Source organism: Nomascus leucogenys, chromosome 12 (genome assembly GCF_006542625.1).
Source record: "Nomascus leucogenys isolate Asia chromosome 12, Asia_NLE_v1, whole genome shotgun sequence".
Classification (NCBI taxonomy): domain Eukaryota; kingdom Metazoa; phylum Chordata; class Mammalia; order Primates; family Hylobatidae; genus Nomascus; species Nomascus leucogenys.
Genome location: NC_044392.1, coordinates 39,616,963 through 39,681,431, shown reverse-complemented (window position 1 = coordinate 39,681,431; position 64,469 = coordinate 39,616,963). Strand labels below are relative to the sequence as shown.

General features: G+C 48.2%; 1 protein-coding gene across 3 annotated transcripts; it reads right to left on the bottom strand.

The window, feature by feature from the left end:
- Positions 1 to 16,904: 16,904 nt before the first annotated feature.
- Positions 16,905 to 58,050, bottom strand: OLFML2B (olfactomedin like 2B). Of its 3 annotated transcripts, none has more exons than XM_030824053.1 (8): positions 56,824 to 58,050; positions 53,487 to 53,750; positions 51,027 to 51,134; positions 39,929 to 40,105; positions 33,754 to 33,985; positions 31,462 to 31,995; positions 18,514 to 18,690; positions 16,905 to 17,987 (listed from the first exon to the last, which is right to left on the bottom strand). In XM_030824053.1, exons 1-8 carry the CDS (start codon positions 56,995 to 56,997, stop codon positions 17,386 to 17,388), a joined length of 2,268 nt encoding a protein of 755 aa, XP_030679913.1. In that variant the 5' UTR covers positions 56,998 to 58,050; the 3' UTR covers positions 16,905 to 17,385. The 3 variants fall into 3 exon arrangements, with proteins under 3 accessions (XP_030679913.1, XP_012366469.1, XP_003258824.1); XM_012511015.2 differs by having other exon boundaries at positions 33,754 to 33,982; XM_003258776.3 differs by having other exon boundaries at positions 33,754 to 33,979.
- Positions 58,051 to 64,469: the final 6,419 nt, after the last annotated feature.

Genomic DNA, 64,469 nt, shown 5'->3' with positions numbered 1-64,469 from the left:
TCATAGTGGGCTAGAGGCAATGGCCCTGGAATTTAAACATTTGCCACTAGTTCTAAGTGTTGTGTGAAGCTCCGACATCTACCATGGAGCTGTAGGAAACCATACAGATGAACCAGACAACATCCTTGACATGTCCTTCACATGTCTAGAGACATGGGTTATGTCTCTTCCATGGGACTATGTGGTCACCCTTCTGTCCCCACAGAAGAGTAAAGATCATTTCCAGGTGAGGGTAAGATTTCTGGTCAGCCTGAAAAAGAAAGTTCAGTTGGACACAAGCTACTCTCAGGAGAGTTTGGGGGTGCGAGGTTCATGGCCAGCCTCCTTGCCATGGGCACAGATCTCACCCACTCACTTGGCTGTTGGCCCCAGGACATCAAATGATCCATTTCGCCATATTGCCTCTGGTTTCCTGGAGTTGCTGGAATTCTCCTCTGCTAAGCCACTCATTCACATGAGATCGACACGTTGTCCCCTTCCGCCTGGCAGCCTTTAGGAAGACAGAATTACAGCAACCCCCACACATCCAACTAGGCTATCTCCATGAAATCGCCAGCTAGGGGGAATGGGAAATTCATCTTAATTTAGACAATAGGAGCAGGAAAGATGCTGAAACACTTAATCTCTTGTTTTAAATGACTCTATAGGTCACCACCCAGGGGAGCACAACTAGAAGCGCATTGCAAGTAGCAGCACGGTTGGGGCTGATTCCGTCTTCCCAGGATTTATCATCTGGTACAAGTCAGCAGGGTTCAAACAGTCCAAGGAAGGAAAAGGCCACTCATAGAAAGATTGTTTTTGTTGCCATAGCAGCATCTTGTACTTATCCCTTCCTAATTCCCATCACCTTTGCAATTACCAGTTAAACATTTATCATCCCTGTGGGACAGTGAGCTCCAGAAGAGCAGGAACCCTACTAATGTCTCGAATTCGATTTTTTTCTCCAGTAGTGCTGTGGATATAGTGTGCTTGGGACATGGTGGTTTGGGCGTTTTAGGCTAAATCAGGATTTCGTTGAATTATTGAGCATTTAGAAAGCCACAAATATACACTGTCCTTCCAGGAGTCTGCATGATAGACTGGCATTTGTCACACTGCACTAGCTACCGCACCCTATTCAGATATTCACAGGGCACAGAAGTTGCAGGATGTGCGATGCCCAGTGCTGAGGCAGGACTGCAAGGGAAACAGCAGAGATCTCTGCCTTCCCTTAAAAGACGAGGCATCATTTGTTTTCCTCTTCCCCTTTTCTCTTTTTTTTTTTTTTTTTTTTTTTGAGACGAAGTCTCACTCTGTTGCCCAGGCTTGAGTGCAGTGGTGCAATCTGGGCTCACTGCAAGCTCTGCCTTCAGGGTTCATGCCATTCTCCTGCCTCAGCCTCCCAAGTAGCTGGGATTACAGGCGCCCGCCACCACGCCCTGTTAATTTTTTGTATTTTTAGTAGTGACGGGGTTTCACCATGTTAGCCAAGATGGTCTCCATCTCCTGACCTCGTGATCCATCCGCCTCAGCCTCCCAAAGTGCTGGGATTACAGGTGTGAGCCACTGCACCCGGCCTTCCCCTTTTCTTTTCATCCTATTGCTTTTTCCTCTGGCTTCCGTCTGTGGCATATTAGAAATGGGCTTGGAAAGAGGATGTAAACCAGCGAGTCTGCAAGCGGGGCCCTGAGACTGCAGCAGCACCTCAAAACTTGTTAGAAATGCAACTTTCCTGGCCCCAACCCAGACCCATTGAGTCAGACTCCAAGGCCAGGCCTAGCACCCTGTGTTTCAACAAGTCCCCCAGATGACTCTGAGAGGGGACTGAGAAACACCCGTGTAGTTCCCTGTCAGCGAGACTGGAGAATGGGAAGATGCAGACTCCTGACGGAGATGAACCTTCCCCTGGCTGCTGTTGTTGGGGTGGGTGGGAATATCAGGATCACCTGATGTCAGGAGTTCGAGACCAGCCTGGCCAACATGGTGAAACCCCATCTCTACTAAAATACAAAAATTAGCCAGGCTTGGTGGTGCATGCCTGTAATCCCAGCCACTTGGGAGGCTGAGGCAAGAGAATTGCTTGAGCCTGGGAGGCAGAGGTTGCAGTGAGCGGAGATCGTGCCACTGCACTCCAGCCTGGGCGACAGAGCTAGCTAGACTCTGTCTCCATTAAAAGAAAAAAAAAAAGAAAGAAAGAAAGAGAAAGAAAGAATTGTGTGTGTGTGCTGCCTTTTTGGAAGTCCACAGGGGTTCCATCTTCAGCATCCACAGCCTCCATCCCTGCTGCTGCTGCCCTGGGTGGCTGCACTCCCAGCTGAGGGGCCTGAATCAGGCCTGTGGATATAGTGTGCTTGGGACATAGTGATTTGGGCATTTTAGGCGAAATCCGGGTTTTGTTGAATTATTGAGCATTTAGAAAGCCACAAATTATACAGTGTCCTTCCAGTAATGTGCATGATAGACTGGCATTTTTCACACTGCATTAGCTACTGCACCATATGCAAAAAGAAAAAGAAAAAAAGAATTGATTAAAGAATCAGATGCATGCACTCAGCCAAGTCAGCCACCATCCAGGCTCGGGAGATGCATCCAGGACGAGAGGCAGAACTGGCTGCTTGCTCCTCCACAGGTCCACAGCTCTCCTGGGCACTGAACTCCTGGGAGCCCCTGCTCTGAACCAGCACCCTTTGCTGTGGGAGGCGGCCATCAGCCTCCCTGGAGCAGGTCTTCACTAGGTGGCTGGGAGAACCCCCAGCGCTGGGCAGGGGCACCCCAGAGAGAATGCTCCTGGCCCCTCCTTCACAGCTCTGAAGACAAGGTGTGTGCCCCAGGCTCCATGGGCAGAGTTGGCTAAAGACTGGAACCCCCTTCACTTCAGCCCTAGCTTGGTGGTTCTCAAACTTTGCTGCACTTTGGAACCACCTGGGGACCTTTAAAAAATACTGGTGTGTGGCTCCCACCCTCAGACATTCTGACTGAATTGGTAGAGGGTGTGACCCGGGCATAGGAGTGTGAACATTTCCCCAGGTGATTCTAATATGCAGAAAAGCTTGGGAACCAATGGACGCTGTCTTTCGAGGCCTAGTTCTGATGTTTATGGAGCACCACCATCCTAGAGGTTGAGGGTGGAGTAGGGTCCCTGGAACAAGAAAAAAAATGTGTTTGGATAATCAAAGTCCAAACCTAGCAAACAGCTGGTAAAGAAAGGAGGGGAGAGAGGTAGGGGTGGGGACTGGAAAGTGCTGGATTCACTTGTGGAGATGATGTCAGACATTCCTCTGCGATGTTAGAACGGGGAAATGCATGAAAATAACCATGGCTGTGAAAATGGAACTTTTTGGGAAATGGCATATTCTTGGAAGAAGAGGGAGCTGGGAGAAGAGGGAGAGAGGGGGAGAAGGAGAAGAGGGAGAGAGGAGAGGAGTGGTGGGGGGAGGGCCTGGAGCAGAGAGAATAAGAGGGAGAGTCTGCTCCCAGACCTCAGGAAACTGGAAAAACAAAAACAAAAACGGAAAGATGTGAAAAGAACTGCAAAGGAAAGGAGAGAAGGTTTGGGTTGGGTGAGGAATGGGGAAAGAGGATAACTGCTGACCCAGAAGAAGCGTGAAGCAACAGAAGAAACGGTAAACCAGGAGGGAGAGAATAGTACACAAACAGCGGGCCAGCCAAAGCCACCCCGCTTCGGGCTCTCGGGCCAGTGGGAGGCTGAGTGCACCCCTTCTCATGGCAGCCCTCAGGCAAGGGAAAAGACACTGCAATTTGCCTGTGTGTTCGGTCCCTTCCATCCTGAAGGTTCTCTCCCCTCCAGACTTTGCAGAGCTCCTAGAGGAAGGAGCTCTGGGTCTGTGGCTGGAAAGCCAGACCCTCCCTCTTTGAAATCTCCCTGCTTGGGAGAGGGCTTGTGCTGCCATGGCAGCCAAGGGGCAGTGCCCCAGGGACAGGCAGGTGAGTTGTGGGTGCAGGCCTCTGTCTCCGTGACTGTTGGGGTGGAGGCAGCTCCCCCTCCGTAAGGTTGGCACCAGCCTGATTCTTAGATCTTACCCTGATGGCTTCTCTCAGGGAGAGACATCCAAATATTGAGTCACAGAGGAAAATTAAAAAAAAAAACTTTGAAGACAAAACCAAGAAAAATTATACAGGTTCTTAAATTCCTAGAGGAAAGATTTGACTCCAACTTTGTACAAAATCAGGAGACGCCTCACAAGTGGGTGTGATTGTAACCCACCTGCTATGACAAGCCATCAGCAAAGTCAAAATACCAGCCCATGACACAGCCCCTCTGGTTCTCAGTGTGCCCTGAGAGCAGGCGGGCAGGTCCCATCTTTGCTAGTGGGACAGCACAGGGTGGAGCAGGTGTGAAGACCCTCACCAGCCCAGCCTGCAGTCAGTGCTCCCCACCAGTGGAACTGTTTTCCTGACAGTGTCAAGATAGGTGAACCATTTGGGTTTATTCAAAGCTAATGTCAACATCAAGTGCTTCATGATGCTGAGTGTATCTACCAGCCAGTTTCACTCTTCTGCGGCATGGCAGGCCCCTCGGCACCTGGGCTCAGGCTGTCCTCTTGCCCCGGACTGTCCTCTCCCTAGGACTGTCCTCTCCCCCAAGACTGCCCTCTCCCCCCATGACTGCCCTCCCCCTCCAGACTGTCCTCTCCCTCAGACTTTCCTGTCCCCTCCCCTGGACTGTCCTCTCCCCGGACTGTCGTCCCCCCACGCCTGCCCTCCCCCCAAGACTGTCCTCGCCCCCAAACTGTCCTCTCCCCTGGACTGTCCTGTCCCCTGGACTGTCCTCTGTCTCAGATTGTCCTCTCCCCCCCCAGACTGTCCTCTCCCTCAAGCTGTCCTGTCCCTCAGACTGTCCTCTCCCCCTGGAATGTCCTCATACACTGGACTGTCCTGTCCTCTCCTTCTAGACTGTCCTCTTCCCCCAGACTGTCTTGTCCCTCAGACTGTCCTCTCCCCATGAACTTTCCTCTCCCCGCAGACTGTCCTCTTACACTGGACTGTCCTCTCCCTCAGACTATCCTGTCCTCTCCCTCAGACTGTCCTGTCCTCTCCACCTGGACTGTCCTCTTCCCCCAGACTGTCCTTTCTCTCAGACTGTCCTGTCCCTCAGACTGTCCTCTCCCCCCAGACTGTCCTCTCTCCCTGACTGTCATCTCCCCTGGACTGTCCTGCCAGCTAGGTTTGAGGTGCTCTGAGAATTCACAGGACAATGCTTTGTGCCCCACAGTGGAAAGCCGCCTTGCATGCCTCCAGACAGCAGTTTCCTGCAGAAAAGCGGCCTGGGGCCTCCGCTCCTCACTGCCTGACTGAACTCCCTTCTCTCTGCGCGGCTTCATGTCCATCCTCACCAATGGCCTGGCCTCACAGAGGAACAAAACGTGGACTGGCTCCCTCAGAGTAAGAAAAGCAGCAGAGCCTGGGGCCAGTGCCAGCTACTGGCCCTTCTTTTTCAAGAGAGAGGAGAGAAGTTAGGGGTGGGGCTCACCCTGGGTACCCAGGGGCCTGTCTCCTGCAGATCTGCAGAGAATAGGCCAGTGCACTCTGCAGGAATGCCGTAACCCCAAGGGCATTCCAGTGAAGGCCCTTTCTGTTCTGAAAATGCGCCACAGCAGAGTATGGCCGTTCCATAACAGAAGTGGCCATTGTGAGGTGAGGGAGTCAGCACAGGGCTAGGGTCTTTCAGGGCCAGAGGGGAATTCCACTGCTGGCAGAGAGGGCTAGAGGGGCAGGGTGACCTAGGGGCCACTGGGCCCTGGTGGGTTCTAGGGGCTGTTGAAGGGTCAGAAGTCCTTCTGTGTGACCAGAACTGGAGCTCTCTGGTGGCAGCCCACATCAGCCCATCAGCCCCTTTACTCTCCTGGCCACGCTCTGACAGGACACAGAGACATCCTCCAGCAACCAGGCTAGGGAGGAAAGCACACACAGGCGTGAGTAGCTGGGAGGCGGCCAGATGCCAGGCAGGCTAAGACAAAGGTGCGGAGGCCCGAGGGAGAAGAAGGGGGAGGAGAGGATGGGGCTGGGGCCTTCCTGTGGGAGGTGGGCTTTGGCTAAGGCCTAAGGGAGTGGGAGAGGTCAATCAGGTCGTGACTGGGGAAGGACGCCTGTCCAGGCATGGCAGGGGTGAGAACAGCTTGAGCACAGGCAGGGAAGAGATACTTAGGAGCCATTGCAGCCTCCTGGCAAAGGCCTGTTTGGCCCCAGTGGAAGTAAAGCTGGTGGGTAGACAACTTTCTGCATTCAAGTACCACTTCGATGTGAAATCAGTGTTGAATAACCCTCCGAGGGCTCACATGGTTCCTTGAACTTGGGTAGCTCTGTCTCAAGAGAGTCATGCTGGAGGAGGTCCCTAGCAGGAGCTACGCAGGTGTCAGCCTGCAAAGTGAGTCTGTTTCTTCGGAAGTCACAGAGCATTGCTCTTCTTCAGTGACCAAACACACCTCGTGTCCTCAGAGTCCTTGAGCCCAGTAACCCTGGGGTGCAGGAATCCCTCCCACAGTGCTCTTGATAGGAGTCAATCTGGACCCTGAAGCTCTTGTGGGTCCTCTCAGTGGCCCTTCCACTAGAGGAAGAACCAGTGTTGACTCTTCCCAATGGGATCCACATGTATTGAGCCCTCCTATGAGCCTAGGGGTCTACGCGGCCTGTTCCTCCTACACGGCTGGTTGGACAAGGGGTGGATATGGTCAGTCCACATGCTCAGCATGGACAGATGAGCTGAGCCCCTCAGGGAGTCTGAAGGGGACAGGGAGTCGTGGATGCTCGAGCTTGGGTGGCTTGGGGAGGCTCCTTGTGCTGCTGCTGAGCAGAAGTGAGAGAGCTCTGAGGGCCCAGAGAACTATAATCCCAGCACTTTGGGAGGACTGACACAGTTCCAGAATTTCCTGTCCCAGTCCTTGAGAGGAGCATGAAGCTTCACTGAGTATCTGTGGGCTGCCTGGGGCACTCTTACAGCTAGCTTCTCTTTGAACCAGGCTGAGTGGGTTTCTGATCTCCACCACCAAGACATCCTTGATAAGCGCACAGCCCTCGGGCCTCTCCTAGCCTCTGGGCTGAGGGGGGAGAAGCCAACTTATCACAGAGGTTGGAGGGTGGAGCTGGGGTTCTTCTGAGGGCAGCTGGCAGACCTCCCGCTTTTCTCTCCAACCCCAGACTTTCGTCTCCAACTCCACACTTTCCTCTCCAAACCATAACTGAAGTTGCCGTGTGACTCTGGGAAGTTCACCAGCATTTTCCAGCCCTTTCCTGGCACCTGCTGCCGTTGGCCGCACTTTAACTCCCTCAGGCACTGCCAAATTTTCCTTGGTGCTCCAGAGCCAGGCAGGCTCCTCCAGAAAGAGAGAGCTCAGCTGAGGTCACATGGAAAATAACCCCAGAGCAGGGCCCGGCCCCAGGCTGCCTCAGCCAACCTCCCTTTGTTCTTGTTCATTCTCTCTCTCTCTCTCTCTCTCTCTCTCAACTGGCCTGTCTTACCATGTGTCAAATTGCATTCCCCTAACCATAGGAATACTATGCAGTAAGAGTTTGATGCAACTTGTCTGCATCTAAGTGCTCTGGGAAAGCTTTAAAAATAGAGAACTCCAGGGATTCTGTGCCAGGACGACATCTTTGTCACCGTTGACTTCCAGACTACAAGCCCCAGGGGGAAAACTCACAGCACAGACAAACCTTGCTTTACACCATAATGCATTTCTGAAGAGTCACAGATAATCTGCTCATTTATATTCTGCCTTATTCCAGAAAAAAAAAAAAGTCACAGCATACACCAAGGCAGCAAACTAGAGATAAAGGAACATTAAAAAAACAAAAACAAAACAAAACAAACAAACAAACAAAAAACATAAAATAGAACCAGGAGAGAGGCAAAGGCAACGTGGACACCATCAAAATCCTACATGCTTGCTATGAACTTTAAACTTTCCAGCAGGTAGTAGGAAAAGAGAAATTCAGTTAAACAAAGAGTTGTGTATACACTGAACTTTGGAAAACTGAATCATGTTTCAAATATATTAGTGGAATTGTTTTTAGTGGCCATCTGGTTTTGTTTTTTGGTTTTTATTTGTTTGTTTTTGTCTGCTCAACAGCCCTCCACTGGGGGAACTGGCCCTTCCCGACTTGGTGTGATTAGGGTGGAGCTGTCAACCACAAAATCCAACCCTGGTGACAAAGTGGTCTTTGGACTCAAGCTCACCAACCAGACTCTCTCCTAAAAATTTGTGTCTTGAATGGAGACAACTGGGGGCTGAAACAGAAGCTCCCATGAAGGTATCTTCAAAGAGAATGTCGTGCTGCCCAGAGCCAGCCTGCTTCTTGCCTTCCCATGGCCTGATTTTCCAGGTTTCCTTTTGAGTCTGTGAACTTCCAAGTATCCTCCTAATAAATTCCTCTTTGCCTAAGCTAGAAAAACTCTATTTTTATTGCTTACAACCAAGGACTCCTAAAGGTATAATGCTAATAAGTTCATAAGGAATATTAGAATGCTCTCAAAAAGCAAATATTCCTTCTGTGTTGTCTTCTTGGAAAGTCATAGTCCAAGACCTTTTCTTGGTGCCCATTTGTGATTTCATGATGGTTGGGGACAGACTGAGAAAGTCAAGCATTGATGGAGGAGGTGGGGAAGATGACCCGGCTGTTGAGGGTGCATGGGCAGCCACATGAAGCTCCCTGGTCAGGAAGGCTGAGGTCACCCACCAACCCACCCAGGATCAAGGCCTCAGACACTGAGTATTGCTCGTCTGTGCTCAATAAAAACCCCAAGTTGTCATATTTCCTGTTAGTTGTATAACTGGTTGAGAAACTGGGCATAATTCTGTGTCTCTTGCTTTCAAGTGGGGAAACAGCCCATTATCCTCAGTGAGACCTTGGTGATATAAGATGAACAGGACACGTCCTGGGCTCACAGATGACCACAGGGTGGAGATTGTTGGCCCTTGCAGCGATTCTCTCTTAAGAGTGGCCTGCACTTCTCAAGCTTCAACTTCCTGAGTTCCAGCAACCAGATCCACCTGGTCTGTGGGCATTGTACTATGAGTCTGTGGGCAGGATAGCCTTGAGAAAAGCACTGTTTGAGAATGGCTCCCCAAACACAGATTGCAGGAAGGCCCGTGACTTTGGTCAGGTTCCTGTTTGGGAAGGCACTGATGTGACCTTGAATTTTGTATGGCCAAGATGAATTCCTTGTTCATTCATTTATTCATTTAGCACATCCCTAATGAGCAGGTATTGTGAGTCAGGCTCTGTGCCAAGTGCTGTGGAGAATCCTGGGTGAATAAGGAACAGCCTCTGCTTTTCCAGAGAGAGAAACTTCACTGAACTGATTAGATTTGTTCTAATACATGCAAAATACAAATACATGCAAAAAAAAGACACATGTAGTCGGTGCCATGCATGGTAGTAAGGGCTACTATTGCTCCAGTTAAGGAATTGGACAAGACTTTACTTGAGCTGGATCTTGAGGACAGTCTAAGGTGTCAAGAAGGGCAGGGTGGCTGGGAAGGCATCCTGGGAGGAGGGAACTGCCAAAGCATTATGGGGTGTAAGAGTGGGAGTTTTCAGCCAAGGGCCCAGGAGATGCCAGATCTCACATTCCAAAGGATGGGCCAGACTGCAGGCAGCATTCACCAAGGAGGTGTCCGGAAACTGGTTAGAGACTTTTAAACTCTTCAACCACATTAAGAGCGTAAAAGAATTGAGAATTGGAAACTTTAAAAGAGAATGTTAGAAGAGGATTCCTCTGGAGAGAGCTTTCTGAAGTCCTACCCCTTCCACCCTGGGGTGAGACGTGCCTGCCCTTTATCTTAGGGCTAAGAGAAGAGAGTTTTAAGTGGACTTCTTGGGGCACGTAGTCCATGTTCTTTGCAGTTTGGGGGTAACAGTAGATCAGTGACGCACTCCCATTTGGGAGACCTAACGAGAGAAGGTGGGCTGGCTAGCTACTCTTCAGCAAAGATGACTTAGCTGAGGACCAACCTGCACTCCAGCTTTGTCAGGATACATCACGTATGGGAATTTTCTGTGCACCAGATATGTCCATGAATGGGGTCATCTTAAGTCCTGTCCAAGTGGACCATTTAGGGTGGCAGAGATACCAGTAGAATCAGCCAGATGTACCCCTAGATTTCTAAGGGCTGGGGAAGGGGAGGACAACCAGCCAGAACGGAGAAGCTTTAGTCCACGTGAAGAGACAGTGACAAGGCATCCCTAGCAAAAAGGGGGAGTTCTTCAAAGAACCCACAAAAGTGCTCAGCAGACTTTAAGCACCTCTCAGGAGTGCTAGACCCTATGACTTTACCAGCAGAGTAACACCTTTCCTGCCTCCTTTGTCCTCCCCTCTTTCTCCTGCTCAACTCTGGAAGGGCAGGTACCAAAGTTAGCCATGGGGGAAGTGGATGACCCCTCACCAGTGGCCTCAGCAAGGACAAGGCTGGGAGCAGCAACCTGAAGTCAAGTTCAACATTCTGATGATTAAAATGGACTGGCTGTTTCAATTACCCAACAGAATCTGTGTTGTTCTTGTTTTAATTTAAAATGACCACAGGACTTTTTATTACCTGAGAGTTGTCAGAGAAATCAAGGGGTCTGTCCAAGTTTTCATCCAGGAGAAGGAAAAGAACTAGACCCACCAAATAAATTCATGGCGATATTGACAGGAAAAAACCAAACCTACTTGATGACTACTGCCCAGGAGGCACTCTTGTTTAACCTGACAGTGGTTACAGGGACAGGACCAAAGCAAGATTCATTTGTCAGCATGGGAACTACAGATGTGTGGGGGTGGGAGGGGACCAAGGGGGCAGGCAGAACATGTATGGGGTGTTTGCAGTGCATCATCCTAGGGTGGTGAGGTTGACAAAAGGCACTGAAAAGAGTAGGGCAAGTATGAAAAATATGGAGCACCAAGTTCACAGCGTCACAATGAAGTCTTTTGTCAAAAATGTCTCTCCTAAATCTAATCAAGCTTTTAGATCTAACCTCCACTTTAAGGCAAAAGCTGGAAAGAGGATGTTTTAGGCCCCTCAGACTACTATTGAAAAGGGATAGTTCCCTGATTCCCCTGGCAGCACGCGAGACAGGGGTGTGGTTCGCCTGCTCAGTCGCCCTGCAACCCCTAGGGACACGTGCAGAGGCCGCCGCCTCTGCTTTTGGGCTCTGGCTCCACAGCAGCATCTAGGGGCGGGTGTCTGTGACTCCCGAAGCCCAAGTAGACGTGTGTCACAAGGCTCTTTCAGATTTGCTGTCTGAAGACGGCTTGTGTGTTAATCAGCTCAATGGACCCTCTGCCTTCTGTATCCCCAGCTCTTGCCCAGTGTCCTGAAAGAATCAGATCACACGCAAGCTCGAAGGATGAGTGCAGGGTTTTACTGAGTGACGGAGGTGGCTCTCCGAGAGATGGATGGGGAGCCACAGGAGGGGATGCAGTGGGAAGGTGGCCTTCCCCTGGAGTCGGGCTGCCCAGTGGCTGGACTCTTCTCCGACCGCCCCTGGACAAACTCCCCTCGGCCTCCAGGCGTCCCTACTCTTATCTCTTTCTCTGCTGCATTGTTCCGCTGTTACTGGTCTGCTAGTCTCAATGTTCCCTATTGGGAAACTGCCAAGCTGCTTGTGTGTTCCCGCTAAGGTCTTGGGTTTATATGGGGGCAGGATGCAGCGGGCGTGGGGGATCGAAAGGCAACTTTTTGGGCTCAAAAACAGAAATGTCTGTCCTCATTTAGGGCTGTGGGTCTTCAGGCTTGAGGGTGGGGCCTTTGCTGGGGAACTGCCCTCTTCTACCCAGTATTTCCCTGTCTCCTGTCTGTATCACTATAACAAAAATACCCTAGACTGGGTAATTTATAAAAAACAGAAACATAGCTTACAGTTCTGGAGACTGGGAATTCCAGGATCAAGGCACCAGCAGGTTTAGTGTCCGGTGAGGGCACTTCTGCTTCCTGGATGACTCCTTGCTGCTGTGCCCTCACATGGCCGAAGGGGCAAGGGGCCTGCTTGGAGCTTCTGTTTTGTTTTTTTATTATTATTATACTTTAGGTTTTAGGGTACATGTGCACAATGTGCAGGTTTGTTACATATGTATCCATGTGCCATGTTGGTGTGCTGCACCCATTAACTCGTCATTTAGCATTAGGTATATCTCCTAATGCTGTCCCTCCCCCCTCCCCCCACCCCACAACAGTCCCCGGAGTGTGATGTTCCCCTTCCTGTGTCCGTGAGTTCTCATTGTTCAATTCCCACCTATGAGTGAGAACATGCGGTGTTTGGTTTTTTGTCCTTGCGATAGTTTACTGAGAATGATGTTTTCCAGTTTCATCCATGTCCCTACAAAGGACATGAACTCATCATTTTTTATGGCTGCATAGTATTCCATGGTATATATGTGCCACATTTTCTTAATCCAGTCTATCGTTGTTGGACATTTGGTTTGGTTTCAAGTCTTTGCTATTGTGAATAGTGCCGCAATAAACATACGGGTCCATGTGTCTTCATAGCAGCATGATTTATAGTCCTTTGGGTATATACCCAGTAATGGGATGGCTGGGTCAAATGGTATTTCTAGTTCTAGATCCCTGAGGAATCACCACACTGACTTCCACAATGGTTGAACTAGTTTACAGTCCCACCAACAGTGTAAAAGTGTTCCTATTTCTCCACATCCTCTCCAGCACCTGTTGTTTCCTGACTTTTTAATGATGGCCATTCTAACTGGTGTTAGATAGTATCTCATTGTGGTTTGGATTTTCATTTCTCTGATGGCCAGTGATGATGAGCATTTTTTCATGTTTTTTTGTTTTTTTTTGAGACTGAATTGTGCTCTTGTTGCCCAGGCTGGGGTGCAGTGCTGCGATCTCGACTCTCTGCAACCTCCATCTCCTGGGTTCAAGCGATTCTCCTGCCTCAGCTTCCCAAGTAGCTAGGATTGCAGGTGCTCATGACTACACCTGGCTAATTTTTGTATTTTTAGTAGAGATGGGATTTCACCATGTTGGTCAGGCTAGTCTTGAACACCTGACCTCAGGTGATCTACCCGCCTTGGCCTCCCAAAGTGCTGGGATTACAGGTGTGAGCCACTACGTCCGGCCCTTGGAGCTTCTTTTAATCCCATCATGAGGGATCTGCCCTCATGGCCTAATCCTCCCAACACCGTCACACGGGGGAGTAAGTTTCAAAATAAGAATTTGGGGATGGGGGGAACAAACATTCACACCATGGCAGAGGAATAAGTTAAATGACACCTGAAGGAGGTAATCAGATAAATCTAGAAAGTGATGTGTCACCAAAATCCCAACACAGTTTCGTCAGCAAATCAGACATGAAAGAAAGATGTCGGTCAGGGAGAATCATGCTAGATGAAAACAGGCTTAACTGGAGCTGACAATAATTCACTAATATGGGTTTCTCGAGCTTTGACAAATACTATGATTATGCAAGATGTTAATATTAGGGGGAACTACTTGAAGGGTGTGCAGGAACTCTCTTTCCTACTTTGCAACTTTTCTGTAAATTTAAAATTATTCCAAAATGAAAAGTTGACAGGAGAGGAGGGGAGAGGAAAGGAGAGGAGGTAGAGGGAGATTTCAGATACAAAAACATAATTCAGTGTGTGGATACTGATTGATCCTGGTTCAAAGTCCCAGCTGTACAAGACACTTTTGGGAACATTGGGGAAATTAAATTTGGGTTGTATGTTATTGATTTTAAGGAATCATAATGAATCTTAAGTTTATATTAAAAATTTCCTTAAGAGATACTTACCAAAGTGTTTGGGTAAAACGTCATGCTGTCCTTAATTTAAAATATTTGCACAAAAAAGTTTGTAAAAGATGAAAGGCTGGGTGCAGGGGTTTATGCCTATAGTCTCAGCTACTGGGAAGACCAAGGCAGGAGGATCACTTGGGGCCAGGAGTTCAAGACCAGCCCGGGCAACATAGGGAGCCTCTATTGCTACAGAAAGTAAACAGTAACAAAGTTAGCTGGGTTTAGCGGCACGTGCCTATAGTCCTGGCTACTCGGGAGGCTGAGGCAGGAGGATGGCTTGAGCCCAGGAGTTCAAGCCTACAATGAGCTATGATCGCAGCACTGTACTCCAGCCTGGGCAACAGAGTGAGACCCTGTCAAAGAAAGAAAGAAAAGAAAGAAAGAAAGAAAAGAAAGAAAGAAAGAAAGAAGGAAGGAAGGAAGGAAGGAAGGAAGGAAGGAAGGAAGGAAGAAAAGATGAAGCAAATATAACAAAATATTGATGATTGTCATATCTTAGTGATAGGAATGTGGAGTTTGTTACACTGTCCTCTCTATTTTTTTGTATGATTGAAGGTTTTCATAACAAAAAGCTATATAATTATGTGTCAATTAAAAAACAAAGAGTATTGAATGCCTGTTACTTGCCTTGTGTTTCATAATCTTGTTTCATTATGTCCCCAAACAGCCCTGTAAAAAAGATTCATTACTCACTTTTTAAAGAGGAGGAAAATGAGGCTCAGAGAAGTCTGATGTCTTATCCAAGATCATAAGCCAGACTGGGCAGAGCTGGGATTTGGCCATGAGAGCCCACTGTGTTCCATGGTGCCTCTGTGGGAGGAAAGGACCTGAGGTCTGGGTAATTAAGTTGTTATGGAGACCCCGGGAGCAGGGAGTAAACAGAGTGCCCCTAAGCTTATATCCCAGGGGACCAGGAGATCATCAGGGAAGGCCAGAGGCGGAGCTAGTTTGGGAAATCAAGTTAAGGAATTTCACTTTAGACAGTGATAATGGCCAGTGTTTTACACTCTTTTACTTGCCTTGCTTTACTTGAATCTTCATGAATCTACCCTTCTTGTAGACAGAATGTGGTCCTTTTTACAGACGGCAGACAGGCTCAGAGAGGTCTTATCCAAGGTCTCACAAATGCCAAGTTGGAGAGCCAGGACTAAGACCCAGCCCCTGGAGATGGTCTTCTCCATCAAACAGCCATCTTCACAGCGGGGAAGGAAGCAGGTAGGAAGAAGGCCTGCGCACCATCACCCAACTGTGCTCAACTATGTTGGATGCCGAGCGAGAGCAGAATGCACCTTGTTCCTGCCCAGGGTGCTGGGTTGGTTGCAGGTGCTTCCACCAGCCTCACTTGGGGTGCCCGTGGGGCCCCTTCAGGCCTCTAGCTCCCTATTGTCTGCCTGCCCACAGCCTCCAGGTCTGAGATTCGCTCAACCCCTCTGCCTTCCGTTTCTGCTTCATATCCCCTGATCAGATGGCTTTCTCGGACCTCTTCATGTAAACTTCAACCCCCTCCCTTCCCATCTTTCCCTGCTTTATTTTATTGTCATCTGTCACATTACACGTAGTGTATTTCTTTTTCTCTCTTCCTCTCTAGAATATAAGCTTCATGAGGGCAGGGACTTTGTGTTATTTACTCCCATCCCCAGTCAGGGCTCCATAAATATTTACTGAATGAATAAATGTACACGTAAATCAATGAATGTAAAAAGAATGAAAGGATAAATTGTTAGGAATTTTTTCTCTACTTTTGAAATACACTGTTGGGAAGTCTTTTAACAGGAAAAAAAAATATTTCCCATCAGTATCAAGCAATTAAAATGCTCTAAGTTTGACGAGGTATTATAGAGCTGGAGAAGACTCAGCCAGCAAGTCTGAGGGCTGGGAAACACCCCCTCATTTTACAGGTGAGGGCAGAGGCCCAGAAGGGTCGGGCTGCGGGTCTCAGGTCTCACCCTAGGCAGCAGGTGGAGCATAGCCTGGTCATGATTCTGCTCTTTAGGCTTTGGAGAAACTCATTCTTTGTTTAAATGTTGGTGTTTAAATCTTGGTGTTTCCAAAGTTTAATCCCACAAAAGAAAGCTGCTTGAAGAAGTCCTGGATGTTGTGCCCAGGGTAAACATTAACGACCACCCAGCTTCAGGCCTGCGGTTACCCCTGCCTCTGCTTCCTCCTTCTGGCATGTGGGAGGAACCTGAGAAGTGTCCTCACCTGGCCTGAGTGGGCAGTTTGGCTCTAAAGCCAATTGATTCACCCAGACAAGCTGCAGCCGGCCTCCCTGGAGGGCTGTTCCTCATGGCCCCCCACCTTGTTCTCTACACAGCGGGGGTGCTCCCTGGCGTGACCCTCTAACTTGGGGTCAGGAAGTGAGGCCGCCTACAGAGGGGTCGGGAGGAGGCTGAGGGGAGCTGCAACAGGAGAGCTGTGCTGATCTCCCTGCGGCATCCCTGGGTCCTGCCCTCCTTCGTAACCTCAGGAGATGCCTGCCTCTTCAGGCTTTTTCAGATGTTCTATCTCCTGTTTTGTGTAATGTGGAGGAAAAAATCACACTTGTGGACAGCAGGCACTGCACAGGGCTCAGCCCTGCACTGGGAGGGGCTGCAGTTCTTCCCCATCCCTCAAGTGCTTCCCTCAAGGACCTTGTTTCAGAAAGGGGCCCCTTTCCTGGAAGGGAAGGTGGGAGGGAAAGCCTGACCGAATGAGCTTGTTCAGGAAAAGGCAGACAGGGTTATGGGCAGAAGGAGAGAGGAGGAGGGAGATGGATTGATTGATTGAGAACTTCTTAAGGAAATGCAGGAACAAGGTCGCACTCACTCAGTTTTGTATTTTCAACAGTGCCTAGGACCAGACCTCGAGAAGCAGGGCTAACGAATGAACGGGTTCCCCAACCTTGGGTGAAATGATCAGAGGAGTAGCAGAACAGAGCAAGGAAGCCAGTGTGACAGAGAAATGAAGGGATCAATGCCACAAAATTAAAGAGAACACAGGGGTCAGCTCATTCCAAATCCCCCATCAGGAAGCCCCTATCAGGAGGGGAGGAGGAGCTCCTAGGAACTGAACTTGGACGCAGGCCACTTCAGCTAGAGAACATTTCTGAGGAACACCAGACCTCGTCTCCTTCCGGGAGCGGGATCCAACACCTGGCCAGACATATTGGTGCTAAACAAAAGTGCACTGGGGGCTGATTTTAAATTTCTTCTTTATTTAAAAAAAAAGCGTTTTTCTGGGTTTTTTTAAACTTCTCCAATACATTAAAACTTTTTTTCCCGCCACATAGCACTTCTTTCTTGCCTCTTTCGTTTCTGCTCCTGGTGTTGTCTGCCTCCTGCAAGACCCAGATGAAGAAACCTTTTCAACGGTTGAGATCTGAGACTTGGAGCTGGAGGGCTGAAGGCTTGAAGGAAGGTGGTTACTGGTCAAAAGGAGAAGTTCATTTGCACAAAAATATAAACTGGGGAGGATGAGACCAGCACATACACGTATGGATTGATCTACAATCCATATAAAAAAATAGACCCAAATTGTCATTTTACATTTGCAATATTATACAAAATAATATATATTTTTAAACAACACATACCCACCTACACACACATGCACACACACACATACACACAAGGTGCTAGTGACCCCTCTGTGCTTCTGCTTGTGGGGACAAGGGTGTCAGTAGGCAAAGATGACGTGGTAAGTGACCTGGTGGCCATTGTCCCAGGCATAGAGCAGGCGGTCCTTGGGGTTGTAGTCTATCTGGGTCGTATAGGAATACTCATTCTCAAACAGCAGCCTGGGGACGATCTGTGTGTTGGTGTGGGTGTCGAAAGCGTAGGAGATGTTGGCATTCCGCTGGTTGTAGCTGTCTACGGCGTACAGCACCCCACAGATGACAAAGCAGTTGCCGTAGAAATTCCTCCGGAGCCCCGTGCGCCATGTGGTCTCCTTCTGTGTGCTCAGGTCTGCGGCATTGAGCTTGCTCAGGACAATGACCTCCTGGCTGAAGCCCTCATCGTCCAGGGCCGGATAGATGAGCCATAGGCCATTCTCGTCCACAGCAAAGTCCACGTCTGAGTGGCCCTGCCATCGCCAGGGGGTGGCCTCCTCGTAGGCCACGTCATGCAGCATGGCCCAGGCAGCCACGTAGCGCTGCTTCAGGTCATACTTGATGATGTTGCGGGTGAAGGCGCGATTATAGTAGAAGGCGCCATTGTATACCACGTGGCCTGTGCCAATCCAGCTGTATGGGAGCTTGTAGGAATTGCTCCAGCGACCTGCAGGTGGGGAGAAAACAGGAGGCTTCAGGGTGGCATGGCAGAGGGTGGGCAGCCCATGTGGTTAAGTGAGTGATGATCAACGAGGGGTCTGGAAACCCAGGTTTGTGTCTTGGCTCTGCCACTTTCTAGCGTCCTGTAGCACATCACTCAACCTGTCCGCGCCTCAGCGTCCTCATCTGTCATAGGGAAGTGACAATTCCCATCTGCCTGTTTCAAGGATCCAGGGAGCTAATATACATGAATGTGGTTCGTAAATTATCAAGGGCTGTGGGAAAGGGAGGCTGTCTTCTGGACTGGAGGTTTTTCCATGTCCCAGGAGCTCGGGTGGAGGGGCAGAGCTGAGAGGCAGAGAATGTGAGGGAGTGGGGAAGGGGGACCACTCTCCAAGGAAAGGTCCTTTAATCATCAGAAGAAGGTGTCATCCTTCCTATCTGCCATTACCACCCAAAGAGGCCTGGCTGTGATAAAAACAGAGGATGTGGGGAAGGGAAGGAGCAACCTGGGTTGGATCTTTATCATGTACCTTGTTTGAAGTTCTCCAGGTTCCGGAACTCTACCAGGGTGTTGCCGTAGTAATAGTTGGTTACGTAAATCCGCTCATCCTTGGCCAGGGGGTCCTTCATCCAGGCCCCTTCATTCCGCCCATATGTGTTCTGGGTGGTCGGCCCCGTGATTGTGGAGAGAGTGTCCTTGCACCTTCCTGGTGGAGAAGAGGTGGATGGAGGTTTTGGGCTGATCTAGTGATGCCTCATCCCTTAAACCTTTGCTGTTCCTCTATTTGGAGTCTGGACTCCTCGGCAGGCTTTAACAGCCCTGTATAACCTGACCCCAAACATTTTTCCACACCGTCTCCTGCTACTCCCCTGATCCACCCTACGCTTGACCCTACACTTGAGCCTCCACCATGCCCAACTTTCACACCACTATGCTTTGCTCCTGTTCTGACTTCTCAGTCCTATCCTTCAAAGACCTAAGATCCAGAGTCCTTTTATGACACCATGCCCTCCTCTGGAGAACTATTCTATTCTATTCCATTCAGCTCTCAGGGTACCATGAATGCTGCTCTCTTACAGAGCATGTCATCCTGCATCTCCACAATGCTTGCGCTTCTCTATCCTCCCTCCACGCCTGCCCCCAACTGGAGTGTAAGCACCAAGGGATGAGGGAATGTGGCTTTTCCTCATTGCATTCTCAGTGCTCAGAACACAGTATCTAGCTTGCTGCAGGCACCCAAATGTCTGATCCCCGGGTGAACACACAGCATGAGAAGTGTGGCCAGAGGAGAGGACTCTGCTGGGTGTAACCAGGAAATCGACTCTGCCAGCTGCTGAGCTGCCCCAGGCTGTGGGACCAGCCCTAATGGAGCAATGGCTATTCATGTCCCTGAGGCCCACCTGCTGTCCTAGAGAGCTGTCCCCAAGCCTATGCCCCTGTCACTACTGGGAGCAGGATGCCAGGGCCCTCTGCTGGGGAACTGGGGGGCAAGATACCAAGTTCTTGAATAAGGAGCTGACTCTGCGTATAGAAGCCTCCTTCAGAGATCAAGTCGGCCACGATGGGACAGGAACTCAGCAACATCTTTCTGAGTGGCTCTGGACCCGGTGCCCAGGAGAGGCCCTAAAAAGCCACTTTAACTATACTGGGTTCTAGATGAAGTTGAGAGCCTGCAATGCTTATATGCAGTATTATTATTGAACATAGCCTTGAATGATAGTGAAGTCACACGTGACTACTAAGGGCGTGTGCTCTTCCTGTCCTCACACTTGTGGATTATGGAGGAGGTGGGAAGAGGGCAGTGGAAGTGGGCAGTGAGAGAGCCATATGAATCCTGCCCTCACAGCTTCCTTACCCCCTGCTGGCAGCTGGGGCCAGCAGAACCCCTGCCCCACCTGCCATCAAGACTGACAACACTGATGGGTGATGAGAATAACTGGTCCTTGACACTCACCTGGGACAAAAGTAACAAAGACCTACAGTTTGGATTCCAGAATTCTCTAAATTCTAGGCCACCCTCATTTCCAAACTGTTCCAATCCGTTCCATCTATTCTGCTCCCCCCGGAGTGGTCTGAGGAAGGAGTCCAAGCCCTACAGCTGACAGAACAGGGGCAAGCAGCTGGGCCCTTGGCCCTGGGTCTGGGGCAGTGGGGGATGGAAGAGGCATGAACACTGTTTTGCAGGCAGGCCCCGTAGCTGGGTGCAGTTGGCAGGGTTTAGGCAGCTCAGTGTGGGGTTTATTAGGTACTGGTCTGATGGAGCGGGGAGAGATTCAGTCTCCATAAGACAAACAAAAGAACCTCCCTGCCAATGCCTCATTCCCCCAGAGCTGAGCTCATCTGTTCAAGACAATAAAACAGAAAACTCTGACTGAGCCCTGGCAGCAGAGATCTGATGAAAAAGCTCTCATTCCCTGGAGCTAAGCAGGGCCCTGGCTGCCAGTGAGGACGCCACGCTCCTTCTGCACTGAGGTGAGCCCTAGCTCACCATGAGGACTGCCATCACCAGGCAATCCTCTGCCCTGGCAAAGCCCAGAAAGGACACCAATTCCCTGTCCGGAGGCATCCCTGGCTCATGCCCCCAAGCCCCACAGATGGCCATGAGGTGAGGTGTTTTCTGTCTGGGGATTGCCATGGCCACGCCACCTCTCTGACCAAACACAGAAATTGCAGATGGACTCTTGAAAGCCAGGACTCATCTGTGCAGCTCCAGCAGCCCTGAAAATCCCTGCAGGGTCCCGTCTCACACCGGGGCTCTGCAGTGGCAGGGCCCTAATGCTGGGCTATAGACATGCCCCAGGCTGGGGCCAGAGGCCTGGCTCTGGTCTTGGCCCAGCCACCGACTCCAAAGTCTGTGTTGCCACTATAATGTTAAAAAGTTTTAATCTCTTCAGAAGTAAATTGATTGTAATGGATGCCCTGCCTCCTTCACCAGAGTGCATGGAGAGTCCCCTCTGAAGATGATGTGGTAGACTGAGTAATGTCCCGTAGAGATATCCGGGTCCAAATCCCTGGAGCCTGTGATTGGGACAAAAGGAAACAAAGGGGACTTTGCAAATGTGATTACATAAAAAAATCCTGAGATGGGGAGACTATACTGGACTATCTGGGTGGTTCTATTGAATAAATACAGTCACAAGTATCCTTATAACATGGAGGCAAAGGGAGATTTGACCACAAGAGAGGAGGAAGCAATGTGATGAAAAAAGCAAAGACTGAAGTGATGTGGCCACAAGCCAAAGGATGCTGGCAGCCATGAGAAGCTGGAAAAGGCAAGGAACGGATTCTCCTCTCAAGCCTCTGGAAAGAACCAGCCCTTCTGACACCTTGATTTTAGCCCTGCAAGACTCATTTTGAATTTCTGGCCTCCAGAACTGTTAGAGAGTACATTTCTGTTTTTAGCTACTAAGCTTCTGGCAATTTGGAGGCATAGGAAATGGATACAGATGGAGTCAGCTTCTTGGGTTAGGGCACCCTTATTTCTGCAGGAAGAGGGGAGTCCCTGCTTGCATTTTCATGGTCCTAGTACTAGGACCTCAGGCTGTATTTTCACATGCCCTCAGAGAGGGCAAACACTGCTGCCCTGCGGACGAGCCCAGGCAGGACAAATGCGAATGATTTCAGAGCATCTGAAGATGGGATCAAGGGAAGAGGTCAGTAAACCATGAGACCCAGACACATCACTGTGCTCTGAGAATCTGGGGCAGCTCAGATGCTCCCACACTTGGCAGCAAACCATCAGCTTTGGAGAGAAGGTATTGCATGTCGACTCCTCTTCAAGGGGGATGACACAAAGATGGGAGAAAGTTCAAAGGAACTGCAGAGAGGAGAGTGCAGTCTGCATCTCATCTTAGGTTTCCCCAGAGCAGGGCTGCCAAAGATGCCAGTGACGCTGACATTTACTACACACTTTCTACGTATTCCGTCATTTAACCAACAGACCTAGGAGGCAGCTGGCCCTGTTTCAAAGGTTACCAGGGTCTGAAAAGAAGGGGCCCTTCCCCTCAGCATATAAACCTCCTCAAATCTCAGCATTCTAAAAGAAATAAACCAGCAAGCAAGAGGCTTCCCGGCCCTCCCCGGCTCTCAACTCTGGTGCTCACTTGGCAAGATTCCCCAGTAGGGTCCTTAGGCATCTGCTCCCCAACCAACCTTGTCAGCAATCCCTCTCAGCCCCTCAACCCGACTGTTGCCCGTTGGGGTGCTCTCCAGTCCTCTTATTCTAGTCAAGCCTCTATTTTTTGCTTGGAAACTGAGGTAGCCACCCCCCACCCCCACCGATGCCCACCCACCCACCTCAGAAGGTGTTTCCTTCCTCCCTCGGCTTCTATCACCACTCTCTCCTGGTCCTGCCCGCCTGCCCGTTCAGGACTTCTCCAGCTTTTTGGCTAGTGCTTCCTCTTCTGCCTGCTTTCAAATGTCACCCTCTGGAGTTCCACCTTCAGCCTCCTTTCTCCTCATTCCTCCTGTAGACTCAGCTCCTGCCGACAACTCAGCCCAGGTCCTGATTCTGAGCACCGTGAATCCATCCAACTACCTACCAGGCGCTTTCCTTCTGGATGTCCTCCTGGCTCCTCAAACTTAAAGGACTGAAAATGGAAATCATTTGCCTCAGTTCACAGCCTGCTCCTCCTGTATTTACTGTCCCAGAGAAAGCCATGGCACACTATCCACCAACTGAGCCAGAAACTTAGGTCATCCCTGACGTCCCCTTTCCCTTCACCCACACTCCAACTCAGCACTGAGTAACATCTTGACCCTGATCCTCCACCTCTATGGCGTAGTTCAGACCTCATCAACTCTTGCCTGGATCACTCTAATTGCACCAGTTGGTCTCTCTGGCTCATCTCTGCCCACCTCTAACTTATCCTCCCCAGTATTCCCTGTGCTGCTTTTCCAAGACGCACATCTTCTTAAACCCTTAATGACTCACCATCTCCAACCACCAAGTGCAGCCCAGAGTCCCCATCCTAGCACATCAGCCCTTCCTGCATCACCATTCTTACGTGTTATCAGCTGCCTTCATTCAGAGGTCTTAAACTCAGATGCCTACAGGGTTCAGGCAGGAACTGAAATGATGAGTCAGGCTTAGTGTGAGATAAAAGGTGGCAGAAGACACTGTGGTGAACTGGAAGAGCTGACCTGAAGACATTCAGATTCAAGAACATAAAAACACATCTTAGGATGAATTTGGCCCTCAGGCTGCCAGCTTGAGATCTCTTGCCCACACCTAGCTGCTTGTATTCACCATAGTTGCCTGGGCTATGGTATGCACCATAAACCCAGGGCTGGCTTTTTGGGCTTATGATCTGTGCAATTGCACAGGACCATTGCTCAGAAGGGCTGCCCTTCATTTAATGATCTGCTATCGCCATCTTGAACATCTTAATATTTTCACCCTCAAACTTGTATTTTATGTGAAGTCTAACAATGCAGCCTGTTTGTGAGCAGAGGAGAATGCAAGATATGTGTGGCCACCTTCTTTGTCCCCCACTTTTATATAGGGTTTGCTATGCCCAATGAGCACAGAATTGCAGGTAGACCCACTACATGCCTGAGTTCAGTGAGATTCAAAGTGAGCACAAGGTAGGTGTGTTGCCCCAGAGGCCACATTTTGCATTTGAACCAGATCGTGCTCCGAAAGCAGAAAGAAGGTAGTGGTGTTCTAAGAAACACAAATGGTCAAGGAACCCTATCATATTCTTTCTTGTGTTACTTCCCTGTATTAGACAACAACCTATGCTGAAATTGATAGAGAAGAAGAGGGAAAGATAGGGCAACTCATAGTTCTGTTTCTTTTTAGTCCTTCCTCACTCAGCAAGCTGAAGGCAGGGAGTGTTGTTAAAATGTTCATATATCAAGTGAAATAAAAACAGATGAGTTAGTTTTGTGCAGTGTTTCCACTATTCTAATAAGAACAAAATACATATGTATGTAGGAGCTACAAAATATGAAATGAGTCATTTTGGTGGATTCTGCATAAAAGTTGAAAGATCTTATATTTGCATTTAAAACTAACATTGCACAATATAAAGATGAATGGTATAATTCATGCTAGTAAATTAAAATTTTAATACAGGCATACCTCAAAGATATTGTGGATTTGGTTCCAGACCACTGCAATAAAGTGAATATCACAATAAAGTGAGTTTCACAACTTTTTTGGTTTCCCAGTGAGTATTAAAGTTATGTTTACACTATACTGCAGTCTATTAAGGGTGCAATAGCATTATGTCTAAAAAATGTATATACCTTAATTTAAAAATACTTTGTTAGTAAAAAATACTAATGATCATCTAAGCCTTCATTGGGTTGTCATCTTTTTGCTGGTGGAGGGTCTTGCCTGGATGTTGATAGCTGCTGACTGATCAGAGGAGCGGATGCTGAAGGCTGGGTGCTGTGGCAATTTCTTAAAATAAGACAACAATGAAGTTTGCTGCATCAGTTGACTCTTCCTTTCATGAAAGATTTCTCTGTAGTGTGTGATGCTGTTTGATAGCATTTTACCCCATAGTAGAACTTCTTTCAAAATTGGAGTCAAGCCTCTCAAACCATGCCACTGCTTTATCAACCAAGTTTATGTAATATTCAAAATCCTTTGTTGCCATTTCAACAGTGATCACACTGTCTTCACCAGGAGTAGGTTCCATATCAAGAAACCACTTTCTTTGTTCATCAATAAGAAACAACTCCTCATCCATTCAAGTTTGACCATGGGATTGCAGCAATTCAGTCCCATCTTCAGGCTCCACTTCTAATTGCAGTTCTCTTGATATTTCCACATCTGCAGTGACTTCCTCCACTGAAGACTTGAATCCCTTAAGGTTATCCATGAGGGTTGGAATCAACTTATTCCAAACTCTGTTAATGTTGATATTTTGACCTCTTGCCATGAATCATGAATGTTCTTAACGATGAATCCTTTCCAGAAGGTTTTCAATTTACTTTGTCCAGATCCATCAGAGGAATCATTATCTATGGCAGCTATAGCCTTACGAAATGTATTTCTTAAATAATCAGACTTGAAAGTCAAAAAGACTCCTTAATCCACGGGCTTCAGAATGAATGCTGTGTTGGCAGGCATGATAGCATTCATCTCCTTGCACATCTCCATGAGAACTTTTGGGTGATTAGGTGCATTGTCAAAGAGCAGTCATATTTTTAAAATAATCTCCTGGCCAGGCACGGTGGCTCACACCTGTAATCCCAGCACTTTGGGAGGCCAAGGCAGGCGGATCACTTGAGGTTGGGAGTTTGAGACCAGCCTGGCCCACATGGTGAAACTCCATCTCTACTAAAAATACAAAAAATTAGCTGGGCGTGGTAGCATGTGCCTCTAATCCCAGCTACTTGCGAGGCTGAGGCAGGAGAATCACTTGAACCTGAGAGGCAGAGGTTGCAGTGAGCTGAGATCGTGCCACTGCATTCCAGCCTGGGTGACAGAGCAAGATTCTGTCTCAAATAATAATACTAACTTCTTTTTCTGAGCAGTAGGTCTCAACAAAGGGCTTAAATTATTCACTAAACCATGCTGTAAAAAGATGTGCTATTATCCAGGCCTTGTTGTTCCATGTATAGAGCACCAGGACAGTAGATTTAGCATAATTCTTAAGGGCCCTAGGATTTTTAGAATGGTAAATGAGCACTGGCTTTGATTTAAAGTCACCAGCTGCATTAGCCCCTAACAGAAGAGTCACCTTGTCCTTTGAAGCTTTGAAGCCAGGCATTGACCTCTCCTCTTTAATTATGAAGGTCCTAGATGGCATCTTCTTCCAATGGATGGCTGTTTTGCCTACACTGAAAATCTGTTGTTTAGTGTAGCCACCTTCATCAATGATCTCAGCTAGATCTTCTAGATAGCTTGCTACAGCTTCTGCATTAGCACTTGCTATTTCACTTGCATTTTTACATTATGGAGACAACTTCTTTCTCTAAATCTCATGAACCAGCCTCTGTTAGCTTCAAACTTTTTTCTGCAGCTTCCTCACCTCTGTCAGCCATCACAGAATTGAAGAGAGGTAGGGCCTTGCTCTGGATTAGGGAATTTCGCTTAAGGGAATGTCGTGGTTGGACTTTTTATCCAGACCATTATAACTTTCTCCATATCAGCAATAAGGCTGTTTCATTTGCTTATCGTTCACGTGTTTACTGGAGTAGCTCTTTTAATTTCCTTCGAGAACTTTTCCTTTGCATTCACAGCTTGGTTAACTGTTTGGCACAAGAGGGCTTTTGGCCTATCTCAGCTTTTGACATGCCATCCTCACTCAGCTCTGACATTTCTAGCTTTTGATTTAAAGTGAGAAGTGTGGGATTCTTCCTTTCACTTAAACACCTAGAGGCCATTGTAGGGTTATTAATTGGCCTAATTTCAATATTGTTGTGTATCACAGAACAGGGAGGCCCAAGGAGTGGGAGAGAGACCCAGGGAGTGCCAGTTGGGGGAGCAGCAGAACACACAGCATTTATAGATTGAGTTCACTGCTTTATATTGGTGTGGTTGGTGATGCCCCAAAACAACGAAAATAGTAATATGAAAGATCACTGATCACAGATCATCATAACAGATACAAAGAAAAAGTTTGAGATATTGTGAGAATTACCAAAATGTGGCACGAAGTGAGCACATAGGGTTGGAAAATGGTGCTGGTAGACTGGCTTGACACAGCGTTGCCACAAACCTTCAGTCTGTAAAAAAATGTACTCTCTGTGAAGTACAACAAAGCAAAGTGCAATAAGATGGGGGCATGCCTGTATCTCCTTACTTACAATAGCATGGAACAGCAAATAAAAAACACCATAAGGAGAGAGAGACGGAGAGAGAGACAGAGGGAGAGGCACATACACACCATGAATGGAAGAAGAGGAGCTTTATATTTACTACTTGGCATGGCACTTTTCCCCCTGCCTTTTGAGCACGGGCCCCACGTTGTCATTTTGCACTGGGCCCCGGTGCTCTTGTTGGCTCTGGTTCTTCTCGCTGCAGTGCCACCTTCCTTCTTTGCCTAGCTAATTTCCCCTCATGCTACAAAACAGCTAGGCCAGCACCTCTTTCTGGAAGAGGGTCCTGGGCTGCCTCAGTCTCCCTCTGTGACCCACTGTGGCCTGTGTCCCCCAGTGCTCACCACCCTGCGTTGAAGTCATGTGTCTGTGTTGGTCTCAATACAAGCTGTGCAACTCCAGGACAGGGCCCCTGCTGTATATGCCTTTGCATCCCTGACACCCACGGCACTCACACATCCTGAGTGTCTGATGGTCCACTTAATACTGGACCAAATCCGAATACTGTTTCCATGCTTAGAGCCCTCTCTATCTCTTTTAGCACTGAGTCCCTACTTCTCATTCCCTTCATCATCAGGCCCTGGCTCCCTACCCTGGAATTCCATCACTCTCCCTCACTCGACCCCATCTGTGCTGGCGCACCTGGGCTGCCTTCCATTCCCTGCCCACCCCGGCTCATGCTCTTGGCTCTGCCTGGAGAGTTCTTCTCTGCCCTCTGAGCCTGGTGAGCTGGGGAACACCCTCAGAGAGGAGCCCCATGGCAGAAGTGATGCGACGCCCCTGGATAGCGTGCATCCGTTGCCGGCCACACTTCCCATGTGCTTGGCCACTTCGGTCACTGCTGCCTCCCAGCATCTTTGGGAAAGTGACCACTTCTTGCTCACTTTGGATCTTTGCAGCTGAGCACGCTGTAGTGGTGGATTAATTATTAATACTAGATGACTCTTTATCCTCATCAAGAGGCTTAGACTTCAGTCCTTTACCACCTGCAAGGGTATATTTTATCCTTTTTATATCCTTATTTCTAAGGCCAGAGGCCCCTGTGTTATACGATGACCGGATTCCCAGTTTTCTGAGGGAGTTGGGTTAGGAGCATCAGCAAAGAGACTGAGACCAGTGGAGCTAGGGCTGTGGAGCTGGGGCTGGGGGAGCTGTCTGTCTAGTGACTTAGAGTCTGGGCTCTGCAGAGGCTCTGGAAGCTGCCCCAGCCCACGTCAGCATCGCCTTCCTTGGGCTGCCCCAGACCAGCCTCCCTGACACGAGACAGGCAGGACTGGCCATCACGCCCCATGGTCAGCACAGCTGGCCAAGCCTCGGGGTGGTTACAGTCATCTGCTTTGTGGGGGAAACATTCTTCGTAGTTCATGATATTTCCTAGATTCAAACAGGAGCCAGGCTCTCTCTGGTATTGTTATAAACTGACTGTCCTCTTTGTCTGCTCCTCCCACTCACCCTCCCCCACTCCAAACCAGCCCCTTCTACAAAATGCATCAGGAATTGTAGTTGCTAAAGTCTGGGAATCTGCAGAGCCTTGGCCATGCGGCAGTTTCATTTCTCTGCAGTAGCCTGAGCTATTCCCAAAGCCAGGGCTGTCCCGAGCAGAAGCACTTTCTCGGATGGTAACCAATCCTACCCAAACCCCAGCTCCAATTACTGACAACATTATTCCTCTCTCTGTCCTAGAGCTACACTATGGCCAAATACTTTGTTTGCACAGCCAAAAATGAATTCCAATTTACTTGTTTTTGGATTTTTTTTTGAACATTTTATAACTCTCCTGAGGATAATGGTAAGACATTTTAGGACATCACAAAATCAGGATTGGAAACCATGGGATAAAATCTTTCTCTTAAAATTAGCCCTGTTTACAACTACATCTTAAATAGCTCAAAAATCAAAATTGCTGGATTCATCAAACGGCAAACAAACTTTCCCAGGTAGCAAAATCAGTGGCCCATGTCTATTTCAGCCAAAAGCTTTTTATTTTACTGATGACTGGGAGATGTCATCACATCATGGTCTTCCTTGGCCAGACACAGGCAAGTCAGGGGTCTGTGGAGAATGTTAGGGTATGAAAATCTTATCCACACCAACAGCAGCCTGAAGGGGGCACTTGGCAGTGATAAACTATTGAAAATAGTTCCCAGAAACAAACTTGTCGAAGTTAGACATCGCCTAGACGGCCAAACCTTTCTTCTCTGGGCCACCCCCTCCTCTCACCCCTTGGCATTTGAAGAACACACTACATCTGTGTCCATGTCTATTTCTTCTGCAGTCGACATGAGAGATGAGAACCCCAGCTCCTCTGAAAAATGCCACGGGCTAGTCTTTAAGCAAACCTTACATCGTCAGCATGATGATGCTATTCTAGTTAAACAGAATAATGAACAAGAGAAAATGTCGTTCCTACCACCAGGTAAATGGCTGCTGGGACACACAGCTTCTCTGGGCATCAGCATCTCAATCAGGCTACTGGAGGGGGAAAGTGTTATAAGTGTCCCTGAAAACACCAGAAAAGCCTGCTGATGGTAAAGTCCTGGGGAGGCAGCTGGGGAGAGGCTGGGTTCTGGGACCCAGGTTGGTAGGTTATGGAGAGAGTGAACGACTCACTCCTGGCTAGCAAGTCACCAACGGAAGAGGCTCCCAGGCTGGCAAACACCATTGCCTGATGGCATTCAAGGTGTATGGGTCCCACCTGCAGCCTGTCTTCACTGTTAGCATTCTGGAAAACTGTGGTAGGGGTGACAGGGGCCAGATTACTAAATATTTGGAGGGATGTTCCCTCTCACCCAAGGGTGACAGGAAGCTGAAATGGTAGAAGTATGGCGGCCCAGGGAAGTTCACTTCCATGGCAGAGGGGGAGATGGAGTGTTGGGCTCAGGGCCTGTTCTCAAGAGCACAAACGCCAGGCTGCCCAGAGCTGGTGCACAAGTGGTAGCCTCTGCTCCGACCCCAAGGCAGGCTGCAGAAACACAGCAGGAGCCCCGCTTCAGAAACTTAAACATTCTCTCCTGCTCCCACCCTCACCTCTGAGGCCCAAGAACTGCCTTCTTGCTTAGCTTCCTCCAGGCCAGGGTTCATGAGATTTTGGCCCTGGGGTCCATTTCTATGGGCTATTTCACTGCTCTCATTCTGCCATTATTCTGAAACTTTTACCCAATCATTGCTGTATCACGACCTGATGAACTTCCTGTGGAAAACCATAGCATATACTGAGATCCAGAGAAGGCAGAGATTTGGCCAAAGTCACACAGCTATCAATGGCAGAGAGCAGAGTGTCTTGACTCCCGGCAGGTACTCCTTCACCACCCTGTCTCTGGCAGCAGCTGGTACCTTATGCTGAGGAAGGATTGGGAATGAGGCTGCCAAGGGCAAGAAAAATGGGAGAAGGGAAAGATATGTATAAGGCAGGCCAAATCCTCTGTCAAATCAAGTGTATTTTTCAACAAATATTTTGATGAAATTATTATTCAATAGTGTTATTTTTCAGTCATGATCAGTGGTGATTTAATCAATGTTTGGTTTAGTTCTTTTTGGAAGAGACATTTGTAACTGGCTCCCATCTTTCCTTTTGTAGTTCCTTTTTGCTCTACTTTCCTATTTCACTGCTCTGAGTTCTCTTGGGCCATGGAGCTCCCAGGCATACAATAGGGCTGCATTCTCCATGCTTCTGGAACATACCTTGTTCTTTTAGACCTAGCAGTCAGGAGGCTTCCCTTCTCTGCTTAGAAAACTCCTATTCAGGCCCAGCGCGGTGGCTCACGCCTGTAATCCCAACACTTCGGGAGGCCAAGGCGGGTGGATCATGAGGTCAGGAGATTGAGACCATCCTGGCTAACACGGTGAAACCCCATGTCTACTAAAAGTACAAAAAATTAGCTGGGCATGGTGGCGGGCGCCTGTAGTCCCAGCTACTTGGGAGGCTGAGGCAGGAGAATGGCGTGAACCCAGAAGGCAGAGCTTGCAGTGAGCCAAGATTGCACCACTGCACTCCAGCCTGGGCAATAGAGCGAGACGCTGTCTCAAAAAAAAAAAAAAGAAAGAAAAAAGAAAACTCCTGTTCATCCTTCAAATCCCAGTTCAAATGACACCTCCTTAGAAAAGTTTCCCCAGCCTTCCTGGCAGCCAGGCCAAGCTAATATTCCTTCTTTCTTTTCCCTGTTTTTCCATTCCTCCGGTACAGCACTTGTTGCATGGTGCCGTGATGTTTCTATGCTCTCCATGAGTGCGACTCATGATTTTGCACCGAGGCCCATTGCCCCGGCTATTCCCCTGCTCTCACTCTGCTATGAATCTGAGACTTTTCCCCAGTAAAAACCCTTTGTTCTTTTATGGCTTGGTAAACTTACCACAGAAAAATTCACTTATTCATCACTGGATACCCCAATAGCCGTCACAAAGCCTAGTGTATGGAAAGCCCTCAACAAATATTTATAAAACTAACTCCTGAAGCCAAATCTTGGCTCCATTAATTTATATGTCTATTTTAGGAAAAAGAGTCCCACCCTTGCCACTGGCACATTTTCAATACATAAACCCTAGATGTTAAAACTAATCGTTGGTCAAAGGCTTAACTCCACTTGCCATTCCCATAAAGAACTTTGACCATCTGGTTCCTCCCTCTCCTCTCAACATATTTCCAGGCTCAGCCTGTTACCTGAGCTGATCAGGAGACCAAGGCCAGGTACAATGAACTTACCTATGACATTCCGGATGTCATCTTCTTCTTCGGGGCTCAGCGTGGGGCTGGCAGGGGTTGTTCCCTGCCCAGCAGGAGCACCTTTCCCCAGCGAGTCTGTTCTGACTGTGGTGGGAGGCACTGGGACTGTGTGCATAGCTTCCATCAATGCCTTCCTGGGAGACACTCCCGGAGGAGCTGGGGCTGCTGGTTGCTGGGTGGCTGTGTGGGCCACAGTGGTGGCTGGTACCTGAGGAGAAGGCTGCAGGACTGACTCCCTCATGGGATCTGGAGACACCGAGGTTGTTTGGAGTGTTGCTGAGAGTGGTCCCACTGAGGCATGGTTGGCGATGCTGGGATCTGAGGTTGAGGGCTGTGGCAGTGCTAAGGACCGGGGTGCGGTCCGAGCGTTCAGGTCGGTTGTCACAGCAGTGCTGTGTCCCTGACGGGTGGCTGCAGGCCTCCGGGTGGCACTGGTCATCAGGTCGTTGTGTCTCAGGAGCTGATCTTCAATCAGCAAATCTACTCCATTGTCACCGCTGAAAAATTCGTCTTCTGTGAAACAAACACAAGGTTCACTGTGGCACAGGAGAGAAACAACCTACAGATGACAAGAGCACATGGCAATGGGCAGGTGAATGAGAGGGCACCTTTCCTTAACACAATGGCCTGAGTTAGAGAGGGGGTCTGGCTGGGATTTTGGAAGAAGGTGGACAGGAGCACAGGTGGAAGGACATTGAATTTCCAGGAGGTTTCTCTGAATAGACTGCAGCCATGCTTCCCCCAGGACTCAGGGGTCACTGGCAGGATGCATAGTCATGGGTCCTGAACCCCAGTGGCTGGGAGTAAGTGAGTCATCCAGTCCATCCATCCAGCATATGTTTATGGAGTATGGATAACAACAGCAAGCAAAACAAGGATCCTTGACCTCACAGAGCTTCTATTTAGTGGTGGAGATGCTTGATAACAGACAGGATTGTGCAATTGAAGGTGCTATGGAGAACAAAAAGTAGGGTAAAGAGGGTCAAACAAGCTAGAAGGGAAGGGAAACTTGCAGAGAAGAATCAAGTGGTGAGGATGAGACTCACTGAGGTGGGGAGATGAGCAGCTGCCTGGAGAAGGTGAAGGAGTCAGTTGAGCAGCCATAGGGCACAAAGATTCCAGGGGTGAATAACCACAGAGCAAAGGCCCTGAGGCAGGACATGCATGCAGCAGCCCAGGAGCAGCGAGGTGGCCAGTGTGACTGAAGCAGAGGTGAGGTCAGAGCGAGGACAGGCTCTGGGCATGCATGACTTAGAGGCTGTGTGTGGAGTTCAGTTTTTATTCTGAATGAAATGGGGGAGGCTGCAGGATTTTGAGCAGAGATGGAACATGGAGAGGCAAACATTTCTTAGAGAGCACACAAAGAGCTCTAACCACAAAAGAAATAATTGGTAAAGTAGACTTCATGTGCCCATCAAAAACACCATTAAGGAACTAAAAATTAATGCCATAGGTAGGGAGAAAATACTTGCAATACATATGATGACAAAGAACTTGTATCCAGAATATGTAAAAAACTCCCACAAATCAACGACACAAAAAAAGACCAAAAAACACAGTTAAACATGGGCAAAATGATGACGCCAGCTACTGGGTGGAGAATAAACATGGTGGAGGCAAAGGCAGAAGCAAGGAGACAGTCAGGAAGCTGCTGCATCAGCCCTGATGGGGAAGGACCTGCTCAGACACATTGGTGACAGGGGAAGAGTGGGGGCCTGCTGGGAGTGCTGGGCAAGGAAAAGAAAGAAGACAAGAGTAGGAGGAGGAGGCGAGAAGGAGCACAGGAAGAGGAAGAAGCCTAAGGAAACAAGGTAAACGTGATGGGAAAAGGGATCATCTCTCTTCCATGAAAAATGAAGAAGGACAGAGATCAAAGGGGAAGTGCTGGAGACTCAGACAGGAAGCTCAGGGCCCCCAGAGGGAGGAGCAAGTGGGGAAGCCCACCTTGTGGCTCTAAGCAAGTCAGTTCCCCCAAACCTCAGTTTTCTCATCTGCAAACGGGGAGAACTGGACTGGAGGGCACTGAAGTCCCTTCCAGCCCAGCCACGCTCTGCCATATGGTCTTCTGCAAGCCCAGAGAAGTTAAGTGACTTGCCCAAGGCCACTCAGCGAGCTGTGAGGAAATGTAGTGACAGGTCTGGATAACAGGGCCACAGCAGTAATTGGAATGCAGGAGGGGTGTATGGCTCCTAGGAATCCAGCCCCCTATGGTCCAAATGGTGACTTCCTCCCTACCCTGCCTCTGGGGCCACCCTGTTGACCCCAACTCACGCTGCTCTTCAATGTCATTCTCTTCTTCAGAGACCTTGGCTTTATAGTAGGTGATGCCCCGGATGACGGTGGGCTGGGAGGCTGGCCGGCCTCTCAGGTGGACCTGCCTCTGCAGGGGCCGCTGTGACTTCACCACCTCAGGTGGAGCCAGGGGTCGCGTCTGCAGAAGCTTGATGGAGTTGATCTGCTGGGACACGGTTTCTTCCTGCAGAAACCGCTCTTCATACTGCTCCTCAGAGGGGACACAAGGGAGGTCAGGTCACTGGTCAGAGAGGCAGTGGGCAGGTAGGGGCAAGGCTGGAGCCAAGGCTGTGCTAATAACAGCAGCACTTCCAAAGAGCCAGGCACTGTTCTAAGTGCTTTATACATTTACATATGTTAACTAATTTAATCTTCTCATCAGTTCTGTGAGGTAGGACCTATTTTTATCATGATCATTTACATTTCAGGAAACTGAGGCACAGAGAGGTTACATAAATTTCCCAAGGTCCCACAACAGGTAAGTGGTAAGGCAGATTGAAGCCAGGATGTCTGGTTCCAGAATCAGTGTCGCTATGCTTGATGCATTCTGACCAGAGAATGCAGTCTTCCTCTTGGCGCTGGCCTAGGGATGCTGGGTGACTTAGATCTGGTGTAAGTTGTTTTGGGTGCGATCCATGTGAGGGGAAGGATGCCTGGGCTGGGACATGAAGCCCAAGGACCAGGATGCACACCGCTTCAGGATGAAGCTTGTTACAGCAATCAAAATGGGCTTCCTAAAACACATGTCACCCCCAGTCTCCAAACCCTTCCTCTTGCATACAGAAGTTCAAAGTAAAACTGATCTTGATCTAGCTCAGCATTCTTCTCTCTTGTTGCGTGCCCTGCACCCCATGCCCTAGACACTCCAGTCACTTGGCTGACTGCTGAAACTCTTGGCTCTCCTGAGCCACTGGATCTACGTTCAGCCTGTTTTCTCTGCCTGGAAAGCCATTATACCTCCTTCCCCCATATATCTACTTATTCATCTACTTCTCAAGGCCCAGCTAAAATTTCAGGTCCCCAAGGAAATACTCCTGGATCTTCTAATTCAGAATTAATCAATCTTCCCCAAGCCTCATTTTGTGCTTTATGGCAGAGATTTCTCACTGATTACCCAAATTCCCTGCCCTCTTGTTCCTTACTAATGAAGACCTGGTTTTACGGGAGTGGGCATGGGACTGAGTTCTGGCCAGTGGGGTATAGGAAGAAGTTGACGGGATGTGCATTTGGAAAAGTTCTGTATAAGGGGGGCTGATTCAGCTTGGAGGCATCTTTTGCTCTCTTCCTCATTTCTCTAGACTGAAATGTGGACAGAATGGCTGGAGCTGAGCAGCCATCTTGTGATCATGAGGGGATTTTGAGGATGAAAGTCACTAACGACATCTTGGAGCTAATCATGCCAGCCCTGGACTGCCTGCCTGCAGAGCTTATTTTATGTGAAAGAACAATAAACATTTACAACAAATACAAAATAAGGCACTGTATTTGGGTCTCTTACCCAAGCTGAACACAAGTCCTAATGAATATAAGCCTGTGCTTCTGCTGTAGCACCTCTCCTAGCCTGCTTTCCACAGGCACTATTTAGGGATGTTGCTATTTCTGTAGACTATGGGAATCTGAAGTAAGAGAGACCATTTCTTGTTCATCTTTGATTCCCCTGGATGGAGGCTCCCTAATATTTGTTAAATTGAATTTCTGAATCATAACAAATCCCAAGGAATCGTCTACATTGGTAACTAACTGGCATATGATTTTGTCAAAACAAATGATGCTCACATGGCCCGGTGACTGGGCATCTGGATGGCGCTGTGAGAGTGCCCTGTGACAGCTCTGATCATGTAGATGGACCACTCTGTCCTCGACAGAGCTGCTGCCCAAGGAGGAGCCCCTGTGTCCACAGTGTGGCGGGATCTCTGGTCCTGTGTCGGTCTGTCCAGCCAGACTCCCTGTCCAGGATTATAATCACCCACCTTTGAAAGAAAAGGACCTTGGGCATATGACCTGTGAACTGACTGTGCTCAAAGTCAGGGCCATCCCACAGGTGGGTCCAGCTGCTTTGGTGGCTCCATCAGAGAAGTGCGGGAGCCTGAGAGGAGCGTGGCCCAGCCCTGCTCTCCCCAGGACTCCAGTGGCTGAATAATGAAGAGGCGGCTTCCTGCAGCCCCCTGAACCATGAGGTCCCTTCTCAACCAGGGGGAGGTGAGTGAGCTCCCTTTAATCTTGTAATTCTAGGCCTTGGTGGAAGCCACCCAGAGAGCAGAACCCACGTGGAACAAAACCTGTGTTCCTAGATGCCCAGTGCCCCGAGGCAGGGCAGGGCCTTTAGCCACTCCATGTTGGCTGTAGGAACCTGGCCACCATGGCCAATGTGCTCCTTTTGCACAGGAAGAAGCAAACCAGGCTCTTGCTTTGATCTTTACAATTTGGCCTGGAAAAAGGACTGAGTCCTCATTACCCCCAAGGACACCCCCAAGCCTGTGCCTGTTTTCTCATGACAAGAGACGTTCTTCTGGATGGCACAACTGATGGGGTTGTGTATCTCTCTCTCCCCATCACACAGTGGTGACCAACTCCTGAAAGGTAGGGGACATCCTTCTGCCAGCCTCTCCTGTCTGCCCAGGGGAAACAGTCCGACATGCTCGGCTGTGCCTGGGGCAGCCCCAACTCCTGCTCCTTGCTCCTCCCTCAATTCCCTGTTCTTGCTGGTGATGTAACCTCCACCTGAGCTGCAGGGGATATCTGGTTGGTGGAGATGATATTTTAATGAACACCTATTAAGGCCATGTCCCTTTGTATTATTTTTAACCCTTACAACAATGGGGAAGGTAGATACCATTATCCACACTTCACAGATGAGGAAACAGAGGCTCAGAGTCGTTCAGTAATTTGGTTGAAAGTCAATCAGTTAAGTGGCTGAGAGGGGCAGTTCTTAAGTCACACAACTCAGGTCAGCCCCAGGCTGCCTGCCTTCAGAGTCTGCCTCTTCCTTCCACTAAGCCTCTGCCTGCAGCTGTGACCACAGGACTAACTCGCTTGCCATCCAAAAACTCGCCTGCCTCCCCTAGTCTTCTGGGTCATGGTCTGGCTCCCACCCAGCAGACTTGGGAGATCCCTCATTTCCCACTGGGAAGAGCTGCTCGGCAGGCTGTCAGGAGACCCTGGCCACAGCCCGTGACTCAGATGCTGAAGGGCATCTAATTACCGGACCCTGGTCTCCCTCTGCATTGCAAAAGCAGGTTGTCATTTCTTCGCCGCAAACCCCAGGAACTGTCTTTAATTCCAGGCTCTCAGGGAAGGGTGGGAACTGCAGTGCTTTCTCCCAGCCAAGGAGATGGAGCAAGACCATGGACAGCCCTTGCCAGAGAACATATAATTTCCTCGGATCCACTGGCGACAGGCTGCACTGGGCGGCCACGGCCCCCTCCAAGCTTCAATTTCCTTTCTCTGTGAATCCAAGTGTCGGCTGTATGACTTCAGCTCCTGGAGTCGAATGTTCCTACTCCTACCTTGCTCTCTCCACCCTCACCCTGCTCTCTCCACTCCCAACCCAGCCCCCAGAGCCCCATGCCAACCCCTCAGGCAAGGACCATCTTAGAGAGAAGCCCTCAACAAATTATCACTCACCATTCCAAGAAAGCTCTGACATTGTCTACAGGAACCCTGAAAATAAACAACCAAACCCAGCGCCCCTTCCACCCGCTTTTTGGCATGGGGTTCACAAAAGAGAGGGATGGCAAGATCCTGTCTTGGGGCCTCCGGCACCACTTCCCCTTTCTGCCCCACCACCCTGGTGGGGAAGGATTGTGCTAACTTCAGCAGCGTGATGAATGGGGACTGGAGGAGGGGAAGGGACTTTGCTGAGCAAGGAGAAAAAGGGTTTGGTGTTTTTGATTTGGTTTGCTGTTTGCCCTCAGGAAATCTGAGCTGGGTTCCCGAACATACCACATAATGTGTCATCAAGACAACAGATGCATTCTTAAGCTCAGCTGACTGGGAAGCTGGAAGCCAGAGCGGGAAAGGGACGCCTGGCTCCACTGGGCAGCTGAGCCGCTGATGCCAGGTGGGCTGAGATAAGAGACACTGCGCCCAGGTGTAATGAGTGGGAGACTTCAAGTTCCCTTCCAGCCCAAATGTCTTCCGGCTCCTTGGTTTATGAGCTCAGACCCACTCAGAGATGATCCACCAAGCAGACTAAACACTTGCTCAGTAGCCAGCATGTCAGGGACACCCAAAAATGAGAATCAAAATAATTTTTGAAGAAATATGATATTTCCAAAAAAGCACCAAAGTAGTCATCATGGGCAAAGCCAGAAAATTATTGGCCTTTCTTATATCTATTTCATGGTTTGGAATTTTTATTTTGAGTTACATATTGGGGAGGGTGGAGGCACTATATTCTTTTCAGGGCTTGTTGCCTCAAAAGCCCCAATCTGCCTGCAGTCCTGCCTTTGGAACACGTGTGCCCAAGATCCCCGAACCCAGCTGCTGCCTGCCTGGCACCCTTTGATGAACTGCCCTACCCAAGAGTTTCAAGCCCACATACCCAGCCTTCCTGCCTCTCTTATCTCAATTCCTAATGGCCCAGGCAACACAGTCCTGCACAGCAATGCTTCCCAAAAGTTCTTCACATCACAGCATACAGACAGACCAGCTCAGGGGCTCCAGCTGTCCCAGGCCCTGCTCAATCCACACTCAGAATGACTCCCCGAAGCCGAAGGGATCCCTCAATGGCCCACCTGGAACCCACTCCCCAGGCACCAGTGTGCCACAACTCTGCCATCTACCATCAACCCCTGGTAACCAGTTAAAATGAGCAAAGTCTCTCTTAAATGCTGCCATCCCCTGGCTGCCCAATGACCCCTTTTATAACACTTGATCCAGACCCATCTTGCTAATAATGTGTCTTGCTAATAAGACTCTTCAAGTCCTGCCACCAAAACTTACCTGCTTCCTCTTCCTTTTGGATTGTCTCCCAAATTAATGCCTATTTCTTGGACAACAATTCAGTAAATAACCCAATACATTAAATGGTAGCACTTAACCATTAGTACATAAACATAACTTAGTGGTAATTGGAGCCAAAAGAAACAGGCACCAAATGGGGAGGCATTTTTAAGCAAAGAGGTCTTTTGGTATCACTCAAATCACATTAGGCAGCGATCCGATCATGGGTAACTTTGTGCTAGGGACACAACTGGGTAGGAAGAAACAGAGGTTTGAGACCCTCTGCCACCACTTCCCAACTGAGAGACGGAGACCATGCCCATAGCTGGATCTGTTTCCTTATCTGTAAAATGAGGATATTGATTTCTCTCTGGCCTGCTTTTCTAGAGCTGTGATGACAGCCACATGGTATAGTGATGAAAATATGTAGTAAATTACAAAGCCCCTAAAAATGAGGAGGGAGGGAATATAATTTGTTTCCAAACTGGGGCATTTTTTAGAGTAAACGAGGGTGCTATTAATAACCATACCAGGGCCAGGTACGGTGGCTCACGCCTGTCATCCCAGTGATTTGGGAGGCTGACGCAGGAGGATTGCTTGTGGCCAGGAGTTCCAGACCAGCTGTATTTACAAAAAATACATAACAAGACCCTGCACTTAGAAAAAATAAAAAAATTCTTATTACCAGGCATGGTGGCATGTGCCTGTAGTCCTAGCTAATCAGGAGGCTGAGGCAGGAGGATCACTTGAGCCCAGGAATTTGAGGCTGCAGTGAGCTATGATCACAACACTGCACTCCAGCCTTGGTGACAGAGCTGGAACCTGTCTAAAAAAAAAGAAAATCATACCAGGACAGCAGGAGTAAACCAGGATGGTCCCAGACAATCCAGCATGCATATCTTCCCTATTTACAAATACAAGAGATGTTCACAAAGGTGGGATATCAGATCTTGAAAAAAGTGGGGGCTGGGACTCAGACTCAGATTTCATTCCTGGCTTCAACTATCACTGAACCTCTCTGGGCTTCGGTGTGACGTAAAAGGGAGTCAACTGCTCATCATATCTACAGAGCCTGCAGAACTACTGTATGGATGAAGTGAGCTCATCTCTGTGAAAGGACTGAAGCCTGAAAAGTTCTATGCAGAGGAGAGATGCTGATATCACGCTCCCAGGGCTTGTGATCAGAGGCCCTTGGAGGCTGGGGCTATACCTCTGGGTGGGCGTAGGCTGCTGCTGCGTCCCTCTGCAGGGCTGAGCGGATGTCTGGCATGCTATCTAGGATGTTTTCAGAGCAGTTTTCTTTGCCTCGCTTATTCATCTCAGTTCGAATTTCTTCCATGTCCTCTTTGATTTGTTCGTTTTCCTTGGTGAGGTTTTTAGACACTTCCTGAGAAGGAAAAAAAAAGATGATCCATTAAAGCACCCTGAAGACAAGCAGGAGGCAGCTAGCAGCCATCTTCGCTCAGAGCACACAGACACAACAGACAGGCTGAGAAATCCCAATCCAACAAGTGATTGGGGCTAGAGAGTGTGCCCAGCCCTGGGTGGAGCACCAGTACCAGGTCCCCTGGCAGTATTTCCAGGGCAGCTCAGCACTGGGATATCCAACTACAGGAAATACTGCCCAAACTACCAGAGCTTTTCTATTAATAACACTGCCAAGTCTCTGGGCCACCAGGACACCAGGTTCTTTTTCTGTCCTTTGTATATAGTCCACTCTTACCCAGTGTTGAAGAACATTAAAGAATTTCATTCACTCTCATCCCATACATGGGAACCAGTAGCTCAGTTAATGAAAGAGGGGCTTTCTAAGCAATTTTGGAAGAGGTGGCCAAACAAACAAAACAAAACAACAACAACAACAAAAAAAAACTGCTCTGCCTTTTTAATGAGCACAAACCATTCCCTGGTACTTTAAAAGCATCATTTACATAGAAAATTGATAGGCTGGCTTCAAACTTTCCTATTTACCCATAAAAATAGTTTCACTAAATGACCCCTCACTTGGCAAATTAGCCATGTTCCAGACCTGGTTCATATCAGAGAGGGTCAAGGCTACATTTCAGTCAACCAACACTGGTGAGTACCTCTTGAGTGTCTAAGTGTAGTGCTACAGAAAGAAAGGCTGTAAGTATCCTTGGGGTTCTGGACCTGGATGGGGTGGGAGAGATGGCAACTGTAACTGGAGACGGACAAACCATGTCATGTCAGGTTCTATAAATGCCAAATGTGAGGTTTCCTGAGTTCAGAGCAGGAGGACAGTGGAGGCGTCCCAGGTAGCTTCCTAGAGAAGGTGAACACTGAATGGGATTTAAATCAAGGAAAGTTGTCGACAGCCTTAGAGGTGTCCCTTTTCCTCTAGTTATTTTTTAAAGAGATTTGACTACATTGGGATCCAACTTTGGCCCTCATACTAAAGTTTCCATGAGCATCTACGTTTTTAAATGTGATGTTCTCCTTTGGGCCCTCTTTATGCGATTGAGGAAGCAATGATGTAAAATAGAGGATGTGTTTGCTTTCCATCTTTCTTTAACAAACAGACACAGGAAGTGTAAAAGCTGACATTGCCAGGCACAACTCTGCAGCCTGGTGGGATGCTACTAACATCCTAGAGGGAAGTCCCAGTGGCTCAGAGCCAGGGGAGGTGAGCATATCCAGGCAGTGACACCCAGACACCGCAGCTCCAGAGGCTTCTACAGGGGCTGCCCAGAGAAACCCCATAGGTGTTTGTTAAATGAACCTGGCTCCCGAACCATCAGCCATGCCATTCTTATGGCATTTCATCACATGCCAGATCCTGAGCGCTGGAAGGGCCCAGTGTGTTCCATGGCACTTAGGCTAAGCCAGCCTCTCTAAATTGCACAGAATTAACTGTGAGAGCTAAATTCCATGAGAAAGATATCTTGTTTTAAGAATGCCCAGAATGAGTGATCTTCCCGGGTGCACAGTCACGCCCGATAGGTGTTATCTATCAGGAGGTCAAGTGTAATGGGTAAGAGCATGGATTTTGAAGGAAACCGGTTCGCCCCTCCATGCTGCTATTGCTAGATCTGAGATCTCAGACACATTACTGAAACACCCCTGCTTCAGGTTCTCATCTGTAAAATGGGGATAATACTAGCACTTTTCCTATAGGTTGTTAGGAGGATTAAGTGAGTTAATATATACGCATGTGCATGAAACATATCAGACTAAGTGGCTGTTATTTTTCATAGAATGTTACAGCTGGAATGGACCCAAGAACTCATGCCTAACCTCTCATTTCACAGAGAGGAAACTGAGGCCCAGAGCAAGAATGTGACTTGCTCAAGGTCACTACAAAAAAGTGGCAGAGAGGAGCCAGCACCCGGCCCCCTGGCCCTTGCTTCTTTAGCTCACCTGCTGGATCACTAAGAACACCAAGAGAGGATCCCAGCACACAGACAGCTCTCAGCAGCACCAAGCATGTCAAAAAGCCGGAGAATACTTAGAGTTTGGGTTCAGGATACATGACAGGATATGCATAGATGCTGAGAAATACAGAAATGTTGGACTCTCATAAATCCTCACTATTTAAAGTGTGGTGCAGAGTTCAGCAGCATCAGCATCACAAAGGAGCTTGTTAGAAATGCAGATTCCCAGGCCCACTCAGACCTGCCGAATCAGAATCTGTATTTTAACAAGATCCCCAGACACTCTGCGTACACATGAAAGTTTGAGAAGCACCGCCTTAAGTGGAGAAAGGCTTGGGGCACAGCTGCTTGAAAAGCGGACAGAAATGTGTGAGAAGGGCTGTTTTATAGGAGCTGAGTTCTTTCTGGGACTGACGGGAAAAGTTCCTGGCCCCTTAGTGGGATTCAAGCATTTCTGTAATCCATCAGCACCTGCTGAGAGCAACACCTGTGGATGCCCCTCCTGTAGCTTTCATAGCCTAAGACAGATCACCAAGCCCAGCAGGTGCAGGGATTCAATGTGTCACCTTTTTATTAAGGCGTTCACGTGCTCAGTGCTGCACTGAGGGTTCAAGCGTGAGCAAGGCCACTGGGATCCTACCCCAGTGAAGGTCACCCTCCATGAGGGGGAAGTAGGCAATAGACAAAGAAATAGACAAGAAAGTATCAACTAGTGAAAAGTGCTCTGCAGAAACTCTGCCAGGGTGATGTGACAGATGCAGGCACTGACTCCTCAGCTAGGTCGATAGGCTTCTCTGAGGAGCGGACTGAGGAGTGTCCACACCTGCAGCTCAGCACTGGCCCTAGGACTCTACTAAAGGTGCTGACACCTCTGGGTGGACTGGCTGGCTAGGCCTAAGTATCCTTATTATTTGATGGAAGATCTCACTAGATTCCTAAACACTGTGCATCAGTGGGTGTGGACACTCACTGTGAGGCAAAGGGTGCCCCCCTCCGCCGGTCTTAGGGTTTCTAGGGCCCTAGGGAGTCCCCCTTCACATTGATTTATAGTCTCCCATCCCCTTTTGGGTGTCAGTGAGGAGCCATTATTCTGCATTTCCACAGAGGAGGGTTTTAGGCAAGCCTGCCCCTGAGAACCCAGAGGAGCAGTACAGTTTATTCCCCTCATGGGAATGGCAAAGCCCGCCAGCCGCCTGAATAAACAAGAGGCTGGCGGTGGCATCACCCCATTGGCCTGCAGGGCTGAGCCAGCTGGTGTCCCCCAGGGCAGCAGCCACAGCTGCCCCTCCTTGGCCACCCCCAGTCAGCCACCTCCAACCCAGGGGTGCTGGCCCTCAACAACTCCCCACCTCTCCCTGGGACTCCGCGCTCCTCACAGCAAAGGACTTTGGTGAGGCGATTCTCAGGAGATGCAGGGGATGCCACCTGCACAGGGTACCCTCGATTCTGCCCTGGGAGATAGGTGAACCCCATGACCTCATGCCTCAGGCTCTTTCCCCTGGGACAGCTGCAACCATGACATTTCTGGTGTGTGTAACTTGGCTCGTGGGCAGTGCTGGCAATGTGGTAGAGGAGGTGGGAATCGTGTCTATCTGGCAGAAGCAAGTGTATTTATGGCCCCTGCCAAGGATCCTGGCACACTGAAGAAGAGGGAAGGGAAGAGGGAGAAAGAGCAGATAGATAGAGGGCTCAGACAGAAGGCTGGACACAGCCAACTGTGGCAATGAAAGATTTGGGAACTTTGTCATCATGATTCCTTGGGCCAGGCAGAGCCAAGAAACTGAGAGGTGTTCATAGAACAAGTGCCATGTGCAGGAGAGGTATGCAGTTGGGCACTGGAGGGTGCCTGGTGGGAACAGGTGTCCACTGGTGCCACACTGCCAGATGGGAACAGGTGTCCACTGCTGACTTCAGCCAGATGCACACACACCAGAGGGAAGAGAACATGCAAACAAGGCAGGGACCCTTGGCAAAGGGGAACCGGATGCAGGTGGAGTTAGGGGTACAGCCATCAGTCAGCCCTAGTCAGCATGGCTGGTGTTTTGACAAGACATGGAGGGCCAGCACAACCAGATGTGTATACCAGTGGAATGGGTATGAAGGACACAGACCGTATCCTGACCTTGTCCAGCTCTTAGACACGTGTGCGTATGCCTGGGTGAGACTGTGTAGTGTCTTAAGCCAAAACCTTGGGACCAGGGGAAAGATGACCATGGGGCAGAACTCTGACAGTTCTCTGTGGTCTCGTTTTTACAAATAGAACCAGGGACAGGGGTGTGGGTGGGGAGAGGGTGCTGGCTCTGGAGATCAGGTGTAAACCCACACCACAGTCATGGCCTGCTTATATAACCACACAGGGCAAGGGATGAAACCTCTCTAGGCCCCAGGCGGAAAAAGAAGGAATGATGACACCTACCTCACCCAGGCTTGGCATGGAGACGGATAAGGGGCTGCATGTGGTACAGTGCTGGGCACAGAAATCGGGCTTGAAGCATGTGGGTGAAGCTGGAGTGGGAGGGACCCTTAGGGTCTCCATAGCAGACATGCAGGTGGAAAAGGAAAGGGAAGCTGGGGTTTGGTACGGCTGGCATGGGGAGGAAGGTAAGAACCCAAGGCTGGTGTGCTGTAGAGAGACACACTAGACACCTGTGGGAGTAGACGAAGCCAGACTGCAGGTGGGCCAAACCCTGGCCCCAAGTCACACAGCAGGTGCACACAGCCACATCTAAGGAGGCTGCCTGGGAGGCTGCCTGGTAGGTCCTGTGGGCATCAGGATTCCCTGGCAGATAGCTGGATATGCACAGGGCTAAGATACAGACAGCAAGCCCAAGGGCAGATGGGACATAGTTTCTCGTGGGAGTGAACTGAGCAAGTGTGAGGGTAACTGGACCCAAGCGGGGAGGGCTCGTAGTTCCCATCAGCTCACCATGCTCAACCTTTGCACTCTCAAGGAGACAGCTAGGACCAGATGGCCTGGGACAGCCACCCCAGCTGACAGCTGTCTCCTAGTCCCTGGTAAGAGAGCTGGGGAAGAGAACAGCTGGAAACAGCCGGCGCTCCTGACGGCAGGACAGGCAGGCCGTGGCCTAATCCCTTCGACCACAGCTGATGGGACAGACAGGCAGGCCTGGGTTCAGGGAGCCACCAGCTGCCCCATTGAACATTCATCCAACCAAACAGCTGTGGAGCATCCGTCCCACATCAGGTGCTGGACCAGGGCCTGGGAAACAAAGATGACTTGACCCAGCTTGCCCTTATGAAGTCCAGGTCCTGGAAGGAAAGTCAAACAAGGCAACAGCAAGAAGTCCCAGGCCTCTGGTGATGAATTTCTATATTAGGGGTAACCTTACCCCTTAAAATAGGGCCACTCGAGCCATGCACGCCTGCACATCCTGGCAGCTCTAAACTGTTCCTAGGCCGACAGATGGAGGGCTGACACTCGTACTGTAAGTCTCTTTAGCCAAGAAGAAAACTTTATATCCCACAATGGCAAATTAGATTTGAAGTATATACAACCCCGGGAGAGGTAATATATTGGCTTTAACTCATATTAAGATGTAAATTGAATTAAATAGCGTTAGGCTGAAATATATCTTAGAAACATTAACTTTGACCCTCTGCCTTTTCACATACGAGGACACTGAAGTCAGGCCGGGTAAGCAATGCCCCTCTCCAAGTCTTCACTTGAGGAAGAAGAGTGAAATGACTTACAGCAAACCCCTCAGAAAGAGCAGATTTGATCAGGAGAGTGAGCCCTGGGGGTGTCTCGACAGGGGTGGAGGGTGGAAGGAAAGGGGGGGCTTGGAAAGAGACGGCTCCCCCAACTCACAGCCAAGTCTGCACAGATGAAAATTACGTTTTCCTATTAGCTGGTGAAAAGATATATCCCCCAGGGTCAGGAATGCTTCTTTGATCATGCCTTTCAGTCCAGAAACACAAAAGCCACCAAAGGTTTAGGTGTGAGGCAGAAGCCCTCAGCAATGCCTGTGCCAGTACATTCTGGGAAGTGGGCCAGTTCTGGGTCTGGTAAATCCATCATGGACTTAAATCTTCCTTGGAGGCAACATTATCAGGAGAAAAGGCTTCAGCTGGGACACAAGGTTCCCTGGTGCCATCTATGCTCTTGGGTGTGGTTTGCAAATTCCAGCAGGTAGATTCGAGAAAAAGGAAAGAGACACACGCACCAGAAGGGACAAAGCAGAAATCACACTATGGAAAGCTTGCAGGCATGCATCAATTTTAAGAGCATGGGCTATGCACCCACACATATACAAAGGCACATGTGTACACAAGCATTTCAAGCACTTATAAACACTTACAGGTATCCTGCAGCAAGGTGGGGGTGGGACATTTATTCATAAAATTTGCAAATTTTACAGAAATGACTGAAACCAACTAAAGCCTTGATGCTGGAAGATTATTTTAATGATCTGTCCCTCTGTTTGTCTTTTTCTCCACTTTAGGAATAAATCTGCCCCTGGAAGCAGTATGTGCTGCTAGAGGTTAAACACCATGCCTCTAGTCCTGCTGCCTTCAGAATCCACCTTTAGTTCTGGGCAGCCTACCAGTCTGTGGGTCTCTAAGTGCACTCGGAGCTCAGATGAAGTCTTTTCTTGAGCTGAGTGAGTGCCACTGCCAGCTCTGTATGCAATGAACAGGGCTTGCCTTTGCCTTTGGAAGTTACAGGTTTTCTTTTTAGACTTTTAACTCCTATCTCTTCAGATACTTATGTTCTGTGCCAACCTACCCCTCAACTCCAACATGTACCCACACTTCCTGCATGCCCTTCCCCTTCCTGGCCACTCACAGGGAAGAGAGGTCAGCTGGGGTCTATGTTGGACTGCTGACCACCTTGAGTGTTTCTTATTCCTGGAGCAGTTCTAAAACTGGTTTATGAGGTTTCAGACCTCCCCCAGTGAACTGCAAAGATATTTTTGGAGTTAAGTTTCTAGAACACAGTGAAATGACCCTACTAAGTTACAGCCTCCAAATTGACAAAAACTAGAAAGTCTGACAATACCAAGTGTTGGTGAGGATGGGTGTAGAACTTTTATACCCTGCTGGAGGGAATGTAAACTTATACTACCACTTTGAAAAACAGTTTGGCAATATCTCCTGAAGTTGAAGATAAGCATAACTAACGCTTATCTTCTAGTTCCACTTATCTAATGTACCATAGAGAAATGCAGGCACACACACACCAGGGTACATGCACAGGGATGTTCATGTACAGGAATGTCCATAGGGCTATTCTGATTTATGCATTCAGAAACTGGAAACAATCCACATATCCGTCATCAGGAGAACAGATAAATTGTAGTATATTCATACAATAGAATACTACACAGCAATAAAAATGAATGAACCACAAGACACAAAAACAACATAGGTAAATATTAAAAATATAAAGTTGAGTGAAAAAAGCCCAACACACACACATACACACACACACACTTCTGTAGGATTCTATGTATTTAACATTCAAAAAAGGCAAAACTATTACATTTAGGGACGCATCCTTAAATGACGAAACTATAAAGAAAAACAAGGAAGATGATTAACATAAAAGTAAGGATAAAGGTTCCCTTGAGGGAAGGGTATGAGTAGGAGAGAGCATATGGGGGCCTTTTGGGGTATTAAAATTGGTCTGTTTCTTGAGCTGGTTGGTGGTTACATAGGCATTTTGTTCATAGTAATTTGTTAAACTATATTCATTGTTTATACACTTTTCTATGCATGTGTCATTTTTCAGTATTTAAAACAAAAGCTTACCCAAAATCATTCCACTAAGCAGAGCTGCTCCCAGAGCTGATTTTACCAAAAGGTAAACTCAAAATAGTTGAGATTCCATTTCTCTCTCCTTCCTTCCTCTTTCATCTGCAAATGAAGTTTCCATTCCTACCTCCTCCTATATACTCAAGGTGGAACTGTGGCTATATCCCATAAATGTGTGCTTGCTTATACTGCCAACCATTGATCTTACTCTGGGCAAAATGCCTCTCCAATCTGACCCCTTTTTTGTTTTGTCTGACCTCCAAAGAGCTCCCGTTGGGATTCAAGAATATTCAAGGACCAGGAGCAGAATTTAACTTCCATTCCTCCTGCAGAACCGAGCTGGAGAGGGAGTGTTTTTTCAATTTACCCAACATTCTGCCTTTTCAATTACTGCAGACTCCAGACAGTCAGCTCGCATGAGCCTTGAGACAAACTCAAGCAAATACAGTGCTCCACTGTTTGGGTACAGGGGCCCAGACCCGTCTGAAGACTACTGTCACACTTCAGCACCCTATCACCTTAGGCTGGTTTGGGGAAACCTCCTTCCTGAATTCAACTTTAATCCTATTTAATGGGTCTATGGGATAGAGTCACAGTTCTGCCTAGAAATTCCCTTGGAAGAGCTATCGTTTGAAGTTCCTGTTAAGAAAAACTGATGCTTACAGGACAGATGGCAATGATTTGAAGAAACTTACAGGGTTGATTAGAAAGAGCCCTGGACCAGGAACCAGAAGGCCCTGTACTTCCTAGCACTGTGATCTTGGTCAAGTCACCTAATTTCCTTGGCTCTCACATTACCCAGGAATAAATGGGTTAAATGTATACGGAACGCTTTACAGAACGTAATATGCTATACAAATGTAAGGGATTATTATTATTAAGATCCAATCTTTGCTACTAAACATACCACAGTTTTGGCAAGGAGATACTCTCATTGATGTAACTAAAACATTTTTTTGCAAAAACTAGGTTACTGTGTGACTGTATAGATGATACCACCCTGCTGGGGCACTGGTATTGCATCAAATTCACCCATACTCCCTCCTGAGCAAGGAGGGCTCAGCTGCTGGACAAGGCTGTAACAAGACTGTGGTCCTTGGACAAGCCCAGCCCACTGGCCTTCTCAGAGGCTGAGCACCTGACCTTGGCCTCCAGAGCACTGTACTCTCCCCCCAGATCTAGCTTTCTCAAGCTGTGTTCTCCAGGCAGAATGGCAACTGTTTGGCTGCCAAGGTCAGGTAAAAGCAGAAGAGGTTGCTGTCGCTCCTGTTCCTATAGAAGAGCAATCCTTTTCTTAAAGGGGCATTGCACATTTGGATGGTTCTGGGGGCCTAGGAAAACAGAGGCACTTCCCAATATTGGACCTTGGTTTAATTCCTTTTGAATGTATCTGAAAGAACCAGAAAGTGGTTTTAACTAGGAGGAAGAGTCCGAAGTCTGCATGAAGTCCATTAGTAGTGGGATGGTGCTGACTATCCACAATGTCATCGTTCTGGCTGTTAACATTGAGGAAGGAGAGACTCAAGATGCCCAGGGTCCTAGTTCTTTGAGAGAACCCCTTTAAGAGAGTGGTAGACAGCGAGGAGGAGGCTGATGTGGTTCTGTTGGCCACTCTGATCTGTCTACAAATCTCAGGATCCAAAACCCTGACCCCTCTCATCAGACCTCATATCTGATGTGATTAAGGACCTACCAACCCTCCCAGAGCCAAGAGCCATATTCAGAAAACATCTCATCATAGCATTGGAGGAGCTAAGCCCAAGGGCGGGTGGAAAAGGAACTGGTGTTCACTTTCCGGGAAAATTTTAAGGAGTGGAAGGAGTGTGTTGAAACTAATCCTTGTAACTTCAATGTTTCATCATCTTTGTGCCAGCTCTCCTGGCAAAGTAATGTAGGAATGTTTGTCCTCAATCTCTCCATGGTCAGAGCCTTGTTTAATTTAACCATTTCAAAGCATTTTCATACTGATTAGTGAGTGTACTTTGTATCCTCTCAGCAATCATATGGAGTAGGCAGTGTACTATTCTCACTGTCCAGATGGAGAAGGTAGGACATGGCTGCTTGGCAGCACAAACAAAGAGTAAGGAACTCACCCTGTCCTGACTCTGATCCTGCTGCTCTTTCTGCCACAAACCACTACATCTACTAATCATAGATCAAAGAACCTTAGCTCTTTCATGACAGCCCCCCAAAAGTCCACTTTTTCATAAGGAATATTGATATGTTTACAGTCATTGTGGTATTAAATTTACCACTTACAGTAATGCTGTAAACATTAAAGAAATAGATTTCCACTCAGAGCAGCAGCTCTTTGAGTCACTGTTTCAAGTATCAGTCCAAGAACCAGATGCGAGTCAATGAAACATATCCATAAAGTTTCTTACCAATAAGATTGAATAATGATCGTTAGTTACTTTTTGGGTGACTAAATGATTTCTCATCTATATGTTAAGGCATCACAGCAACAAGCACTGTCAACATTATTACAGTATCTGTAACAACTCCCAGCTCCCTTCACAAACCACTAGATGAAAACCACAGCACCACCTATACAACTCCCAGGGCCCAGTCAGAATAGTATGGTGTCTTTGTCTATGAAAATTGCATGACTCGTCCATTCATCCTGGGCATGACCAGCCTGAATGCTGAGTAGGGAACATTACTTATTAGTAATCACTTTTATGTCTCCTTCCTCTAAAATGAATTTCAGATGGACTCACACACATAAATACAGGAGTATGCACCAGAACAGTTAGAGAAGTTAGGAATCATATACGAAGGAAGGAGATGACTCCACCTTAAAACTGGAGGTTAGATGCTTATTGTACCTTTGTAGTTCATTGAGTTCTGAGGTCCCTGGAAGTCAAGGCAAAAATGGAAAGACATTGGTTATATGATTAAGAGGATTTTATAGATGAAAAAAAGAAGGTACAGTATTGGCATTTCTACTTAACTGATTTTCTTTGTCACCAACAATTTGGCATAATTTTGAATGAATCTTTTATGTATATTTTCCCTTTCATAGAATAGGATGGGTTAAGTCTAGTCAGTGCATGTGCTAGCTGAAAATTTACTGTGGGATGTTTGATACGCTTTTGGGCTCAATCAAGAAAAAGATATGGAAACCAGAATCTTCCTTACCTCCTCCAGTTTATCCACTCGCCCCACCAGTTTGGTGGTGACTGAATGTAGCTTCAGGAGATCCAGGCCATAGAACGCTCCTTCCAACATGTCTATGATTGTGGAGAGCTATGAAACAAGGCAAGGGGTTAGTCCAGGGCTGGGGCAGACAGACGCAGGGCAGAGTTTCCTTTCAGATCTGCGTGCTGGGGGCTCGACAGGAAGCCAGTAGCCAGGAATTGAGAGGTTGCCGTGAGAAACACATTTGTGAAGGCAGGGACGTAGGCAAGCACAATGGTGTATGTGCATTCTGCCTTCTGAAATGTTTGGGTAAGAAAATGGGAGATTCCTACAAGAACAAGTAAACTTGAGGTCTAGACCTCTTCACAAACCGCTTATACATCTTTTGTGAAATTTGTCAGTTGCATTGACAGCTGTCTTTCCTACTAGACTGTGAGCTCCTTGAAAGTAGTGTCTCAATAGCGAAGACATGGAATCAGCCTAAATGCACGCCAATAACAGGCTGGATAAAGAAAATGCAGTATGTATATACCATGGAATACCATGCAGCCATGAAAAAAATGAGATCACGTCTTTTATGGGAACATGGATGGAGCTGGAGGCCATTATCCTTAGCAAACTAACACAGGAACAGAAAACCAAATACCACATGTTCTCACTTATAGGTGGGAGCTAAATGATGAGAACTCATAGACACAAAGACGGGAACAACAGACTCTAAGGCCTGCTTGAGGGTGGAGGGTAGGAAGAGGGAGAGGAGCAGAAAAAATAACTATTAGGTACTAGGCTTAGTAGCTGGGTGACAAAATAATCTGTACAACAAACTCCCGTGACGTGAGTTTACCTCTATAACAAACCTGCGCATGTACCCCTGAACCTAAAATAAAAGTTAAAAAAAGAAAACAAGCAAGCAGTGTCTATGTATCCTTCATCTCTGTTTCCCCAAGATAGCTGGCTCATAACAGGTATTTTTATTCTATAAATACTCAACAAGGTGGCTCTACGTGTCAATACCTTGAGGATATGCTTCTGAAACACTCAATTTCATTGTCTACTAAAGGCTCTGAAAGACATCAACAGGTTCTCCTTAGCACAAAGTGCCAAACTGACCCTGGGCTAAAAGAGGACTCAGCGTCTCATCTTTGAGACTCTTGCTCTATGGCAAGCTGCCATAGTGCACCCAGCCTTCTCAGTTTTTATCAGTACTGTCCTGACTGCCAGTACAGAGGCCCTGGGAGGAAGGTGGCCGAGGCTCTGGAGGCACTGAGGGCATGCAGAGTGCAGGGAAAGAGGGAAGATGACGAGGGCCAGTTCCTGGAAGCTTCCTGGGCCACACTTTTGCAATCTACACTCCCCATTTATCTCAGAGCCTAGCTTCCACATGAAGAAGTCCAAGTATGAAATACTCATGTTTGGAAGGTGAGCTCCTTTCTCCCTACCAGAGGAAGAGAGCTGAATCCTGGATAGAAGCCATAAAAAGATAGCTGGCTATTAGTATGTACGGTGATAATTTCCTGATTTCTAATAGGCATTTTGCCTTACGGTGTACCAGAATTCCCCCAGAGTCCAATCCTACACTGAGTGAGTGTGGCACTTGGTTCAGAAAGTTGTTCCATGGCAGAGCTGTGGCTCTGGCCTAATCCTGAGATACTCCTGATATTGGTAAACACTACTCTGCTGAAAGAGACACCAATGACTACTAGTCACTGAGTGAGTGCCAGATGCCAGCAGCGCTTTACACAGTCATCCATTCATTCATTTACATGGTCATGCCTAGCTGAATGTCTGGTATTGTGCCAAGTACCTCCTAGTTGTTATCTCACTGATTCTCATAACCCCACCAAGTAAATGTTATTATTCCCACGTGTTATTCAAGGAGCTGGAAGGCAGACAAGTTAAATAAGTGGGATCACACTACGATGATTTGAACCCAAGTCTGTCTGACTCCAAAACCCAGCTCATTCCACTACCCCATGCTGCAAGGGAAGGCGGTGGGTGCAGGATCAGAAGAAACCCTCAGCCAACCCATGGGGCTGCCTAAGTGGCGCCTGAGCTTCCCTACCCTATGGACCATCACAGTTTGATGACCCAGTCTACAGCAGGCTCCCGGCCTCTTTTGCCCCTTTGGGGTGTGTGCTGGGCTGATAGTAAATTGTGGCAGCAATTTTCCTGAAGAACACTGAGTTCTTTTGGTCAGCTGGGCCTGGCAGCTGCTCCCAGGCCCAGTCTCTCTGGCTCCATAAGGAGGGGCAGGCACACTTTGCTTTAAGCATCTCCCTTATACACCAGAGCTGAAAAGGACAAGTTTGCTAGGACATCAACCTTGACCCACACACAGCACTGTAGGGACCAGGCCTGACCTTCTTCAAAGGGCTTACAGTCTTCAACCATGGCCCTGCCAGACTTGTGGATCTCAAAAGTGCCCTCTCGTCCAAGGCATTGCCCCATACCAGGTCCTACCTTCAAGTCCTGGCTGTCTGCCTCCCGCAGCTTCTGGAGCCTGAAGTCTCCCTCACAGGGATTGAGGGCCGATGGCGGTGCGACACAGGCACACTTGCAGGACGAGCCTGAGGTGATGGTTTCCACGGTATAGAAGTCTTCCTTCCTGGAGGCCCCCGCATTGATCCTCTGGCAGGCATCCCGGCCCAGGGGTCTCACCACACACTTGCACTGACAGTCCGAGCCCTCAGACATAGCCTTGACCTTGTCATAGTCCCCCAGCAACTAGACACACAGAAAACGGGTTAGGGGCATGCAAACACAGGTGTCAGTCAGCCTCCAGAAGGAGGCTCTCCATTTACTTAGTCAAAAGTCCTGCACTAGTCAGAGACCTCAGACAACTCTGAACCACGGAGCCAATAGGTCACTGAGATGCAGTTTGCTGACTCTGACATTTCCTTGAAGGCATTCAGAGTTCAGCTCTCTTCGTTTGTCTTGGAAAGCTGTGCCTTTCTCATGGGGCCTTAGCCTTTCATTATTTAAAGGAAAAAACAGATGAGCCCTGTCATTTGTCCAATAGCCTTTGCCTTCTACTACAATCCAGGTTTAGGCTTTCTTTTCTTTCTTTCTTTCTTTCTTTTTTTTTTTTTTTTTGAGACAGAGTCTCACTCTGTTGCCCAGACTGGAGTGCAGTGGCATGATCTCAGCTCACTGCAACCTCCACCTCCCAGGTTCAAGTGATTCTCCTGCCTCAGCCTTCCAAGTAGCTGGGATTACAGGTGCACGCTACCATGCCCAGCTAATTTTGTATTTTCAGTTTCACCATGTTTGCCAGGCTGGTCTTGAACTCCTGACCCTAAGTGATCCACCTGCCCTGGCCTCCCAAAGTGCTGGGATTACAGGCGTGAGACATCGCGCCCAGTCAGAATCCAGGTTTAAGTGTAAAAACGAAAAGAAGAAATTAGAGAGATTGAAAAGTTGGTATTCAAGTTTGAAGACTACTGGCATCTCTCATTCATTTATTCAACATTTATGGAGTGCCTACTAAGGACTGTGAGGTGCTGTGAAGGATAAAGAGATGGGCCAGATGGAGAGCCTGCTCTCAAGAAGCCTACAGTGCAGGAGGCATAGAAATAGCAGTCATACAGAGTACAGAGTGATAAGTGCCCCCGAAGAGGCAGAGAGAAAGGGCAGTGGGAGCTGAGAGCGGCTCCAACTGGAAGCCAGGGAAGACTCCTTGGAGGAGTGGCATTTAATCTTGGCCTTGAAGGATGGGTTAGATGTGGAGAAAGGGAATTGAGAGGAAAGAGACAGGTCCAGAAGTCAGTAAAGTTTACTCAGTCTACGAGTTCATGCTTCTGAACCCAAACCCCAGGCTAAATCCAGGAAAGCAAACTGGCAGCACTTGCTGCTTTTGCAATGCTAAACATTTCCTTCTGGGCACTTGCCCCTGCCAGCCTCCCCAGGCAGGAAAACATGCGACAGTAGGCTTTCTGGAGCGCCAACTCTGGGCACTTGCTGGGAAAAGGCTCTTCTCTCCCAATCCTCTCCAAAAGGCCCTACATCCCCAAAGCCAGGGCTCCCTTCCTAGGCAGGCAGAAGGATTCCCTTCATTTGACTAATGATTTCAGCAGGCAAGCATTGAGCTTGTTAGAGTAGAAATGTTCCTTGGGATGCTGTCTGGGAGGGAAGAAGACTTGTAATGTTTTCCTTGCAAAGATTGGGTTTCTTCTAATACTAATATTTGCTTTAGGGCTGTTGTCAAACACAGAATGGATCAGTGGAAGAAGGTGGTGTAGTTAAGGGTGACTTAAGCGGCTGTTCTTTACGGGCTGATAGTAAATTGTGGCTGTCTACTCTCTGAAACTCTGCCTGGATTCCTACATAACCCTGCTCTGAGAACCCTGGGTGGATTCCTTCCTTACAGGAGGCTCAAGTTTCAGGCAAGTTTTTGTTGATAGTGTTCCAGAGCTCCAGTGTGAGAGATTTTTATGTCTTTTCGATTTAGGGGTCAGTGGGAGGTAATGGGTGGGCAGAGGGCACACATTAGCATCATTATTAAAGGAAGAGTGAGGAGGCTAGTGTTTGATAAATCCCTAAGTGCAGCTGATTATTCTCTCTACAGGAAGGAGACAAGGCCCATTCCTAGGGCTTGGTGGAGGTGAAGGTACAGGCAGCGCTGGAGGATCCTTTCTCAGACATCCCCCATTCTGAGGATTCTGGTGACACTCACCACACGTCATCATGCCAGCTCTGGAGAGCACGAAATAAACACTCCAGAGAGGACTACCCCTTACAGAAATGAGATCTGGGCTGAAGACTGTCAGAAGCCCTGGCTCTACCCATGTATCACTTTTTTTTTTTTTTTTTTTGAGATGGAGTCTCACTCTCTCACTCAGGCTGGAGTGCAGTGGCGTGATCTCTGCTTACTGCAACCTCCGCCTCCCGGGTTCAAGCAATTCTCCTGCCTCAGCCTCCTGAGTAGCTGGCACTACAAGTGCCTGCCACCACATCTGGCTAATTTTTGTATTTTTAGTAGAGATGGGGTTTCAACATATTAGCCAGGCTGGTCTTGAACTCCTGACCTCGTGATCTGTCCGCCTCGGCCTCCCAAAGTGCTGGGATTACAGGCGTGAGCCACTGCGCCCGGCTTACCCATGTATCTCTTACGGTCTTTATCTATAGATGGGTATTAGGGTGTTTTGAAGATTGAGTCAGAAAAATCAAGTTTAAGTACTTGGTAAACAGACACTTTACAAAGCCCATCACTATCATGGGTTACCCGGGCCCCCACTGACAGTCTGCCCTAGCTGCCTGAATCTGCATTCCCACCCTCCCCTCCCAATACACTCTGTCATGTTCTCAATCTCTCTGTTTGGGGGTCACCTCACATTCATCACACATGCTTCTGTTCTGACTTCACCCCATACTCCCGCCTGGTGTCCCACCCTCTGCCATAAAGTATCTCCCGATGGGATATGCCATCTGCCTCCTGGTCAACATATCCGCCTGTTTTCACATTCCAATTCTGACAAACAGCCACATAGACAAGAGATACTTTTCACAACCCTGAAACCAAAAACAACTTTTTTTCTTTCTTCTCAAGAAGTCGAGCGGCATCTTCCCTTCCTTCACCTCTCCTTTCTCCTGATTTGATGACCTTTAAAGACCCTATGATTTTGAGAGAAGAACCTACATCCTTCCATTAAGAAAATATTCTGATACATGAAAATCAAATGCCCTTTCCATTGGTAATGGAAGGAAAAACAGCTGCCCTCAAACACTTCAGCAAGGACCAGCTTCCGGCTCTCACCACCATCCAGGGCAAGAAGGGCGGTCGTGGCACTCGGCAGCCTACCTGAGATAAAACGTTCTCCTGGTTGTCCGCCTCGTTTTGCAGAGTCTCGTCCTCCGTAGGCGCCACTCTCTGCGCATCTGGGGGCTCGCTTGTCCCTGTGGGAACAATGCTGGACACCCAGGCCGGAACCACAATCAGAACGAAGTAGAGAACTAGCAGCCGAGGCTTGGCCATGAGGGGCGCGATAAGAGGGTCCTCAGCACCTCGAGAGAATGGCTGGGGCGGGGAGTCTCGGCAAGGACTTCTGCGAGAGGGTGTCCTAGCTAGAGCCCGAAAGTGGCTGCTCAGAGCACCTTCTAAAGCTGGGTGCGGCTGAGCGGGACGGGAGGGTGCGCCCCAGAGACTCTGGGCATCTCCTTCCCGACGCGAGCAGCCCTCGACTGTGCAGCCCCAGTGGAGAGCCGGACGCAGGGAAGAGGGGATGTCGAGGAAGGTGGAGGCGGGCACGGGCTAGCTGAGCGCGTTGCCCGCAAGAGGGCTCAGGTGGCTGGAAGGCGTTCGGACAGACGCTCGCGGTGCGCGCCGGGACGGGCGGCGGGGGGCGGCGGGGAGCCTCGGGGCGCACGGGGACCGGACACGGGGAGGGCAGAGGCGGTGGCGGCGCGGGCGGTGAGGGCTGCTGGGCGAGGGCTGCTGGGCTAGGGAGCCGCGGAGAGCTCGCGCGGAAGGAGGGCGGAGCCTCTATTGTGCCGGGGCCGCGGAGATGCAGCCAGTGACCGCGCGGAGGAGGAGGACCTGGAAGCGCACAGGCTCGGGCGGAGGGGCACCCGGCGGACCCCGCCCCCGCTGGGGCTCAGCTGCCGCGCGCCGGCTGGGGGTGACGTTGGAAGGGCTTTACTTTCCTCTCATCTGATCGCAAATGAGTGGAGAGAAGTTACCCCGAGCGGCGTCCCTGAAGTTTGGGGGTTCGGCCATTCTCGCCGAGAAGAGCGACTTTCCATCGCAGGCACCCAGCGTTCGCTCCAAGGCCGAGCCAGTTAGGGATCTGCGGCATCCTCCTTTAGCACACCTGGGGCAGGGGAGAAGGCGCGTTTGTTTCCAGGCGTCTCTTTTCCCTGACTTAACTCTGGGCGAGTTCTCGGGCAGCTTTGAACTTAGCGCGGTTGGTAGCTGCTTGCCTGCCACGGCTTTAGAACCTAGTAATACCTCCACCCAGAGGAGAATCATTGAATTCCTTCCTAGAGTGTGTCCTGAGTTGTGTAAACGTTGAAAGTTAGGGGAATGACTGTACATCTCCGACACTCTCCGCGAGTCCCCATAGTGAAAGCTACTGCCTGATAAATGATTACCAAAGGGAACAGCTCTTCTTGTCTTCCTGGTTTGGGACAAATCTCCGGGTCTCTGTTACCAGATTATCTCTAAGAAGGAGTCCACTTTCAATAGTGTGCAATTATGTTACTGTGTCCCTCAATTACTGAGGACAATCTTTTATAAACCTACAGTGAAGATTAGCAATATGTGAATTTAAGGAAGGGCGCTGTGCCATCCTGGACAACTGTCACTCGGAATATTGAACAGAGCCAGGCCCCTTCAAAGGATATTACGCACCCTTGGGAAATTCAAGCACCTTGCTTCTTATGCTGAGGAATAAGGGTTGTAATAAACTAAGGAAACTAGCGCATATAAGTAATAGTTGACATAAGTATAATAATAACCCCTATTAGTATATTTTAATCTTTAAAAAACTCAGCTTATGGACAAAAATGCAATGCTCTGGGTGTCTAGGTTTGTGGGGACATCACGCACACACCCTCCTCTGTGTAAGCTACCAAATCTTCTCTGAAACTATATGGGGGTAAACATTGACAAAATGTAGTGTATTTGATGGTTTGTTTGTTTGTTTGAGACAGAGTCTTGCTCTGCCACCCAGGCTGGAGTGCAGTGGCAGGATGATCTTGGCTCACTGCAACCTCTGCCTCCTGGGTTCAAGTGATTCTCGTGCCTCGACCTTCAGAGTACCTGGGATTACAGGCGCACGCCACCATGCCCGTTTAATTTTTTGTATTTTTAGTAGAGTTGGGGTTTCGCCATGTTGGCCAGGCTGGTCTCAAACTCCTGGCCTCCAGCCATCCATCCGCCTTGCCCTCCCAAAGCACTGGGATTACAGGGGTGAGCCACTGTGCCCCACCGATAAAGTGTAGTTTTAAAATTCAATTAAGGGGCGGAGTGTGGTGGCTCACCCCTGTAATCTCTACTGAAAGTACAAAAATTAGCCTAGCCTGGTGGCATGCACCTGTAATCCCAGCTACTCTAGAGGCTGAGGCAGAAGAATCGCTTGAACTCTGGAGGCAGAGGTTACAGTGAGCCGAGATCCGCCACTGCACTACAGCCTGGGCTACAGAGCAATATTTGGTCTCAAAAAAAAAAAAAAAATCAATTACAGTAAGCATTGAATGTTGATTAAGTGCAAGACAACAAGCTAGGTTGCTAGACATTTAATGGGAAGATGAAATAGTCCACATCTTACAAAGTGGGGGTGGGAGTCAGGAGGTAAGCAGAACAAGCACTGAAATTGTGAGGCAGAGTAAGAACGTATCTTATGGGGTTTAAATAAGGAATAGGTCACTTCTAGTGGAAAGGTCAGTCTGGATTTCATGAAAGCATGATACTGAAGATGACTAGGATGATGGGAGGTTTCAACAAAACAGTGGATAAGGCAACATGATGGGGGGGACGGTGCCACGGGGGAGAAAGAGAGCATTCTGGGCAAAGGCATAATCCTGAATGTGCATATTCATATTTCAGACGGCTGCTCACTTCTCAGGGCAGCCTTCCTTGACTCCACCGCCAGCGTAATTTCTCTATTAAATGCTCCCATAATACCATGTACCTCTTTTTCATAGAAGCAGGAGAGATGGATATTTATACTCCTTTGTGGGTTGTTTTGGGGGTGCCTGTCTTCCCCACTAGGCTATAAATTCAAGAGGTCAAGGACCTTGTTAGTTTTGCTCACCATTACATCTTCAGAGTTTAACCAGTGCCTGGAACAAAGTGGACACTAAATAAATATTGGTCGAATGAATGGGAATTACAAATAGTCCAACTGGGTGTAGGCTCGGTTACCTTTATAAATACCATCTCTGTATCCATTAGGGTGCATTTGACTGCAAGTGATAGAAAATCCTTCTAGGAATGTCTCAATCAAATACACATTTATCATCCCACTCTAAGAAGACAAGGTTGGCTGTTTAAAATTTAATTCAGCAACTCAGTGATGTCAGCAAGGACCCAAGCTCTTTCCATTTTCCACTCCATTATTCTTACAGCATTGGCTTTTTTTTTTTTTTTTTTTGAGATGGAGTCTCGCTCTGTCGCCCAGGCTGGAGTGCAGTGGCGCAATCTCGGCTCACTGCAAGCTCCGCCTCCCGGGTTCATGCCATTCTCCTGCCTCAGCCTCTCTGAGTAGCTGGGACTACAGGCGCCCGCCACCACGCCCGGCTAATTTTTTGTATTTTTAGTAGAGACGGGGTTTCACTGTGGTCTCGATCTCCTGACCTCGTGATCCGCCCGCCTCAGCCTCCTAAAGTGCTGGGATTACAAGCATGAGCCACCGCGCCTGGCCTAGCATTGGCTTTTTGACCTACTCATAATAGGTTTAAGCAAGTCCCAGCTACCCCTGTGCCAGACATTCAATTTCCCAGTCTCCTTTACAGCTAGGGGTAACCACCCGGACAAGATATTTTGCTTCCTGATAAAAGAAACAAATAGGAGAGAGGACCTTTCTGGTGCTACTCTTCCTTCACTTCTTGTCTTTGATTGTGTCTTTGACCACAGTCAAAGTGTTATAGGACCAACAGGTTCTTATGTCTGCTGTGCAGTAACAGACCAATTACACTATGTCAGTAGGGTTTGCAGCAGAGAAAGAATTTGATGATTGCAGGGCACCAAGTCAGGAGATGGGAGGAGACCTTGAATCCATCTCTCTGAGGAGCTCTGGGCTGGGGTTTTAATTTAAGGGGATTGTGGAGAGTGAGTGGCTAAAAAATTGAGGTCATTGATTGCTTGGGCCAAGAGGGTGGAACAAAGTTCCATCATCAGGATGTGGAAACTGCCTTCTTTGGTGAGTCAAGATCTCATGGGGTCCTTCAAACCAGCTGAGTCAGTAGCTTCATCAGTATGCAGGACCCAAAGGAGTATCTCAAAGGGAAAACATAATGTTTCATAATGTTCAAGTTGTTTTCTATAGAACAGTTAAGGGGCATTATAATCTTTTAACAGGATCTATGTGATTCTGAGGCAATAGGCACAGAGTAACTATGAGGAAACAGGTCAGAGAGCAAGTAGATCTCATGATTACTGCTGAATGTTCTGTGAACTTGGTTTATTTTCATTTCTTCCCTTCCCTTCTTCCCTGGTTAATTTTACAAAATTTTTAGGGGCTGTTTCAAAAGTGCCAGGAGCTGTGGCAGCCATCTTATGACCATGAGTCCTTTCTCTTATCTAACTAAAATATATTTCCTTTACAGTCTACTTTTAAAGTCTCCTTTTAATGTTCAGTCCTTCAGTTCTACACAGAATATGTCTGTGGACTTTCCCACGGAGAGTTTTCCATTCCTTTCACTTAAAGATAAATAGTTAAGTACTAGCCAGGCATGGTGGCTCACGCCTGCAATCCCAACACTTTGGGAGGCCGAAGCAAGTGGATTACTTGAAGTCAGGAGTTCAAGATCAGCCTGGCCAACATGGCAAAACCCTGCCTCTATTAAAAATACAAAAATTAGTTGGGCCTGGTGGCACACGTCTGTAATCCCAGTTACTTGGAAAGATAAGGCAGAAGAATCACTTGAACCGGGGAGGCAGAGGTTGCAGTGAGCCGAGGTCACACCAGTGTACTCCAGCCTGGGCAACAGAGAAAGACTCTGTCAAAAAAAAAAAAAAAAGTTAACTGCCTTCTAAATATCCTCTTTCTCAACATCACTAGCCCACTTTCTTCATCTTTTATCTCCATTATATTCAACTGTTTCTCAAACCACATGGCCTTCCAAACTCTTCATTATTTTGGTTATTTTCTCTCCAGAAAGACTCCAGTTTGAGTAGGTATTAGAACCTATTGAAACAATTTGTTCTTTTTTTTTCTGGGCACTGTACTTTTATTAATGCAGCCTAAGATCACCTTAGTTTTGGCAGCCAGATTGCACCAATGACTCACACTAATTTATCTTTTAAGTGTAGTTTTTAAATTTATTTTTGTGTGAATTTTTTGCTGGTTTCCTCCATTCCGTGCTTTTCAGCTATGTTCTTTTTTTTTTTTTAAACCCAAGTATAGGTGTTTACATTTTTACTGTAACAGTGTGATGATTTTGGCCCATTTTTTCATCCTGTTGAAATATTGCTGTTTTTGCTTTTGTCCTGGTTTTGCATAGTTTCCAAATTCACTAAGCATAGTTTCTGTCTTAATTCAAATGATTAATTTTAAAAAGCCATCTTCCTTCAGATAGGGCCATATTCTAGAGCTCTACCTCCATAATAGGAAAAGTCTCTCCTTATTGATGTTAACCATTTTGGTGTGTGACTGTTCAGGCAGTCACGGGTGTTGGTTCCTAGTCCACATGTCTTCATTGTGTCTACAAGCATTTCTTGAGAGACTTTTATCACTGTCTTTCAGAAATCAAGATACACTGTTCATGGCATTGCTTCTACCTGCCTGCCTGGCAACCTGAACTGATGATTCTGTGATGAGCTTGGTTTGGCTTTAGCAAATTGGGTTAAGTGGTTTTCACTTGTGTTAAAAAAAAAAAAAAAAAAAACATAGCTGGAAAGCACAGGATAGAGGAAACTGGCATAAAATTCACATAAAAATCCCCGCATCTTTTGCTCAGAGCCTATGAATTCCACGTCACTGGATCCTCACATCATGGTGTAAAATAAGTCTTGCTCTCCCTGGTTAACAGATGAAGTCATTGAAGCACCAACACAGTGATATGTATGATGGCGACTCTGTACTGAGTGCTTCCCGTGTGCCAGGCATCATTTGATGGTCAGAAATCCCCTGAGTCAGTATCATTTCCTCTTACAAATGAGGAAACAGGTTTAGAGAGGGACAGACTGTGGAAATGTTCCAAGAACTGGGTCTCAGAAAGCCGTAAGTGTGCCACTTCGTCTACCTTAGACCCTGGACCTCACCAGTTGTGGCTGGCTAGCAGGTTGTTGAATTCTGGGGATCCCTCAGCAACCACAACCACCATCCCTCACGAGCCAGTTTGCATCTGGTAAGGGCATCTGTTTTCCCGTTTACCTAGGAGCCTCCTGACTTTGCTCTGAAATGTCTGTCTGTTGAAAATTAAGGCTTCATTTGCCAGGTGGGGCCAAGGTGGCTAGAAATGGCCTGCCACCTTTGTGTGTAATTGAGAAAATGCACCTGCCCCACGGCAGCAGAATCAAAAAGCAAGGCAAAGTCCCACGAGCAACATCATTCTGCCATCTCCTTTCCCTGGCTCGCTGCAGAGTGGGAGCTGTGCCAGGGAACTGCCATAAAATGCTGGAAAGGAATGATGGAAAGCACAACTGAAAATGAGGTCTTTTTTCCCCTGGTCACCCTGCTTTGCTGCTTTCCTGGCTTCTTATTTTGCCTCTGATCTTCTACATTCTCTCTCTCCTTTAATTCAGTTTAACTCATTTATTGAATATATATATTATGAGCCAGGCACTCTGTGAACTGCTGAATACACAAAGATGAAGACAACAAAACCTTTGCCTTCAGGAGCTCATGTTATAAAGATTATAAATGTTTGATCCTGGGAAAGGGTACAGAAGAGTATGTTTTTCCTCAAGATATTTTAGCAAAGAAAAAAAGTTTTTTCTTCTCTGAATTTCCCCAGTTTTAAGAACAATTTGCATTTCCTCATATGCCAACCATTGTAATTTCTTTTTATTAAACTAAGCTTTACATAATAAAATTTAAGTTTAAAGTTAATTGAAGTGAAATCAACTCAGGTATAGAGTATAATATCTATGTGCCAGGTCCTGGGTTAGACACTAAAGAAACATGAATGAATAAGACATTAATAATAATTAATTCAAGATAATATTTCAAGGATCTCACAGTCTCCTGAGAGAGACACATAAATGGACAAGTACCAGACACTGTGGAGGCCCACTGACAGGATGGCCAAGGTAATGGCCACCCAATCCAACTGTCTATGGGAGGAGAGTGGTGTCAGGGTGCTCTGGGGGACCTTCCAGGAGGAGCAGGAGTTTGCCAGGTAAAGGACAATGGTGCCTGAGGGACAGAAGTAGGGAAGTGGGGTCAGGGAAAGAAGGTGTGGAGGAGGAGAGAAGGGCATTCCAGGCCAAGAGGACCACAAGGACTGGGATTGCAAGATATGAACGTTGTGATGTAGGCAGAGGCTGGAGTGTAAAATACAAGACGAAGAGTGAGAGGAAATGAAGTTAGTGAAAGAGTGAGAGGCCCGATCGTGGAGGCCTTTATAAAAGTGCCATCCCAGAGAGCTAGGAGTATGTCTCACAGGCACTGAGTGGCCATTGAAGGATTGGGGGCAGGAGAGTGCCATGGTCAGACTTGCAGATTAGATGAATGACTCAGGTGGTGAAGAGTGGACAGAAGAGAGAAAGGCAGAGTAATGACTGCAATTCCCTGCCTGCAGACCACTTGGCCTCCTGGAATGGCTCTGCCTGAGCCAGAGTCC

Excerpts from the sequence above, each read along its gene's own strand:
- OLFML2B (XM_030824053.1), bottom strand. The coding sequence starts at position 56,997 with ATGGCCAAGCCTCGGCTGCTAGTTCTCTACTTCGTTCTGATTGTGGTT. Across the intron at positions 40,106-51,026 it reads GAGTGGATAAACTGGAGGAG|GAAGTGTCTAAAAACCTCAC; the intron begins GTAAGGAAGATT and ends TTTCCTTCTCAG. Across the intron at positions 31,996-33,753 it reads GAATGACATTGAAGAGCAGC|AAGACGAATTTTTCAGCGGT; the intron begins GTGAGTTGGGGT and ends TTTGTTTCACAG.